Source organism: Leptosomus discolor, chromosome Z (genome assembly GCF_034619465.1).
Source record: "Leptosomus discolor isolate bLepDis1 chromosome Z, bLepDis1.hap2, whole genome shotgun sequence".
Lineage (NCBI taxonomy): Eukaryota > Metazoa > Chordata > Aves > Leptosomiformes > Leptosomidae > Leptosomus > Leptosomus discolor.
Window position 1 is genome coordinate 17,998,815 of NC_141419.1, and position 70,752 is coordinate 18,069,566.

The 70,752-nt window shown below is 45.2% G+C and overlaps 3 protein-coding genes across 4 annotated transcripts; 1 reads left to right on the forward strand and 2 right to left on the reverse strand.

Annotated features, from left to right (window-relative positions):
- Nucleotides 1-7,194: 7,194 nt before the first annotated feature.
- On the forward strand, nt 7,195-42,215 carry MTAP (methylthioadenosine phosphorylase). 2 transcript variants are annotated; one of them, XM_086479594.1, is made up of 9 exons: nt 8,816-8,839; nt 12,031-12,117; nt 20,670-20,728; nt 21,972-22,061; nt 23,101-23,268; nt 29,080-29,182; nt 33,601-33,840; nt 34,372-34,494; nt 41,388-42,215. In XM_086479594.1, the coding sequence occupies exons 1-9, from the start codon at nt 8,816-8,818 to the stop codon at nt 41,424-41,426; spliced, it is 933 nt and encodes a 310-aa protein (XP_086335720.1). In that variant the 3' UTR covers nt 41,427-42,215. The 2 variants fall into 2 exon arrangements, with proteins under 2 accessions (XP_086335721.1, XP_086335720.1); XM_086479595.1 differs by lacking the exons at nt 8,816-8,839; nt 21,972-22,061 and adding an exon at nt 7,195-7,221.
- Nucleotides 42,216-53,953: 11,738 nt separating this feature from the next.
- Nucleotides 53,954-56,643, reverse strand: LOC147413235 (cyclin-dependent kinase 4 inhibitor B-like). The gene is made up of 2 exons (XM_086479978.1): nt 56,419-56,643; nt 53,954-54,262 (listed from the first exon to the last, which is right to left on the reverse strand). Exons 1-2 carry the CDS (start codon nt 56,560-56,562, stop codon nt 53,954-53,956), a joined length of 453 nt encoding a protein of 150 aa, XP_086336104.1. The 5' UTR covers nt 56,563-56,643.
- A 10,633-nt stretch (nt 56,644-67,276) lies between these two features.
- On the reverse strand, nt 67,277-69,202 carry LOC147413236 (cyclin-dependent kinase 4 inhibitor B-like). The gene is made up of 2 exons (XM_086480042.1): nt 69,062-69,202; nt 67,277-67,540 (listed from the first exon to the last, which is right to left on the reverse strand). The coding sequence occupies exons 1-2, from the start codon at nt 69,200-69,202 to the stop codon at nt 67,277-67,279; spliced, it is 405 nt and encodes a 134-aa protein (XP_086336168.1).
- Nucleotides 69,203-70,752: the final 1,550 nt, after the last annotated feature.

Sequence of the window (70,752 nt, forward strand, 5' to 3'; positions counted from 1 at the left end):
TTTATTCAAAGCATTGTCCCTTTACGAAGCTGGAAAGTAGTACATCCTTTAATTTAGGGGGTTTATTTACCTCTCTTACTACATTGCGTCAGTCACCCTGTAATGAGACCAACTGAAATATTAGGTACAAACTTCTAAATACCTCTTTAGCTTCACTCCAAATATTTTACAATGGTTACTGAATTAAACTCTTTTTAAAGTTGTCACCTTCTTAGCTCAAGCCTCTTTTATTATTTTGGAAGATGGCAACAGAATGAGAACATACAAAACTCCTCTTTTTCAGGTAACATGCATGGACCTAATTTTTAATTGCTATCTAAAGCTGAATAATGAGCTAGAAGATGACATATACATCAAGGCTTAACCAGTGTTGCCACACAGGCTACATTAGCAAAGAAGCCACTCATGCAAGGAAAGGGAGCTATCCTGCTGCTAGAGTTAAATCACATTGCTGAAGGACATAAGCTGTACCTGCAATTGACTCACATGAAAGAGTGATGTGAGTTTTACTTGGCACAGCTTGGCCAGATGCTGGCTAGAAGCACCAGCAAACCTCAGAACGAAGTCCTAAATGCCCACGTACCTATTCACCTCCATAGCAAACCTGCTGGACCAGGGATCTAACCGTAGAGAAAAGGGACAGCCAGCCCACTTAATGGGAGCAGGCAGAGGCATGAATGAGGTGGGGACTCGTTCTGGCCCCACTCCCGTTACTCACCGTCCACAGCAAGGCTGTGTGGGATGGGCACATAGTAACTGCAGGGTGCATTAGGCCAGCAGTCAGTACCTGCACGCCCGCGGCTGGGAGGAAGTGGAGAGGCATCTGCGTCAGAGGCTTCTGAGTCACCGTGCCTCCTAGGCCAGTCCCCTGGGGTGCAGTTTACAATCACCAGGACCTAACTTTAGTCATCAAACAGAAGCGATGCCTGAGCAGAGCCAAGGAAGGCACCTGAAGTCAAGATGCAGTCAAAGTGGAGTTATGGGTAAACAAAGCCCAGCTGAGGTTTGAATAACTACTCCTCAACGTAAACTCATGGAAAATTTATGCTGGACTTTTTCATTCTTCTCCTTTTAATATTTGTGTGAGGGATGTAGAGCTAAGCTCTGATGTACATGTTACAAAAATGTTGAAAGCAGAACCATGTGGTAGATGAGCAAGTTCCAGCAGAGCCACATGGGGAGGCAGCTCATACTACAGCTACCTAGATTAATTTTATAAGCGCTTCTATGCACAGATGATACAGATGCACTCATGTACTTTGTGCACAAAAACTAATTAACTGGTATGGGGGCAGTATTAAGGAGAAGCACACACCTCTAACTCTAGCAGACCAGTGCAGCTATTAATTGAAATTTTGTTCATCTTCTGTAATTGTTTCCTACATAATCCAGGGTTCCCTTTTCTCTGTGGCATCATTGGAGATAATGGGGACTTCAGGGCCATAAACTACAATCAGGAAGAAAAGTATGACTGCTTAACTGCAGTATGGATTTTATTTTCTGAAATAACTTGTGTCAGTAATATCAAATGTCAAGGTTCTGGACCTGTTGGTCTTATATCATGGTAGTTTTCATATACCTGATCTCATACAGGGTGCGTTTCTTTGTATGGAAGATTTCCAAAATACTACCTCAGTAAATTACTTGTAAGCTGAAAAATTCTCCTTTCACCTGCAATCGGCAGAACTGCTCTGTCTGTGGACTGTGCAATCTTCATCTCATCAAGGCTGCATACTGCTCAAGGAGCACATCACAGCTTTGAAGGTGATGAGGTCAGCTTCTTGATGGTTCCCTCTTGAGAAAAAATCATGCTAGGGAAGGGATTTTCTGGTGCTTCTGTGTTGTTAAAATGGTCCCTTAAAGATACTTCCACTTGTTGCAAATTAGGGAAAAGCCAACTGTTCATTTTGCAAATGGACGGACCAATGTAAAGTGTTAACAGTCCCATAGCACAGTTGACGTAAAGACAGCCATCTTTGCTTCAGCTCTTGATAAAGGTTGCTTGAACTTTCTCGGTTAGCCCTTTGCTGGCATGCTTTTGAGAGTTCACAGACCTTTCTGCTCCACAAGAGAGCTGTAGAAACAATAAACTCTATGTAGTGGATCATAATAAACATCTGGAAACTTAGGTTTTTAAATATTCCTGAACATGATGCTTGGATCCTTCCATATAATAGCCTCAAATTTTATTTAGGCTTAAAAATTACTTGACCTAACACTAGGAAGACGTTCATTTTTCTTTTAAGTCAGTTGAAATCTTAAATTATTACTTCGGGGACAAGTTCCAACAAATTGTTTCCAGTTTCCAGGACAAAACATAAAATTTACACAGAATGTGCAAGAGCATATGGTAAAGATGAGCTTCCTCCTTGCGTCAAGTCTTGGCTGATATAGATGGACACAAAGGATGTTCTTCTTTCAACATGTGTGCAATACTCCATCACTATTGAAATAAATTTTGTGAATTTGTAGGACAGAAACAACAAAGTCTACAAGCAGCACAGCATAATGGGAACTCTTGAAACTGAGATCTGCATGAACAAGTGCAGAAGGTAAACTTGACTTGACTGAGCCTTTATTTTCCCCTCTCTTCAATGTGAATGTTGTTTCTTTGAAGTAACGTTAGCAAAAGCAATTCAAAGCTCAGCTATGTGTACACAGCACTGGTATTTCTTTGCAGCAATTTTTTGTTATAACAAAAAAAAAAATAAACCTTTTACCTTGATACAGTGCTTTTCATCTTCAAAGCGTTTTCACAAATACGATCTAGTTAAGGTGAACACCCCTTTAACGTAGTTAAGGTTGATTACCATCATGATTATGACTTTACAGGAGGGACAGAGTTTAAATTACTTAAATGCACCAAAATATTTGATGTCAGAAGAAGGATTAAAACTCAGTGGTCACTATGTCCTAATTATCTGCCCACAACATTAGACTCTTCTCCCAACCTTCGTTTGCACTGTGAAGAATTATCTTCTTATACATAGGCTGTTTTCTATATTTAACTAAATAACATACTCTTTGTGTAATTAAAGCACTTCTTGCACAAACAAGAATGTTTCAGTTCATTTGGCCAAGATTTCACAACTCTGTCAGGCACACAGCCAAAACTGTTAGTTGTGGGGACTTTAAATTGCCAGACTTTCTCATCAGTACTTCTAAGGACAGGGTTGTGAGGTATTGACTGCATGTGGACTTTCACCATGATTCTCTCGAGGCATAAAAAAATGACACTTTACATTTAAGTTTGAAGGGCCTTAGTCTGGTATATAAATTATTTCCATCTAAATGTTCTTTTGTAATTTTTGAGTGGTGTAAGGTGTAAATGAGACTTAATTCTTATCCATTATTTTTAACTTAAGGCAAAGAAACACTGCCCATGAGACACAGCCACCTGAAATACTGAGAAATCAAAACAGAGAGGCTCCAAGTCATTGTGCATTTATTTTATTTTTGAAAAAATGAAATTAAATGCCACTAAATACTCATTTTTATTCAGATAAATGGGATTTACATTCCATCATTTAGAATATGAATACAAAGTGCACCCTCCGGGAAAACATAAAGCTGTCATTTTATTTCAAGGTTTTCAGTAATGTCAGAAGTGGAATTGTGAACTGAAACTGCAACCTCTCTAGTAATCCTGCAACCGGTGTCTTTTTAATAGTGTATGTTCATCTTGAACATCCATGTTCACAACGTTTTCCTGAATATTATGGTGGTGGTTTTGGTGGGGCAGTGTTTGATTACCTGCTTCCAATTTTAAATGGCTGCTGTGGAAAGCTGCCACTATTCACAGTAATAAATGCCGTGTTAAGAATTTCTAGATTGCAGCTTACTGACGAACAGTCACTGAACTGGATTCCACCTCTCAGTCCTGTAACAGGACTTCAATTTTAAGCTATTCAAAACTGAGTTACCAAAAGCATATTGCCTACAGAAATGAAAGCGTTTAAAAATGTTTATTTCACAAGGCACTATTTATTACTTGTTGTTGAACAGTTAAATAATTTTGAAGGCTGAAATACATGTATGGCCCAACCTAGGTTATAAGCTTGTATTAGTGATGAGAATTCACTAGCTGTTGATATATAGTGAGCTGACTTGAAGAAGTGCAAAATTTCATATTGATACAGGTTTTCCTTACTAGTTAACTGCTAAATTGAAAATAGTATGGTATTAAATTTGAAAAGGTACTTAGTTTGTCTGCAAGAATGCAGTTTTTCAGCTCCTTTTTCTCAGTATAAACTGTCCACCCACTGCTTGGAATATGCCAAAACAGCCTCTCAGACTAGACATCTTCAGAAAACCCATCTAATTAAGCTTCTTTTAAGCTTCCAGCTCAACACTTCTTGAAATATCTGTATCATTAACAATGCACCATGAGCAAGCTTTTCCGTTTGCTGTTCTGTGTTCAGATTTACCCTGGATATATACAAAGCTTTATAAAGAGTTACTACTCCTACGAAATACATGTAGTACAGAAAGTCCATAAGCATGAAGTTGGAAAGCTGGTACCTCTCTGGACAGCTACAGTATCAAACTCCCATGGGCACAGCCTGTGCAGGAACAGCTAGCACAAGTTTTAAATGGGACTCACTTAACTTACAGTCCCTGAGAGTTCAGACAGTGAATATTTTCACGCTATTTAAACAAAGAGAGCTGTGCTATTCAAAAAGAAGCAAAATACAGAAAAAGAAAAGCAAACGGACTGCAACATAGGTGTGGTAAAAGATGAATACTGCAACACAACTGACACAGCTTTTTGTAAGAAATTCAATGGAGGAAATTTGTTATAGAACTAAACAGAAGGAATTGCCAAAAATTATTCACTAAAGGATTCTGTGCACTGAAAGTAGAATGTATACCTTCAACAGAAAGGCCAACCTAGAATGAGAAAAACAGGGTAAATTTCAGTCTTAATATGGTATTACAGCTATACTGCACTGCACTGAAGACGTTAACATATAACTTCACCCATGTCCTTCTTCCTCCCTTTATTAAAGTGATTTTCCAAAGTCCAGTTCTCCTCAGTATATCTCACATTTTGAACTGCAGCAAGAAGTCTTCAGCCTCTGTGACAAACATCCCAGCTGCATATGAAGATCTCTAACATACACCAAAGACATGAGGATAAAGTGTTTAAAGCTGCACAGAGAGCAAATTCCAGCTGAAACACAAGTACAGCACTAGCCACTACTGCCTCAAGTTATAAAGAATATCCTTTTCCTGGTATACAGTGAACTGCCTCGCAGATCACAGCAGATTTTTCAGCTGCAATAAAATGTAGGACATGGGTTCAGTGATGAATTTGAGTCTGCGTTTACTAGCAGGTATGTGACATTTTTTAACAGGCAGGTAGCACTGAGTGGCACGTGAGAATGGCATGTCTGGATGGCTGAGGTCTTTCCGACAGATAAAGTGGCTTTAAAGAAAACCTACAACAAATACTTTTAAAAATAAGCAGTGCAAATTAACAAGATACTATTTTTGAAAGTTCTACATTTGATATTTATATCTATCTATAGTAATAAAACACATAAATATATAAAAACTATGTTTCTCAACATGGTAAAATGAATGGTCTGCTTAAATGTACGGACTTCTGGCAACAAGAAAAATACCACAAATAGTAAAATTGTAATTATTAATATAATGATATAGCGTTTACCTTTTCATATCACATGCTTTCTATATACATGTACTTCATAAAGAAAATAAAACTCTTTTTTTTTCAAAGCATGCTCCAGTTTGTCCTCAGAATAATTTCTGATATTGAAAAGACCATCCTTAAATTAAATTAACTATTTTTTATTTGAAAACAAACCTCTTCCACTTAATTACAAATACTACAAATTAGGAATTCTCACATAGGTTAGAGCTGGAATTTTGGTCTTGCTTTGTCATTTCTGGCAATCCAGGACTAATCAGCACTTTTTGCTTCATGTCACTGTTTTATAGGGTGTTCCAGGGATTTTGTGGTGCTGTTCAGTTCCACCCTCTGTTGACAAATTGAGGAATTTTGGGGGGAAGTCAAATAAGCCACAGTGTCTCCAGCAATGTGGTACGTGGTCCAGCTGAAATATGGACCATCTGAAAGTCAGTTTTCAGAAAGACTGAGACAATGCTTAGCATCTTTAGCACATGCTTACAGATTTAAGTAGATAAATTATTCCTGATATAACACAACATTTGTGGAATAGCATTTTCTGGAATTGCAGCATAACTTAGAAAAGTATTTACATACCACGAGCTGCAGCATCGCTCCATTTACTTGCAGTCAGTGAAGACTCCCGGAGAGTTCCAAGTAAACATGCAGATCGGAAGTATTAAAAAGAAAGCAGGAGGGGCACCCTGGCTGCGATGTCAAGAGGTATTTAAACACAGCAGCATTCCCACTGATTTAATAAAAGTACTTCCAAGACAAAAGCTTTTTAAAAAGTATTAAAACCTTCACTGAGGACACATTTCAAGGATACGGTAACATTTCAGGGCTCACAGACCAGATGATAAGGGCTGTTTCAAAAGCATGCTGGAGACGTTCTGATGAGGCCACTGATGAAGGATATGATCAGCATATTAGTGGAAACACTCAAAAATAATAGGATGCCGATTTCCACTTCTGGAGAGGAGATACCCTGGCGAAAAAGGAGGGAGGGAAAAGCAGTTATGCCGTATGCTGTGGCACAACATGACGATAAAACAGATTTTACTCCAAGGAGCTGTTCTCCATCGTTTGCCCTAATAGTTTCCTGCAGAATTCCAGCTGCGTGACCAGCGCTAGGCAAAACAGCTAGTACCGCGCTCACACCCGGAGACCGGCCCCTCAGGCCCGGAGTCCTCCGGCGACCCCACCCTCTCCCAACCGGGCCGCAGGCACCGACCCGCCGCGCCGCGGCGTTGCCGGGCTCCGCCCGCGTCCCCTCGGGCCGGAGGTGACAGGGGCCAGGCCTTCGGCGGCGCTGGCCGGCGCGACCGCTCCTCGGCGCGGGCGGGCGCTGCCACCTAGCGAAAAGCGCGCAGCAGCGACGCTCCCGCCGGCCGAGGCCCCGCCGGACCCCGCTCTGCGGCGCCGGTCAACGGGGCCGGCCGGGTGGGGCGGGGCCGGGCCACACGCGGCGCACGGCACCGGCGGGCTGGCCAGCTGCCAGTCGGCGGCGCCCCGCCCCGGTCCCCGCCTTTCCCGCCATTATGGCCGCCGCTGCCGGGGCCGTTAAGGTAAGTGGGGATCCTCACCGCCACGGGTTGGGAAGGAGGAGGCGGCGGTGGCAGCGCACACCGCCGCCCTCACCCTTCCCTGCCTGTCGCCTTCCCCCCTGCTCCATCTCGGGCCGGCCGCGGGCGTGCGGAGCGGGAGTCGGAGGGTGCGGTTAGCTCTGCTGCCCACGCCGCTGCCCTCGTGGCGCTGCCCAGCGCGGGGGCGGAGGCGCTGCCTCCCGCCCTCCGTGTCCTTCCTTCCGTGCTCCCTTCCCGCTCCGCCCGCCCGCCGGGAGCGGGCCTGGGAGCGCGGCGGCCCTCGGCCGTGCTAAGCGGGAGAGGGGCCGCCATGGCGGGCGGAGCCGGGCCGGGTGCCCCCCGCTCAGGGCCAGTGCCTCGCCTGTTTGGGACCTCTCGGCCGCGGGTCGGGCAGACCCCGCACGGCGCTGCCCGGGCGCCCCGGCCCTGCCGCAGGTGGCGGCCTTGCCGGCGTCTCCCGGTCGTCCCCGCTGGCTCTCCCGCGGCCATCCCGGAAGAGACGAATTTTTGTTTGTTTGTTTGTTTGTTTTTGGTTTTTTTAAACGAAAGCCGGAGGCCTCTGCTTCTCAGGGTTTCCGGCTCGGCTGCTATGTGTCGGACTTCTCAGTGAGAGGCACCGGGGCGGGTTTGTAACCATAGCAAGGTGCACAGATCCCGCAACTGCAGCAAAGTGAGCCAGTACGAAAGTTTCTCCTCAGGCTTGGCCGTCCCGTGTGTTTCAAAATGGCTCCAGAAGGTGACGGCCTGCATCGGGGATGAGCAGGCCAGTTAGCCTGGGACTGTGGGTTTGTGTTCTGACCAAAATATGAGTTAGTTTTCTGAGGTGAAATAGCTCTTCCAGCTGTTTTGTTGTGTAGAAATCGATTATAGGCTGTCTTAAATACAAGCAACTTTATATAAGTGGTTGTTTATTGTGTTTTAAGTTAAAGTCTTTTTAATGACTTCCTCTTCTCATTATCCGTAAACTAGGAGTACAGATGTGTTCATTGGTTGTTAGTTGTCACAAAGTTATAAGCTGATTATGGTGACACTTAACATATCCTAGTGTTTTAAGACCCTCAGATGGACAAGACAGATAGACTTACTGCACTGATAGTTATGTGTCTTGTGCTTGAACATATTCAAGGGATTTTGCCAAACAGCAGGCGAAGAAAGGCATACATTTAAGTGCACTCGTTATTTGGACTCATGAGGGCAAATGCTTTTGGTTTTGTAGTTACTGGTGTGATAACTTTTTGTGAGGTTTTGCTTTTATATCTCCTCATCCCAGTGTTTGAGATAGACTACCCTGTAGTAAAATACTTAATATTTCATTCCATTGCAGTGCTATTTTACTTCAGATTTAATTCCGGATAAGCTTGGCTACAGCCTCCATTAATTTTCACAGGCAATGTCCTTTGTGTCGCTTTGTAGGATGCAAAATCTGGAATGGAGCATACAGTCTTGCATCTTCCCATTCTTGAGGTCACTCCTAGATGTGACTGTCTCTGCCCTTTGAGGAAAGGTGAGACTTTTCTCCCTGAGTCAACTCCTCTCTGCTGTTTCTTACCTTCAGCAACTGGGCTGCTGGGTGAAAATGGACCTCAGCTCCCTTGGCAGGGTACCTCCCCACTGAGCCTGGAGCAGCTGCATTCCTTTTGATAATTCGCTAGAAAGTCTGTAAAGTGGAATTTAATACAGAATCAGGTTTTTGGGTCTCCAGCCCCCAGACGCAGCTGATATTCCTGGAGATTAGGTAAATTGGAAGGAAAAAGAATTCTCTTCTAGGAGGTAAAATTAATTTTAGGGTTGGAGCTGCCAGTTCCAAGTTGACATTACATGATTGGAGAAGCAGCTGCTTCAACAAATCTCTGTTGGCTTAACTTTCCTCCCACTGTAGTAGCTCTCCTGTGAATTACGCTGAGCCCAGCATTTCTCTAGCCAGTGTTGCCTAAAGTGGCCTGAAGTTTGAACAGACTGCTGCTGAGGTGTTTTGCCAGGAGGAAGAAGGCAAAAGCAGATTCAAAGCAGTTCAGCTCCTCTTCCGTGCTGTGGGCTCTTCACCCTGAGAGCTGTGAATATTTTGCTAGCTCGTTGCGCTGCTGCTATTTCTGACAGCGTGGCTGTAGGTGTAAAAGCCTGCTGTGGAACCAGCCTGTGCAGCACAAGCACATATTGATGCAGCAGCAGGGGTAGGGAGCCCAAGAGAAAATCTGAAAGCAACCTCACCAGGCTTATGCTGCCATGAACAGATCAAGCTCTGTGCTGACACAGATCGGGTGTGCTGCTTTCTGGCGCAGGAATGCTCTGTTACAGTGCTGAGTCTGCGTGTATGTAAGCACCTTAAATCATTGCAGTTCTGAAATAACTTTTATGTTATTTTGATATCTCCAGCGTTGCACTGTTTTCCTCAGTCCCAACAACTTTCACTTCGCCAGACATAAATTTTCAGGCAGATAGACCTTCCCTTTTGAATATTCTCAATCTTAAGTCATAGGTCACTAATAAAACAAGCATTATACCAAATTAAAACTAGTTAAGCTACTGAAGGAACCTTTTTTTTTTTTTTCCTAGATTTAAAAAAAGGCAGTATTTTGATCCTGGCTTCTGCTAATGTACTGATATTCCATGTTTACTGAATGCACACATGATCAATGTTAAAGGTGGTCTTTTGTTGATTTTGAGTTTCATGATTGGTTCTGTTGCACACTTCTTACATGATTCTTAAGGCAAAAAATTATTAATCCTAAAATTTATATAGTTTTCAGAATTTTCATGAGCAATCTAACAATCTCAATGTTTGTGATAAATAAGCAACATGAGTTACATGGGAACAGACCCATCAATACTACTGCAAACAATGATCTAGGTCTTTCCTAACACTTGAGTATATTCAGGGTTGGAGCTTGTGAATTTTTACTGCTATCTTCCTTTGCACTACTCCTCGTGCTCCACAGGGGGGTAGCAAAAGGAAATAGGAGATCTGTTAGGAGTACTTCAGCGTATCAGCATTTACACCGTTTGGTGTGGAAAGCTTTTTCAGAGAAGTATTCAATGTGTAACGAAGACCACAGAGCCTCTGCTTGTTGAAACTAAACGATTGACGAGTCAGCTAATATAGTGGTTGAACAAATGAGGTCTCTATGAATGTGTAAGTTAAGAAAAAGCTGGAGACAGTTGAGGGTGTGTTGTGGAATGGGAGTGTTGTACACTGAGGTCTGAAGGTTCTACCTGGGAAATTTTATGTCTTTAAAAATAATTAAAAAATGGTGGAGCCATGCAGTAGTACCTAGTCCCAGAATGGTTCAAAATTTTTTTTTTCCATGACAAGCAGCTCAGCCATGGTACAAATTCTTCAATTTAAAAGTGCAACAAACTTTGCAACAACTGGTCACATTGGAGAAAAACAAAGTGGTAGCATTTTCTCTGTGTGTGATAAATGCCAACGTTATTTTTAAATACCATTACTAAGTGTGAGGTTGTGAAGGGCCCGACAGTACCCATTCCATCCAAAGAGCTGGAGGTGTTCTGAACTTAAAAGAAAACCTAGCTTGATTGAAAATGGAGTCATCCCTAGAAAGACAAAAGCAAGGTACTTTCCAATGATAAACTAGAAACAAGAAAATTCAGATACATTTTTCTGTAGCTGGAGTATGAAATCACAAGTATGTTTAGTCTCAGTGAGAATGTATGTTTCAAATTATCTTTTTTCTTTCCTTTTACAAAAGAAGCAGAGCAGATGAACAATGAGCAAGAAATCAATGATTATTAAAGCGTGACAGATAGGTGGTAATTATGAGTGGCTTCACGCTTCTTCACTACGAGTTGTATCAAAACACAACATAGGACTTTTAGCCTCATTTCCTAAGGAAATAAAATATCTTTTATTTAAGTGGCCCTTTGCTTTACCCTCTCTTTTTCCCTTTCCATTATAATTTGAAACTTAGTCAATTTTATAAAAATTTGGGGAAAAAGTACTTGAAAAGGCTTTATTAAAAAAAAAAAAAGTAGGAGAAGCAAGAGCCTGTTAAGTTTCTACTTAGGGAAATGTGGGTTGAATAAAACCTGACGCCAGTCTACACGGGAGATAATAGTGGCCCAGCTGCAGGCAACTTTTGAATGAGCGCTTATACCACCTTAGGTACCAGATAATCTAGTCATAAATATGTGAAGAAACCCAGCAATACTTCCAGCAGGTGAAATTGTCAGCAGATTCTTTACCTCACTTGTGAAGATGCTGTGAGGTATCTCCCTTTTCAGAAGCTGTACAGAGACTACTTGCAGAAGTGGGGAAGGTCTTAGATCTTGGCAAGTCAACACAAAAGCCTAGGGTTTTGAAATAAAGGTTTTAATTATTTTGTATGTATAATACTATATAGTAATTCCTGGTATTCAGTATGGCGGTTATGTATAGGACTGGTTTTCCCCAAGTAAAAAGAGGTCTTTGTTAGGATGGGCTTTATACAGGTGTTTCTCACTTATTAGAGGCATTCCCAAATAACACCTTTCATTTTTGTATTGGGAGTAAATGATGAATTGGCACATCTTTGTGCATTTTTGTAGCTTTTTTAATTGGGTATCTTTAAAGAGGAGAATCATAGTGTAAGAAATTGGCAAGTTAAATACAGTTTAAAATCAGTCATTTGAGATCTAATTTCTGGGAATCTGCTGAGCATATTGTGTTTTGTTGATCTGTAGCCTAGCCTCGTCTCAAGCAGAAAATGTATTTTGTAGCTGCCTAGTTAGTTTTTCAGATATGCTGTTAAATGGAGTGTAATCTCAAGAAGACTAATACATATTTTTCTATATAAGATCGGAATTATTGGTGGAACTGGCCTGGATGATCCAGATATCTTAGAAGGAAGAACAGAAAAATACGTTGATACTCCTTATGGCAAGGTCTGTATAACTTTTTTATTATTATTACTGAGACTTTTTGCTGTTTTTAAAGATGTTTGTATGCTTTAAGAATTTTCAGACTGTTAAATGAATGCTCAAAGGAGGTGCTGCCACAATTTCCTTGACTGTTTCCTTTTAGGTGCTATGTATTGTGGGATTCTTAGCAGAAACAAGATGTTACAAAGATTTATGTGCAAAGGAGGCTATACCTCTTCTCATTTGTAGACTGGGTGAACTCAGTCCTGAAGTTCTCGCCGCTTGGGAGGAATATAGGAATATCGTCAGAGTATGCAGGGATGCAAACGAGGAAGGCTAAGACCCATTTGGAATTAAGTCTGGCTAGGGACATCAAAGACTGTAAGAAGGGATTCTTCAAATGCATCATTAGCAAAAGGAAGACCAGGGAAAATGTGGGCCCCCTGCTGAACGAGGCGGGTGCCCTGGTGACAGAGGGTACAGAGAAGGCGGAGTTACTGAATGCCTTCTTTGACTCAGCCTTTACTGCTAAGGCTGGTCCTCAGGAATCCCACACCTTGGAAGTAGGGGAGGAAGTCTGGAGGAAGGAAGACTGCCCCTTGGCCAAGGAGGATTGGGTTAGGGATCTCTTAGCTGAACTGGACAGTCACAAATCCATGGGCTCCAATGGGATGCACCCAAGAGTGCTGAGGGAGCTGGCAGATGTTACTGCTAAGCCGCTCTCCATCATCTTTGACAGGTCGTGGAGGACAGGAGAGGTGCCTGAGGACTGGAGGAAAGATAATGTCACTCTAGCCTACAAAAAGGGCAAGAAGGAGTATCTGGGGAACTACAGACCAGTCAGCCTCCCCTCCATCCCTGGAAAAGTGATGGAACAGCTCCTTCTGGCTGTTATCTCTAAACAGGTGGAGGAAAAGAGGATTATCAGGAGTAGTCAGCATGGATTCAGCAAGAGGAAATCTTGCCTGACCAACCTGATAGCCTTCTATGATGGCATGACTGGCTGGATGGACAAGGGGAAAGCAGTGGATGTTGTCTGCCTTGACTTTAGCAAAGATTTTGATGCTATCTCCTACCACGTCCTCATAGGTAAGCTTAGGGAGTGTGGGTTAGACAAATGGACTGAGGTGGTGGATCGGCAACTGGCTGAAGGACAGAGCTCAGAGAGTTGTGATCAGTGGTGCTGAGTCTAGTTGGAAGACTGTGACTAGTCGTGTTCCCCAGGGGTCAGTACGTGCGTCCAGTCTTATTCAATATATTCATCAACACCCTGGATGAAGGGACAGAGTGCACCCTCAGCAAGTTTGCTGATGACGCAAAACTGTGAGGAGCAGCTGACAAGCCAGAAGGCTGTGCTGCCATTCAGCCAGACCTGGACAGGCTGGAGAGCTGGGCAGAGAGGAACCTAATGAGGTTTATTAAGGGCAAGTGTAGGGTGTGCACTTGGGGAGGAACCCTATGCACCAGTACAGGCTGGGGGTTGACCTGCTGGAGAGCAGCTCTGCAGAGGGGGACCTCGGAGTTGTGGTGGACAGAAAGTTGACCATGAGCCAGCCATGTGCCCTTGTGGCCAAGAAGGCCAATGGTATCCTGGGGTGCATTAAGAAGAGTGTGACCAGCCAGTCGAGGCAGGATCTCCTCCCCCTCTAATCTGTCCTGGTGAAGCCAGACCTGGAGTACTGTGTCCAATTCTGGGCCCCCCATTCAAGAGGGACAGGGAACTACTGAGGAAGTCAGCAGAGGGCTATGAAGATGATGAGGGGACTGGAGCATCTCTCTTATGAGGAAAGGCTGAGAGACTTGGGGCGAAGACTGAGAGGGTATCTTATCAAGATTTATAAATATGTAAAGGGCAGGTGTCAAGAGGATGGGGCCAGGCACTTTTCAGTGGTGCTCAGTGACAGGACAATGGGCGATGGACAGAAACTGGAGCACAGGAAGTTCCACCTCAACGTGAGGAAAAACTTTACTCTGAGGGTGGCAGAGCACTGGAACAGGCTGCCCAGGGAGGTTGTGGAGTCTCCTTCCCTGGAGATGTTCAAGACCTGCCTGGATGCATTCCTGTGTGACCTGCTTTAGGTGAACCTGCTCTGGCAGGGAGATTGGACTAGATGATCTTTCAAGGTCCCTTACACCCCCTTCCATTCTGTGATTCTGTGAATTTGCAGCCAAGAGGGATAAACCTTTCTTTCAAATTTCTGCTGTTGTGTGATCTGTAGTACATGTCAGATCATTCCAGGAACCTTTCTAAATTGCAGAAAACTGTCCTTTGAGGTATATGGCCCCCCATTTTCCCTGTAACCACTGAATGATGCTTTTCATAGCAATGCTTTCCTTACAGTCATAACCACATAATTTGAAACTGACTGAAAATGAAGCTCTGAGTCTGCTTGTGTGACACAGGTATTGTTGACCAACTCTCCTTCACATTGCTTCAGCCGTTTTCCTCAGCAGAAGGGAGTGGAGGCTAGGGGTGTTGCTCTATATGCAGTGCCATGTGTGTTGCAAAGGACGATTCCTGCCCCAAAGCATTTATGGTAGGAACGGGCAAGACGAAGGATGAAAGAGAGTTTTTTAGGCAGGAGGTCAAGGGGGAGAGAGGTTCTAGTTGACACAGGAAGTTCATAGGAGAACTGGATCTTGGATATTCCGTAATGTCATAAGACCAGGGGAGTCTGGGTATTTTGTATTTGCCGTTGGAGTTGTATCTTATGAAATCTACCAGTGTAAGCTAGTGTATGTATAATAAACCATCTGGTGTGTGGTTGAAAGAGCTATTTTATGGGTAGAAGCTTGCCAGAAAGCTCAGCACTGTGGTGTGTGGTTGAAAAACTGAATCCATGCCTCCATTTAAAATGGTTTAAGGGTGAAGTAAGACTGTAAAGAGCAAGCAGAGTTTGTGTGAGCACCATTCAAGAAGGGGAAGGAGATAAAGATTAACAGAGGAGAAAAAGTAATCAGAAAAATACATTTGCTTTTTCCACCATCCTTCAAAATCTGTTAACAAACTGTAAGAGAATGAAGGGAACTTGCCTCCGTTTTCTGTACCCTGCTCTCCAAATGGTAGCCAGCATTGATCTGAAGTAGAATCCACTGTCTAAACCAAACCAGTTGCCACTGCATTGCCTATTTTTGAGAGTTATGGATGGTCACAGCATCTCTGTGTCTGGAGACTGCTCATAAAGCAAATTAGCACTGTGCTTGTAGCAGATGCTGAATGAAGCCTTTGTATCCAGGAAGGATGAAACACTCTTCTCCTCCCTCATAGGGGTCTGTCAGGTTGGACTTAAGGGCATAGTGGCAGCACAGCATTTGGAGGGCTGTTCTGTCACAGCTGCACAATGCAACAGGATTTGGGTGGCCCAAATTCTGCAGTGAGCAAGGTGTCCTACAGCAGGATTTAATATTACTGAGAAGAGGGGGAGTACGTGCAGGATGGCTCCTACACAAGAGAGTGGAAAAAGCTTCCTCAGTCCTGCACCTTTGGTCAGTGTGGAAGGCTTTTTTTAATTTCATATAGGAAGCAGCTTAGCTATTGTCTTTTTTCTGTGTTCTCCACAGAATACAACGTGGATAGGGGAAAATAAATCTTGGTTGCCTGTTGTGGATTATGAGAAACCTTGCTCAATGGACTGGCTGTGTCTGAGCTTGTGTATTATGCATTTAGCATAGGCTCAGTTTAAAAAGCTTGTGAATACTCTGTCTCTGTGTTGGGAGGGGTGTAACTGAGATGTCATGGTAGGAACCCAAGCGTGGATTCTCAATACTTTGGTGAGCTGAACTGAGATTGTTGAGCTGACTTGGATGGAAAACTGCAACTGCTTGGGGCTGTTGTATCTGTGAAAGGGAGTGCGGCCAAACAGCGAGCCTTTGTTCTTACCCCTGCTGGCCTGTCTCTCTCCTTTCTGCCTGTAAATCTGAATTCCTAAGAACTCAAGACGTCTGTCTGATGGTTGTTTCATGTAGATTCACTTCTGCGTAGAATCACATTGGGCTTCAGTGTTTGAATGCAGTTTTTGTCCTCATGGAGCAACTGGTGGATCAGCCTTAGTGTAAGATACACAGGGCTTGGACCAAAAGTTACAGTGGCATAAAGTTCATTGTATGGGTCAAGTTGATGGAATTCAATTGAAGCAGAAATAAACCTCACAAATTTAATTGGTATCATTAGGAGGATCAATGTTTGCTTATTTTGTTGCTGAGAGTTTTTAGGATTCAGGAAAGAGGTGTTACACATCCTGCTTGTCTCAATTTTAGAACAACAGAGATGAGAAGAAACAGCTACTGCTGAATGCGAAAGGGCAAATGAGAACTTCTTAAGTGTGCTTGGAAAAGTTCAGAAGTTTGTGATTTATGTTAGTATTTTTTTCTAAAGGTGTGTCTTGTTCTTGATTGTTACTGAAATAAAACCAAATGGAGATTTTTTTGAGCATGAAGATGCTTTTTCGTAGAACTGTGACATCAATGGACATCTATCTGCCTGAAATTTCAAGAGGTAAAGGGCTTAATCTAAATAAACTGTTCAGAACTTTGTGGTCTTTTAATTGCTGAGAAAATTAGAGATGCAAGATCAAGCCTATCTAGTTCAAGCAAAACTAGGAGGAATGAAAATTAATGTCTGAATGCCAAAAGGAAAATGCAAGGCATAGTTAAAAAAAAAGTATGTCAAATTCATTCTATCCTGTAAAAATGTGAAGTGTATGCTTCTACTTTCCTTAAATTTTGATTTTAATTCTTAAGTTTCTTGACAAAGACATAACCAAAAGACTTTAAGCTGAAAACCTTTCTGGTGGTGGCATTCCTTGGCACATTTGACAACACCAAAATAGATGTTTCTTTAATGCTGTTTCTTTACTTGTAGAAGCAGAATAATAGCTTATATTTTGTTCTCGTAGATTCTTTGAATTGTCTTCTGCTTTAGTCTTCTTGAGTCATAAGAATCATTTAATAACGAAACTTACATCGTTAGGGAATGTAGGGATATTTTTTTCAGGTGAAATATGGAAAAGTTTGAAGGAAACTAGTATGAGAATTTTTACAGTTCTCTATATTGACATTGGTCCTCCCATGATCCTTCAAATTATGTTAGTAATAGTATTGAAAATGTAGTACATTAGTTTTTTAAAAAATAAATATGCTTACACCTGTTAATATTCCAGACTACTTTTCTCTCTTGTCCGCTTCCACCATTTTCTTTGCATCAAAAATTTGGTATTCTATGGAAAATGCCCTAAAATCCTTTGGCATTCCATCTCCAGGTATGGAAAATATTGTTCTCTCACAGGATAAGAAAATTGCTTGTAGCAGCATTCATCTTCATCATTGAATTTTGAAGGTGCTGATAAAACTTTGTTCAGAATTTATTTTCAGTTACATTGTTTTATTTTCTGGATGAGAACTTGGTTCTGAATCACCTTTCCCCAAAGCAGGAAAATATCTTCCTGTTCTAGAAAATTATTTTAGGTACCCCCCCTCTTTTTTTTGGTTGTAGATTTATCTGGCAAACAAAGCAGGGGTGGATTCCACCTTGCAAACGAGCTTTGTATGCTTGTATCAGGAAAATCAGACCAGGAAAAAATGAATTCTGCAAGCACCACAGGAACAATAGTCCATGTATTTTTATGTTGCAGACAAGGGGGATTATTTCAATTGTTTCTTACTGTCATAATTTAGAGTTAGCTGCCCAGGGTTCTTTGCTTCCTTTTCTGGTTTGCAACACTGAGTAATACATATCTGACATGGATTTTGTGAAAGTGGGAAGTAGTTAAATACGTATATGAATTATTAATGTTTGAGAACTTTTTATAGAGCCTTTTATTAAATGCTGCTTCAAAAATTCTGTATTAGATCTTTGAATTTGGATTGTTCCATTGGAAATTTTTATTATTCTATCAGCATTTCAAAGCTCCTGACTACAGCTGAGATAGTAATAGAGAGGTACAGCACTGGAAAGAACTTGTGGGAGAAAGAGCAGAACAGAACCATTACACTACATGGTTAACTACATAACTAGCATGGTTACATAGTTAATGCAGAGTTTGAAAGTTCTATATCCTTCACTTCTTTGTAACTTTACACGTGCTGATTTATCCCTATTTCCTCTCTTTTAATGACCCATGATGCAGTATCTGCAAATTCTTTTCTTAAACCCTCAGTTCATTATTTAGCAGCGCATTCTTTGTTCCAAATCTTTCTTTTTCTCTGCCATGTTTCTGGCAATCATGTGCAAGAAAGGTATTCAGGGAACCTAGAAGATGCCCTGATTGTGTTCTGTGGAAATCTGTGTAAAGAAGACAACTAGTCCTGTTACACAGTCTCCCTGAAGCCTTTAGAAGTGACTAGGATGTCAATAGATAGGGAAGGAAACCCTGGCTGCTGCAACTAGATTTTGAAGCCTGTTGGATTTCAAAGCTGTTGCATTCTTGCTGAATCAGCAGTGCATGCCAGAATTCAGTGGAGTTCTGCAGTGGGGATGAATATCAAATAGCAGTTAAATCACGCTGTTCTACCCTGAGTCTTTTGGACATGGATATATACTTGAATCTATCACTTGCAATAAATTCGAGTCTGTCACTTATAAAGCAAAGGGTCCAGTCTTCAAGTTACTGATCTTTACTTTTCATTCTGACAGGAGGCAAGGATTTTTGGCTGAAGTCCTCTAAGAGTATTTTTGTATCCTGCTGTGAGCAAAGTTGCGTGCTTATTACTTCACACAGCAAATGTGTGCTCTCTAAACAAAACAAACCCAAAAACCAAACCCCCAAATGCTAATTATAATGAACCTTCATTGTTACAGAATGTTGCAACATCAAAATGCTTTGGCAACTAGGCAGAGAAGTCAGAATACACCTCAGTTCTAAAAATAAATTTTCTGGAACATTCACTTTATTTAAAAGAAGTGGTAAGTCTGTGTCTGGCAGAATTTAAACCCGTTTGAGTGAATTATGATGCTTTGAAGAGATCTGACATTAAAATTTACCAAAGGAGCTGTGCAATAGGAGTAGGAAGTGCTAGTTTTATTAGAAATTAGTATTGCTAAAATGCAACATTGTGGGACTTGCATATTACTTTATACTACATCTCTGCAAATTTTCAAGTGTGTAATAGAATTAACAGCTGTAAAACTAAATGCTAATTGAGATCTTGCAGCTAGCATTAAAATACAAATAAAATTCTATCAAGTAGCAGGCAACAGAACATGTCTAAATGCAAATGTGTGAGTCATTCCAGGAACTTGCAAACTTGTGATCAGTAAATAAATTGTAATTTTATTAGTAGCTATTTCAGTTTTAAATCCCAGGGCATGGAAAGAGAGGTTGGCACAGAGTCGCTTCCAGCTTACTTAGTTTTTTCTACACTGCAACAGAAAGTGAAATGCATGCGATTCTGGCTTGGACAGGAGAAGCACCACATGCAACTGCACTGTTGTTCAGCACAAATGCAGATTAGTGTCTAATGAAACACAGGCCTTACATTTTTTAAGAAAAAAGGAAGCTAGAAGCATGGCATGTTTCAGATCCCTGGTGCATATAGCCCAGGAGCAGTTAATTGGGTTTTAGTAGCAGTCGATGACTTGGGGGCTGCCCTGTGTGGGTGATATGACCATCTCCAAGGCAGGGCATGTGCCCCAGCTGGACAGCTAAAACCAAAATGCTGTAGCTTCCCTTTTTGACTGGTCAGGAGGAATGCATGTTCTCATTGTGTGGCTGTGAGGAGAGTGCGTGCTGTCTGTGGCCCCTGGGCTGACCCAGTACAACACTGCTTCTGCCACTAGTGTACCAGAAGTTCTCTGTCGTATCACAGTTCACTTCCCAAAAGAGGGACTCCCAGCAGCAGGGAACAGGCAGTTTATCCAGAAGCTGGTGGGGTGAGTGAAGGGTGGGTTGGGAGGAGTCTAGAACAACTCCTCACACCCCTAGTGTGCTGTAGGTGGCCATGGTAGAAAGGGGACAGAGAAGAGAATGGGGGGTGTTATGGAGAGGGACAGAGTAAATGTGATTTCTGTTGGGGGGGGCCTCTTAGTAGGGAGCAGCACCTCTTTAGCAAAAACCAGCCAAAGTTTACAGGAGAGAGTGAGACGTGCTAGTGAAATTAAAGGCAATATGTACCTGCTTCTCTTTTCACGTTTTTGTAGCACTGTTTGAAATACTGTCTCAAGGTATTTGAAAATATTACCATTTCAAACCTTAAAGTGAGGAGCTGCAATGTTAATGTTAGTATGAACACAGAAAAATTGCGATAATCCTTCTGAGTCAAGTTTGAGCTTCCTGTTCCAGCCTGTTTTACTAATCTACCATAACAAATTACAGAGCTGAGCTGAAGAAAATGTGAGACTACAGTGGTAACTAGTATTTCCTTTTGTGACTATCATATCGTTGAATGAAAACTGTTCTTCAAAGAAAGCATCATTCTGAATCCGCTCTGAATGCTCCCAAGATTATTTTTAACATGGAACTCTCCATAAAACTGTCTCTTACCATATTATTTTTGTCCACGTTATTAAAATCCATAAATCATAGCAGTTAAAATTTCTAATGTGATTGTCAAGCTGTAACTCATTCTTATTTGTTTTGTAGCCATCGGATGCTTTGATATTGGGAAAGATAAAAAATGTGGACTGTGTGCTGTTGGCAAGGTAAATGACCATTTTATATTATGTGTCTTAAACTATTCTCAAAAGTAGTTTTTTTTTTCCTTTTTACGTTAAGTGAACTGAATTTTTACTCTGAACTTTTTGCAATTTGTAGTGGCTAGCAAAGTCCAGCAGAAGTCTGGGGTTTTTCCTGAACAAATTTGATGCTGCAGGGACTGAGAATATGAAAAATACCATCTAAGTTAGGAAAGAGAAATCCAGTGGGGTGTGCTGCCCTAGTAAGAATGGCAACCTGGAAGGCTGCCTGCCCTGGTGATAGGTACGTGGTGCCAAATAACCACAGTAATCCAACTGCTCCGTATGTTTGCAAATTTCCTTTGTGAAACTGGGAAATTGCCTCTTTCCAGGTGAACCATATCTCTGGTAGCATTGCAGACTTCCAAATCATTTCTTTTGATTATTAAGTCCTCTGGCTGTTACCTTTATTTCTTTGGAGGCTGCATCTCCTGTAGATCTCCTTCACTGGGTCATTTTTATTCAGACATCTCATACCATACTCAGAAGAGACTCTGGAAGCAGGATCTGCAGATGAGTGCATGGAAATTTCACACTAATGTAACTGTGGATAACCTGTGTTACTAGGTTAACCATAAGAATACTAACACAGTTCTCAGCAGCTGGACACTATGGGCAGAGCCAGGTGCTGATGGCAAGGTCCATCAGCAGTCCCAGACAAGTTGAGATGATGAATCAAGTCCAGGATCCGGTCGAGGAGTCCAGGCAGGAGCAGTGGGAGATGGAGCTAGAGACAAGATTGGAGACAAGGGTGCGGCATATGTCCAAAGTCTGTCCAGAAACAGGTTTGGAGATGAAGTACAGCATAGGTCTGAAGGCCATCCAGGAGACAGGGCTGGGAACAGGCATGCCTGTGACATAGCTCAGGCCAGGAGTGAAGGCTGAGGCCTGAGCTTGGAGTCAGGAGCAGCTGGGCTCATGGTCACAGGGTGTTTGGGTGGAGGCCCAGGGTGAGGCTGGTCAGGGTAATTACAATCCAGTGGTGCACTCAGGGCCCCGATTCTTTTCATGCCAGTATTTTTACATTAAACTGCTGGCTGTTACCATTTCTGCAGTTACACTTCTGTCTGAGGTTTTACTTTTCTTATCTTGCATGGACTTTGCTCATGTATTTTATTACACCTGGACAACATTTATCTTATTTTCTCAAATGAAATGCTAAGCCAAGATTGCATAGCTGTGCTGTATCAAAGTAGGCCTTGAGCTACAGACGGCTGAACAACTCAGCTGTGGTTTACATCCTTACTGGGATTTATGACCATTCACATATGACCCTTGTGAATTTACTTTTGAGGCTAACGTACCTGCAGCTTCACTGTGTGTTTTGGGAAAAATAACGGAGTTGCTCATGAATGCCAGATTTAAAAAAAGGAAAAGCGTGTACATTCTAGAAGAGGATTATGACAACAGCTGCAACATTAAACAATAAATCTACATGCCTAGTAGCTTATCAGAAGTGCTAATGATAACATGGGAATTCTGCCTGACAGTGCTTGGTCCTGTTGTGTGCAACTCCCAGTTCCCAGTTGATCAAGTTCTTAAGACCTTTTGGTCTCTGTGAAAGAATAAATTCGGAAATGAAATTCCTCCTTTCCTCTTCCATGATTGAAAACAATTTTCAAATCTGTTTAATTATTGTGTGAGTGATGTACCTCTGTAGCGATGACAGAGGTAACACAAAAGCTTGTGCTTATAAGACTAAGTATTTCCTGTCTTGGTGAAAAAATACACTGCAACAGTGTGTAGTCATTGTTCTGATTTATGAAAGCTGTCAGATCATTTTAAGAGCAAAGAGAAAAATGTGATGATTCTACTGTTTTCTTTGGGAAGGTGACATATTAGAAAAGTGTGTTCTTTCTGGTTTTAATTCCCTGTGATGTGCTGCTCTTTTCTGGGTGGCAGAATACAACAGCACTTCTGAGCAGAAAATTTGTAGAGGTGTATGTAAATCTTACAAATTTGTTGTAGTGTATGAAAGATTTAATTTGCTGCACCTGGGTTTTCACAATCTATGGAACTGACATACAAAATCCAGAGAAAAATTATTTTTATACTCTGGAGGCTGCTAACATATATTTGGATTGTATTTTCAGGATTCTTTTCATTACAGCCTTGAACTTAAAAATTTTGCATTTAAAAAGAAAACTACACCACTACTTAAATTAAGTACAGAGAGACCCTTGATAGCAAAACAAGCTACAGTGGAAGTTGCTGAAACGATCAGTTCCACTTCCAGTATTGTTGGGTAAATTACATTTCCTGGAATTCTCTTTATCTGGGAGAAGGAAGGTAATTTCAGTCTGGTTTATTTTACTCTCTTGAAGCATGTATCTTTGCAGACATGGAAGGCATCATACCATTATGCCGTCGAATGTCAATTACCCTGCCAATATCTGGGCATTAAAAGAAGAAAATTGTTCGCATGTATTAGTGACTACTGCCTGTGGTTCATTACGAGAGGAAATACAGCCTGGTGATCTTGTCATAATTGACCAGTTCATTGACAGGTGGGTAACATTTGTTTTTAATTGTGTTCTTAGTTTGGGGTGGGTGGACAAGTGGGGTTAAACCATATAATAACATGTTAATGTTAAATTAAGATTTCGTGGAATGATGTGATAGCCTCAGTTCTTACAGCAAAAAGTGAGATTCCTACAAGAAGACATGATGGGAAGAGAGCTTACAAGAAGTTCAGCTCTAACAGACATAGAAGAAATACCAGGCTTTGAGGTAGGGCCTCGAATGAACTAAAGTATAAATCCTTGGGAAAGTCTTCTGAAGAGATCTCGTATTCTCAGTTGTGGGGGAGGAACATGGATAAGAGCAGAGGCCGTTTTAAGAAGAATCTGAAATGAGAGAGAGAGGTGCAAGAAAGCATAGTAGCAGCCAGGCAGGAAAATATGTGCCGTAATAATGAGGCTTTACACAAGAGAGATCAAATACAACACAGTGGCAAAAGAGAGGAGGTTGTTTCAAAATAGGGGTAGAAGCTAACATTTTTTTATTTGCTAAGAATCATAAGGAAGTAAATTTTTTCCAGTCCTCTCCTTGATTATCTGATGTTTAGAAAAATTCATTCAAACAGGGGAAAAAGAGAAGGCTACGTTTAAAGTTCAGCAGCTATGCCAAATATTTCAAAAATACAGTTGCACAGTTTAAGAGCTAAATTTGTTATTATTACTTATAGGTGTACTATATCTTCAATTCTTATTTGGGTGTTCCACCCAATTTTAAGTGTTTGGAATGGTTTATGCAGCTTCTTTGTGTTTTTGTAAAACTGCTGGCAATATTTCATTGCCATCTGAACATGTATACCTAGGTTTGTTCTCTGCAGTGCAGTGCAATTCAAGTTTTGACTGACTTACATTTTTGTGTGTAACTGAAATGCTTTTTTTTGTAAGAGAGTACTTTTTGAGTGTATCCAAATGACTAAGTACCCTGCAGGAGCAAGCGCCATATAAACTGCTTCCTGTTATACTAGAGTTGATTTATGGGTGGAGAGCAGCTGTATTGCTGACAATGGCCTTTTTTTTTTCTTTTTTTCAAGTCTAAAAGTATTTAGACTGATCACTTTGTTTATACAAGTTAAATCATAATCATCCTTATTCTGCTAGCAGTACTTGGAAATGAGTAATTTTAGTATCGGTATTGATTTATGTAGAAAAGATACTAAACATACCTGCATATGAGGTTTGGATGATTGCAAGTAAAGCACCAGTTATTTTGATGTAATTTTGATCTAGCAGACTCCTAGGTAGGTGAGGGGAGCCTAAACACGCTAACCTGTGAATTGCACACATGGTAAGAAGTAACCTCTGGCCCAGAGAGTCTGCATTTTTAAAGAAGAAACAGTTGGAATGATTGCAGAGTTTTTATATGCTGTGGATGAAGGGTGGATGTATGGAGGTCAGGCAGAAAGACATTAACAGCCAGGATACAGAATATAACCCAGATACGAAATCTGAGACCATCCTTCATCCAAAATGTCATTTTCAAAATTAACAATTTATTTTTAAGCTACTAATCTCCTTCCACTGCTTTAAATTTCCCAGCACTTGCCAGTCTGCATCATAACTTCTGAGCTGGAAAGGTAATAATGGGTTTGGTTAAGTTTGGGGTTTAAGAACATGTTGTATTTGAGAAGGAAAAAAAAAATTATGGAACGAATCAGTATATTTATCTGATGTGAAGATGAGTGGAAAGACAGGGGTCATTTACACTGCAACAAAGGTGGCAAATAGTATCTTGGGCTGTGTTAGTGGAGGTGTTGCCAGCAGGTCAAGGGAGGTGATCCTTCTTCCCCACTGTGCAGCACTGGTGAGGCCACACCTGGAATACTCTGTCCAGTGCTGGACTCCCGAGTGCAGGAGGGACATGGACATACTGGAGAGAGTCCAGCAAAGGACCACAAAGATGCTGAAGGGACTGGAGCATCTCTCCTATGAGGAAAGGCAGAGAGAGTGGGGACTATTCAGCCTGGAGAAGAGGAGGCTAAGGAGAATCTCATCAGTGTGTATAAATACCTTCAAGTTTGTTCAGATGGTCACCAGTAGTAATGGCGTAACCCCTATATGAGCAATGTTTCATTCCGGCAAGTAAGTTTATATTTTGATGTAGAAGAGTGGGAACTTGTGGGGTCTTGTTTCATGGCTTCAGGAAACCAAGAATCTTCTCAGAAAAGCATGTGAGTATGTTTTAATGTGGAAAACAACATGTAATATGAATTAAGAAATCATTACTAGCTTGCCCTTTAATTCAGAAAACTGACAAGTCATAACAGTGTGTTTCATTTGACAATTTGATTTCTCTTTTCCCTGATGATCTTTGCTAGTGGGTGTTAGACTGCTGGTTCTTTGGAGGTGATGTCTGCATTTTTGCCTTTTACAGGGGTGTACTTAATCTACTTAATTGTTGAAATACACACACTTAATCTATTTAAACAATAGAGGACACATTTTCTTAAATAAATACCAGAATATTTGCGTGGTGTTCTCCCTACTTCCAAATCCAAAAGTAACCACAGGTACTATTATGGGCTACAACAGTTGTTCTCTTCTTTGAAACAAATGCCTAAAGAATTTTTTTTATGCCTTTGGCTTCTTTTAGTTTATTACAGCACTGTTGGTCAACTGGCTAGATCAGACTGGCTTTTTAATACTTTCTGTTTGGTTTGCTGCTGATGTTTGCTAAGAAAAGAGTAAGAAGGTAACTACTTACTTGGATGACTCAGCTCAGTCAGGAAGATGCAGAAAATAACTTTATAAAAGAAATCCTGTAACAGCTGCCAGCTTTACTGTTTGAGTTCTTTGTGTCACATACACCACTACAATTATTACAGTATTGTTACACTTTGTAAAATTTTTCATGGGAAAATTTTGTTTCAGTGTTCCTGAAGAGGCAGAGCATTATGAGACTGCTTTTGGTACAGCAGATGCTAGTGTAAATTTTCAGTTTGTTCTTTAATTACTAATAGCATGTTGATAATTCAGCACTACTAGACGAAAGGGGAAGGTGATGGTGAAAGTCGTTTGTCATAGATGGAAATTATTGGTTTGCTCACTTATTTGAGTTGGATTTTGCTTCCTAGTGTCAGTCATTGCCAGAAAATCTTGTGTTACTGTGATAAAATAAAAATGAAGGAGCAAATGCCACCTTACTGTCTGATTAAAAGTGTGGCTGTTGCTGCAGGGTGGAGAATACAAACTCTGGGGACATCTTCAAAATTACAGTACATGTAGTTTTGAATTTGAAAAAGCAGTAAGGGCAAGGCAGGTGTGGCAAAACTATGCAACAGTGCAAGGGTTTGCTTGTGCTATGAACACCACTGTCTCCTTGAGCTTGATGCATAAGCAGTTATGCATAAAAACATATACCCTTTTTCCCAGGGAAAGAATTCCCTCTCTCCTATACCACCATCCCCTGTTTGTCACAAAGGCAGCACAAGGGTCTGGTCAGGGTTCTCTGAAAAGCCCTACAGGGGTCAGATGGCCAGCAGGAGCTATGCAGCCTCAGTCTTAGCTGCTTGCCTGTGGTTATCAGTGGTTTATTGGAATAGTAAATGGGAATGGGAGAAGAGCTTGAATTGAACAGAAAGCTGTAGGCAGTAATTGTATCAGTTGGTTATCCAATGCTTTCAGGTGCTGCTTCTGATCTCACCCACTGGGAGCACCTCTGTACTTTCCCTTTGTGCTGTGCTTGATCCATCTGGATTGTGCACTTCTGCTATGAGTAGCTTGGCTAGTTTCTAGGCAGGCACTTGGTGACTTCTTCCTGTTTTAATGTAAACAATCAGGCAGTTGTACAACTTTCAGTCTCCTCTGTTGTTACGCAGGCTTTTCTTTTGATGGCAGGCACATGGACTTCTTCACATTTGAAACTTGCAAGGAGCAGATTGTCTTTGAAGAGTGGCTGTTGAGTTCCTTCCTTCTTATTTCTTGCTGGCTTTGTAAGGAGTCATTCAGGGTACATGGGGAGGGTCTTGAAATTCCTATAATGAGCTTTAGGCGGATACTGTCATTTGCTCTCATGCTGTTGGTCTCTGTGAGAGTAAGGCAAGGAAAGCACCCGTGGTTCTGTAACCTTCGTTCTCACTACAAGGGATACAGAGGAATGGTATTGCAGCAGTGAGAATTATGTGCTGCTGCCCTGTACCTTGCGGACAGATGAGTGGGACAGATCAGAATGGCCAACTCCTGTAGCAGGGCTACCAAAAGGAGGAGAGGCTAAAAGGCATTCCTCTGTGACAGCCATTACTTCATAGACAGCAAGAATCAGAGATTGGTTCAAATCTGTCTTTATTCTCACCCTAAGCCTAGCAGTTGTGGATCCATCAGCTGGCCCTGTATCAAATAGCTGTGGCCTTTGCAGAGTTGCAGCGTTCCGTGTCCATTGCTCAGAACACTCGCAGGTCTTACCGTTGATATTTATTCCCATGTAATTTGTATGTACTGTGCTAGACATAGTGGGATTTCTTTATTAGAGCATGTGGTGATGTGGCCATTCTCTCTAAAGAACATAGGGTATCTGAAAGTAACAGGTCAATATTTATACATATGTGAACTTTGCTCAGGGCTTTTCTGAGTGAAAGGGCCTGACTAACAACATCTGAAATACTATAATGCAGGAAATGGATTACAACTTTTCCCATTTCCTCCAATTCTAAATAATTCATTAGCAGGTACTGAAAGAAAGTGTAAAATCAGATACATTCTATTTGCAGCTCTTCAGTATCCCCTAAAGGAAAAAATAATATTAGTGTTTCAACCTGTCTTAACAGGTGTATCCTCTTTTGCATGTTTTTAATTTGCTCATCTCTTTTACTGTTTTGTAATCCCATCCTTAAGGCTACCCTATTGGTTCTTTTTTTTTTTTTTTTCCCCAAATCTACTCTAACATGTAACTTGTATTTAAAACCTTTTTTTTAAATATTTGCTGGTGACTTGCGTGGGGAACTGTTGTGAGCAGTATTACCAGCAGAAATTTTTTATTTGAACTGTAGATTGAATTTGGCACACTGGGAGGAAGAAGGGAATGTTTCAAAGACTTTTGTTCCAGAGGGTTTTCACCATCCGGTTGGCTGAATTGTCTTGAGGCAGTGCATTTGAAGGTAAAGTAATAGTGAGTAATGGTTCCAGAAGTTGTCAAAATGGCATGCTGGATGGTAATTTCTGCAGCATGTTTGACCATTTCCATTAAAAAAAAACAATTTCTCAATTGAAAGAAGGGAGAAAAAGGGTTCTTCTGCTCGCAAGCTGCCAATGCATGTGTGTAATCTTTCTGGGAATATGAAGACGTTCTGTTCCAGGGTTTTTCTGGTTGAATTCACATTTCTTTTGTTCAGGAAGCTGTTCCTATAAATTCCCATCCTTTCAATGTAGGAATGCAATGATATGAACAAGCTCTATTTTGACTAGGTTTGTGATAATTCAGACTTGATTCGTTCCCTTCCTGAAAGCTTACTGTGCTCTTTTTTTTGGAGATTACTTGCCTGGCTACTACATTTAGCTCATTCTTTTTGGTAGAATCGCAACATAATGTGGCTGTTCGTGTCATTTTGGAACAAATCAGCTTTTCAGTGTCTTGTTAACAATAGATTTTCTCTAATTAAGTGACGTTACTGCAGTAGCGCACTAATTTTTTACACTTGAGCTCATTTCTGAAAGGTTTGTACAGAGGCAAAACAGGATTACAGATGATCAGTAATATACTGATATTTTTCTTCCCTCCCAGGAATGCAATGGGTTTGGATTTGTGTAAATATCTTGCTTTCTCATGTGACTTGTCCCTTTTCTTTCTGAACATCTCTTCTGCTTTTCTAGGACAACTAAAAGACATTGTACTTTATACGATGGGCAGCATTCCACTCTTCCAGGAGTATGTCATATTCCAATGGCAGAGCCATTCTGCACCAAAACCAGAGAGGTTAGTGAAGTTTTAATAGTATTTAGAAATGTTATTTTTATGGCACTTGTTCATGATATAGTAGTCTAATTATGCAGTCTTAGAATACAGAGGTAATCTACACCTCTTTATTCCTGTTTCTCAGATATGTCATGGTATTAAGGAAAAATGTTACACTTGGAAGGCACAGGGAGTAAAAGATCTTGTGTCTACAGGAGCTGTCTTCCTAAGGGAGGTATGCAGAAGATGTTAGTTTGCAACATAGATTCCCCAGTGTCCTGGGTTTGGCTGGGATAGAGTTAATTTTCATAAGCAGCTGGGAAGGGGGCACAGCCAGGACAGCTGAGGAAAGATACCATGCTCAGCATGTAACTGGGGTAAGGGCGGGGGGGGATTGCAGTTAGAGAACAGAGTGGTGAGCAATTGCATTGTGCATCATTTACTTTATACATTCTTTTTATTAGTTTTTATTGTTACTGCTACTTTTTCTCTCCTTGTGTTGTCCTGTTAAACTGTTCCTATCTCCCCATGAGGTTTTACCTTTTTCTTACGAGTCTCCTCCCCATCCCACCAGGGGGAGGAGGACTGAGCAAGCAGCCGCGTGGTGCTTAGTTGCTGCCTGGGCCTGAACAGTGACATCCCAGGTCTTAATGACAGGTCGAAAGATCTTTATTAGTTCACAAGCAGGAGAGCAACAAAGTGGACAAAGCAGAAAGAAAGAATTAGGAATTAGTTCACAGAATCACAGAATGTTTGAGGTTGGGAGGGACCTCATCAGATCATCTAGTCCAACCCCCTGCCAGAGCGGGACCACCTAGAGTAGGTCACACAGGAACGTGTCCAGGCAGGTTTTGAATGTCTCCAGAGAAGGAGACTCCACAACCTCTCTGGGCAGCCTGTTCCAGGGCTCTGCCACCCTCACAGGGAAAAAGTTTTTCCTTATGTGAATGTGGAACCTCCTGTGCTCCAGCTTGCACCCGCTGCCCCTTGTCCTGTCATTGGCCATCACTGAGAAGAGCCCGGCTTCATCCTCCTGACACTCGCCCTTTACGTATTTATAAACGTTAATGAGATCCCCCCTCAGTCTCCTCTTGCCTAAGCTAAAGAGACCCAGCTCCCTCAGCCTTTCATCAGAAGGGAGATATTCCACCCCCTTCACCATCTTTGTGGCTCTGTGCTGGACTCTTTCAAGCAGCTCCCTGTCCTTCTTGAACTGAGGGGCCCAGAACTGAACACAATATTCCTTTTTATTCTGAGTAAAACTGTACCTATGGTAGAGGCACTCTACATACTTAATACAAAGAATTAAATGAATAGCACTTTAGCATTCACAGAAATTACAATATTGCATTTGTGCTGCTTTTGTGCATTGTAGCAGTTGGTGGGATGGAGAATCAAGACTTAGTTTAAAGGATGTTAAACGTAGAAACAAGCCAAATTACAGTAGCCTTTTATTCTTAGCTGTCACTCTTAGTTTTGTCACTTCAAGATTTTCATGCTTCAAGAAACACTTAGACTAAGCAGTGTGAAGCACTGCTTTGTTTTTCAACACCCTTATAAGCTTCTGGGAGGAGTGTACCTGTGATAAAATATGCCACCTTAGGGTTTTCTTAGAGGAAAAGGGAAGATGAAGGTTGAACCACATATTTGTGCTGTTGTGGAATGGTCTGATCAGAAGCTACAAGGAGCCACGGTCTCCAGGAGCACAGAAATGCTTACAGAATCAGTCATATCCACCTAAGAGACTTGCTGTCTGTGTAGTCAGTTACTGCACTGAGCAGGACAAAGCTGGATTGTGAAGTAGCTGGCCCAATCTGTACCCAGAGCGTGTGCAAATATTTGTGCTACTGAGCTATTCTGCTCTTGTTACCAGTTCGCTTCAGTGTCATCATAGGCTATTTTTGTTAATTGGCCAGACACAGTGTGGTTTTGAGATACCCACGAGCAGATCCACAGTAGAACTATGTTAGTAGAACAATACTTCAGTGCACTGGAAATCAAGGTGTTTTGCAGTGAAGTACAGGCATTTTAAATCTCGTAAGGAAACAAACCACTAGAATAATACATGTGCATGCTTTTCTCCTTCTTCCACTGAGCAGCAAATTATACAAAAATGCTTTGCATTTTTCATGCAACAAGAGCCTAGCCACATGCTCTTACCAAAAGTTAGTTGGCATCTGGTTACTACTGACTTTGAGCATGATGTCATGTCACAACAGATAAAGGAGTTTGAGAGCTAACCTTACACTTTCTGAAATTGATTAAAAACAGTGTTATTGCTGAAGTGACTGGCAGTAGTTCACACTGTGTCTGTCTAATTTTTACAGAAGGTAAGCAGATATGCATAAGCCATTTCCTGAGATTGCAGGAAAACACACCAAGGCTAGTTTTTCCATTTGATTGTGAAGTAGCTAGAGGCAATTTGGGTATTACATTTTTTGAAAAGCCCACAGAGAAATGCTCTTTTTCAAACACAGAAAAAATATTTAGGTACTTCCCAGTCTCACATGTGATCATTATCTCATTAGCCTATGTTTTCTAATCAGCCTAACAGAAGTTTTAAAGAACATGTGGTTTTGAGCTCTTAGTGAGACTGGAAAGGGATACTTTCACTTCATTTGAAAATACCAGATAAAAGTGACTTAAACTTTTTTTCATGGAACTATCTCTGAAAATTTTTGGAATCGTTTCAGCCCAGATTATCCTAATTCAGGGGAATTTCACAGATAAATACAGTAATAATAAAGCCAAAACTGTTAATGTAATAGGCTGTTTAAGGAGTAATGCATGAAAACATCTGAAAACTTTCTGTTAAATAGCATTTATGCGAATACATGAAAATGCTGTTTTATTTGCTTAAGCACTGTAAATTAAATGAGAATCTGAAAGGATTTTATCTTTTCTCTCACTGCAAGTAACGTAGGATGCCTTTGTTATTACTGCTTTCAGAATCTGGTACTCACTACATTTTGTAAGGAGTAAAGTTGGAACTTTGTAAAGAGTTTCAAGGAAATACTGCTCAATTGTGGTTTAAGTCAAATCACAATTGAAGTTATCTATTGATTTATTAACAAAGTTTAACTGGCAATCAGTGAATCTTATGTTCAGAATAAATATCAGCAGTAAACCACAATATTGGGTGTGATTAATATTATATTAACTTACAGCATGTTCATAAACACCTTAGTAAATACCTACAAATTTCTAAGTGTCCTTCTGTGACTAATCCCCAGAAGCTCTACCTTACCCCTACATGCACAGTACTGCAGTTGCATGCACAAATACCCATCCCCAGTACATGTGGGTTACCCGCACACCCACCCTCTTCTGGGAGTGCAGGTTTACCTGTCAACGTGCATCTGCAGTGAGAGAAGTGGGTACTCCAGCTTCATATGTACTTGTGCTGCTTCACACAATCCACTGATCCACCTGCCAGTGAGGAGGCACCCCACAGAGTCAGGCAGCGCACTTGAGGTATCGCTGCTTGTTGCACCCATGTATGGCAGGTTAACCAACCAACTGGAGTGCAGGCTTTTGCACTTACTTTTCTCACAGTGTTTTGCAGGGGAGGCTGCTCCACCTGACCTGTGTGAAGGTCACAATGATGACAGGTCAGCTTCTAGTGGTATATAGTGTGTTATGAGGGTCTCTCCTGTCCTGCCACATTTTTTCATCCTGCTCTTATACTTTTTTTTAAAGCTTTTATTTTCTGTTGATGGTAATTTTAAACAGGTGTCATCATAGTTACTTTCCCCTTCCTACTCAGGACAGTTACAGGTGTCCTAGTCCCATTTACATATGCTGGTACATTCTTACTCCTGTTGTAACAACTGGTGTTACCCAGGCCATTTACCAAGAGAAAAAGTCATGGTGATTCTTCCATATACAAGGTCCTGGTTGGAACTGTAAAAACTAGTGTGAAGTCCGTGGTATATGTAAAGTGTACAGCTCAAGTCACAGGTGTGGGAAAAGGTGGTAATAATTTCTCTGCAGATTCCCGGGGTACTCTTTGAAGTATGCACTTGTAAGGTTTTACTTTCAAAAAGTAAGTTTTGTATTCCTGTTCTCACCAGCTGAACTACTCCATGTGGTGATGTAGTGCTGAGTGGAGCTTTTTCACCATTCTGTTCTCAGTATAAGCACAGACTGTATCACACAAAAGTTTGCTGTTTTCCAGTCATCTTGGTCTGCATTGAAAACAGTAATCCAATTGATACGAAATCAAAGAATTCAAGATCATTCCTGTTAGTAGGACTATTGATTTCTCTTGCTGGATGAGGAAACTGAAACTGATCCTTGGTTTTGAACAGCTGTAGCCATGTGATGCTTCACTGCTTTGTATAAAGTTCATTTCTTTTGTATGTAAGTTTTTTGATGGGATGCAAAAGCAGTGCGCATAGGGAATTATTTCCTTTTCCTGATGTTGGCATGTTTTGCAGGTTCTTATTGAGACTGCCAAGAAGCTTGGGCTCCAGTGTCATTCCAAGGGGACAATGATCACAATTGAAGGCCCACGTTTTAGTTCTCGAGCAGAAAGCTTAATGTTTCGCAGCTGGGGTGCTGATGTTATCAACATGACCACAGTGCCTGAAGTGATTCTTGCGAAAGAAGCTGGAATGAGTTATGCTAGTATTGCCATGGCAACGGATTACGACTGCTGGAAGGAACACGAAGAAGCAGTGAGTGGAACTTTTATTCCCTGTCCTGAGGGATCTGGATGAGAACCTGTAGCTTTTGAGGCGGGATCACATATTAAACTAAGTCTGTTCTTACTTACATCAGTGTCACTGGGTTATTCTGGATGAACAATTGTGAAAGTAAAAACAGAGTCAATTGGTGCTATCTCATTCATTTTCAAAAACTTGCCTCACTGCTTGCAAACCTTTTGTCTCCTCTTGTCTGAATTTGGGTCTGTATATATGAAGCTCATGAGCTCTGTGTATGAGCTTATCTTCCCATAATTGGTCCGGTGTTTTTTCTTTTGCAGCTCTGTGCAAAACAGTGTATTTGCTTTAGTTCTCCTATTTGTGTAAAATACAATCTGACATACATCGACAGAGAAAAGAAGTTTTTACTGGCTAAAAAGATTGTGACATTGTAAAGCTTCACCTTTTCACTTGAAGGTGTATGAGTTAAATTAATTTATTTGGGTATTTAAAATGTGTGCCATCAGAATTGAGAGACACCACTCACTTCTATTGTACTTCTAGGTTTCAGTGGATAAAGTTTTAAAGACACTGAAAGGGAATGCAAATAAGGCTACTAGCATACTCCTTACAGCTATACCTCAGATAAGTTCCATGGAGTGGACCAACACCCTGCAAACCCTGAAAGTAAGTACATACATGAGGCTGGTGAGTACTGGGGACAGTACACATAGTATAGGTATGTGTTCAAGATACCTTAAATCATAACTTCTTATAGTAGATGCTTCAACAAACCAGATCCATTGAAGATGAGCAAACAAATTCATTAAGACTCTCACAAGCTTTATTGCAAAGATCTAGCTTCAGTTTTACAAGAAGTGTTACAAACGGTAAAAAAAATTAAGGACATCTGTTTATGGTTCATGAAGTGTTATCCTTCATAGCAAAGGTAAGATACAAGTCTGTGTGAGTATCCAAATGAAAAACGTGTACCTCTTCTCAGCTTTAGGTTAGATCTTAGACCAACACAGAGCCAAGCGGAGAAGACAGAACGCAACTAAAGGCATTGTGCTCTCTAATATGCAGAAGGAGGGGAGCTGTTGCAAGATATGGATAATAACCAATTTGAAATTAATTAGAACTGTGTCCTCCCACAAGTTTCAGATCCACAGTGCATGAAAAAAACATTGAAAAGAAAAAAATTTCAAAATATATTTTGAGGTGAGGGAATTTTTAGGCAGAATTTTTCTTAGACGGGAGTTTACTTACATGTTTTACATCACCTCTATTTCACAGGCATGCTTGAAATTCATATGCGGCTAGAGCGTAGAGGGGAAAAACAATGTTAAAATAGTTTGGATGTCTATCCAAGTTCTCAAGCTTTTTGTGACAAATAACTACTTCCAAGAGTACAAGAACATGAAGCGCAAGAGCAACTGAGGTTTACATTGAGATGGCGTGGGAGACAGGGAAAGAGAATTGGAAATGTGAAAGACAGAGAGCAGACAGAAGTGGGCCACAAGGGTCTCTGTTAGTGAAAGCAGCAGCAGTCTGAAAAAAGTTGAGTAAACTTCTGAGAGAGTCCATGCTCTGATAACTCTCTCCTCTCTTAGGTTCTTTCTGTCTCTCTTTTCAAAATCACTGTGTTGACTGAAATTTGAATGGATAAGAAAGATGAACACAGACATAAGTCATGTCTTCATATATCTGAAAGTGTGTCCCTGAAATTCGGCTATCAACAGGACTCTATGTGCTGTAAAATTTTTGTGTGTCTTCTGATTGGGATCAAATTTTCAGTTTTGTTTTCAATACTGTTCTCTTGTCAGTGACTCTCATCTCTAGTTTAGTCAGTGTCGTAAAGGGAAAGACATTCAGAAAAATTCACCCCAGACACTTTTAAGCATACTTGATCAGATCAGGTTTGAGGAGGTCCAACCCAAATCCTTGAAATGAGTCTTTTGCTGGTTCTTCACTAGAAAACCTACTTTTATTAGGAGGCCTTGGGTTACGTTTGTGACTCTTACTCACCTGGTTATCTGAAACAGCTATTTTAATGTCCACTCTGTACATTTGTGAGAGATCACTGACTTTCCCCTTTGCAGTCTTCAGGAAGTTGTGTCATGGATAGACAAGGGAGACAACAGAATCAGCATTTGGTCTCCCCTCTAATCCACAGAAAACATTTTTAGAGGACTGGGACACACTTTTTGTTTAATATAGATGCCTAGCTATGTAAAAAAAAAAAAAAATCAAAGTTTGAACAAATAATTTAAACAATATGCTAGATATTCCTCAGCTAATTTGGTCATGCTGGCATGAAAGGAAATCTCCCAAGTATGTAACACTGCTTAAGTACTGAGGGATCTGCCTCCAATTCTGACAGGTGTACTTCAGTAAGCAGTGTTATGTTGCTTTCCCTTGCATGATTGTCTTGATTCTTCATCGGGAGTGAAAGAGCAGGTGACTAGAAAGAGCTGGCAGTGAGTTTGCAAGGTTCCCCTTTAAAGAATGCTGACCCTTCTTTCAGTTCATTGTCAACTGTTTAAAGACCAATTTAAGTGCTTCCTCCAGCTCAGTCCCTGAACTATTTGCTGAAAGAAGAAAATATGATATGCCAGAGGAAGGGTCACTCCATTCTAATGTAGCTTCTTACACTCTTGAGCATCTGCTACTGCCTGGTACCAATCATGAATATCACTGGAGAAGGAGGTCAAGTTTGAGACCGTCAAAGGAACCTGAAGATGCACAGATCCATAGAACCTGATGAGTTGCATCTGCAGGTCCTGAGGGAACTGGTGGACAAAGTTATTAAGCCACAATCCATCATATTTGAGAAGTTCCCACTGACTGGAAAAGGGAAACAACCCCTATATTTAAAAAGGGAAAAAAGGAAGACCCAGGGAAGTACAGGTCAGTCAGTCTCACCTCTGTGCGTGGCAAGATCGTGGATTGGATCCTCCTGGAAACTATGCTAGGGCACATGGAAAAGGAGGAGGTGAACATGACTTCACTAAGGGTAGATTGTGCCTGACAGATTTGGTGGCCTTCTGTGACAGGGTTACAGCGTTGGTGGATAAGGGAAGAGCAGCTAACATCATCTACCTGGACTTGTGCAGAGCATTCAACACCACCCTGCCTGACATCATTGTCTCTATAAATTTGGTGGGTGGACCATTCAGTGGATCAGGAATTGGCTGGATGGTTGCACTGAAAGAGTCACTGTCAACAGCTCGATGTCTAAGTGGAGACCAGTGACGAGCGGCGTTCCTCAACAGTCAGTGTTGGGACCAGTGCTGTTCAACATCTTTGTTGGTGACATGGACAGTGGGATTGGGTGCACCCTCAGCAAGTTTGCCAACAACACCAAGCTGTGTGGTGTGGTCAACACACTGGAGGGAAGGGACACCATCCAGAGAGCTGGATGAGGCTGGAGAGGTGAGCCTGTGCAAACTTCTTGAAGTTCAACAAGACCAAGTGCAAGGTCCTGCACCTGGGTTGGGGCAATCCCAAGCACAAGTACAGGCTGGGCAATGGGTGGATAGAGAACAGCCCTGTGGAAAAGGACCTGGGGGTGCTGGTAGATGAAAAACTGAAAATGAGCCAGCAATGTATGCTTGCAGCCCAGAAGGCCGATCGCATCCTGGGCTGCATCAAGAGAAGTGTGGCCAGCAGATCGAGGGAGGTGATTCTCCCCCCCTCTACTCCACTCTGGTGAGACCCCACCTGCAGTACTGCATCCAGCTCTGGGGCCCCCAGCACAAGAAAGACATGGACCTGTTGGAGCAGGTCCAGAGAAGGACCACGAAGATGATCGGGGGCTGCAGCACCTCACCTGTGAGGACAGGCTGAGAGATTTGAGGTTGTTCAGCCTGGAGAATGCTCTGGGGAGACCTTATAGCGGCCTTCTGGTACTTCAAGGGGGCTTTTGGGAAAGGTGGGGAGGGACTCTATCAAGGAGTGTAGTGATAGGACGAGGGGTAACGGTTTGAAACTGAAAGAGAGTAGATGTAAATTAGGAAGAAATTCTTTACTGTGAAGGTGGTGAGACACTGGAACAAGTTGCTCGGAGAAGCTGTGGATGCCTGCTCCCTGACAGTGTTCAAGGCCAGGTTGGATGGGGCTTTGAGCAACCTAGTCTAGTGGAAGATGTCCCTGTCCATGGCAGGGGGGTTGGAACTAGATGATCTTTCAGGTCCCTTCCAACTCAAACCGTTCTGTGTTATTGAGAGTTTCACCTGGGCTTGCCAATTGTTATGTATATGGTCTTTGCTGATAGTGGCTTGGTTTAAGTGATGATATACTGAGAAAGGGAGTTGATCTAAAGGCATTAGAAGAACTGGAAATGGAAACTAGATATTGGCAGTGGGGATTGAGATTTTATGTCAGGAGAGTAGGAGTCACAATTGTTTCTGATCTAACACAACCAAGTACTCTGGAAAAGTGACAGGAAAGTCTGAGGCTTTGGAAGCTTCCTCTGATTTTACTTAGGAAGGGCAGGAAAGGCTAAAAATCTTTCTGTTTGAGCATTAAATGGTGGTAAAGTAGATGAGGGACTGGTCCTAGGCTTCTGTGTTAGTGAATAAGGAGAGAGGCAATTTTGCAATACAGCGAAGAGAGATGTATGCATGTGCCTCTGTACAAGTGTGTAATTGAACCATGAAGAACCATTCTTTCTGTAGATGTGAAGTGTTCTGTATATTTTATGGTGGGAATTTTAAAGGTCAGATGATGGGCTTTTTGAACTGATCTTTTTCGGAGCCACATTTTCCTGAAGCTTGAAGGCAGCACCTCTTATATGCTGTGTGGTAATGTGGTGAGGAATGAAGACAAGGAGGGACCTGAGCAAGACTGCAGCTGGTACTTTGCTGTCAGTGACAATGTGAAGCTGTGCCAGACTATATCCAGGCCACTGCCATGCATCTCAGATGGGGACTTGCGGGTCTGTAACTAGTGGTTGGAGAAGGGTGTGAAACCATAAAGCTCTACATGGACACAGCTTTTCTTTTCTGAGCTCTACTCAGAATCACAGCTATGCCTGGTGGAACTTCACCAGGCAGGAGAAAATATGCTGCCAGTGTCTTTGCCCAGCTGCCTTTATCTGTCTTCTCCCATGGAGATAGGCATCCCACCCATACACATGCGGTAGTGTCACCTCTGAATCTCACAGTAGTGAGTGTTGCAGCAAGAATGTCCGAGGGCTGTTTTTCTGCTAAAGGATAGGCTGCCTGCCATCCATTCATTTTCGTGTGTCTTTTCATCTGTGATAAGCCAGTGAGTTTAAGTGTATTTTGAAATTACTGGTTTTAACTGCCCGAGATGTCTTTAGGCCAGTATTTCCTTATTTTATTGTTGTAAAAGAGATCATTCTCCAGACTCAGGTTACATGAGCTTGAAAAACAAGTTTGGAGCAAACTTTTCTGCAGGCACAGCATCTTCCTACAGCCTGTCATTTTGAGGCGTGGCCAGGGTACAAAGCCCTTACTCTTTCTGAACAGGGTATGACCACATTGTGTTTATGTCATGGATCAGGAAACACAGATGATGCTGTTGATGACAGTAGTACAAGTGATTTCTGGCTGGTGTCAAGGAAATTTCTGGGTAGGATGGGTCAACCATGGGTGATGTACAGCTGGATCTGCTGTTCACTGAGAAGAGTTGTTTAGTGAGGTGATAATCACTGGTGGTTGTTACTGTAATGCTCATGAGATAGTTGTGTTCAGCATCCCGTGGGGAGCAAGGAAGGCAAGTAGCAGAATCTGGATACTGATGTTCAGGTGAGCATGCTTGGGTTTAACCAGTGAACTAGTAGGTATCATCTCATGGGAGGCAGCTCTGAAGGGGCAAGGAGCTCCAGAAAGCTGTCAAGTCTTTAAGGGCAGCATTCTCCAAGCACAGGCGTGATCCACAGAAGGACCAGTCAGGAGACTGACTTGGCTAAACAGGAAACAGCTCCATTGCGAAAATGCAGCATTCAAGGGTTGGAAGCAGGGACAAGCTGAAAAGAAGGAATCCAGAAGCAAGAGCAGGCATGTACAAATGGTTTCAGGAAAACCAAACCTTGCCTGTAGTTGGTACATGGAAGGATTGAAGACAACAAGAACTTCAGCCACTGCATCGATATCAAAAGCTCAAACACAACATGGGCTCATTGTTGAATTAAGTAAACAAATTAGCAATAGCAGACAATTTCAAAAGGGAACCAATACAGTAGATTCTTTTTTTGGTTTTATTAGGAAAAGTATTGGTGAGAGAGGAAAAACTGTCACATTGAAAAGACTTCTAACAACTGAGAATTTTGCTCTGCACCTTTATTACAGTAAGGCTCAACCCCATGAGGATCGGGAGAGAATCTGTACTGGGATGGCAAAGGGAACATCATGTTAGAACTGATTTTTATTACAGGATGGGTGTAAGAACAGAGCTGCTGTGAATGCTCCTGAGGTTAACTTTTTGACTCAGTGAGGAGACCTGCTGATCCTGTCTGCCTTTTTTGAGCTTCTGTACTAGCGTATGTGAAATTATATTTGTCAGACCTCTGATAGAAGGAAATGTTGTACTTTGATAAGAGAGTTATGGCAAGTGAAAACTGTGGGATAGTTTAGAATGGGTAAGGTATCTGTAGATGTATTTCAGCATGCTTCATTGTTGACGTGCTTGGACTTTTGATATGTTTGGTAGCTAGCCCTAAGTTGAAGGCCTTAAAGGTTAACATTTTTCAGTCATCTTTCCTAGTCTGTCACAAACTGAAACTGACATTCATGAGTTATATATGTAGAGCTTTGGTCTTGTAAATATGCCTGAGTAATTTTCTTCCTCAAAAAATATCTCAGTGAAATCAATGAACTTACTTAAGCAACTGGAGTGAATTGGCTCAGGTGAGTAAGGTGGAGGGGGAAAATTCATCAAGGCTTCACTTCAGCTGTAGCTGGCATTGGTCTACGTACTGTGGTCCTTGCAGGCTAAGGACCTCTCAAAAAAGCTGAGATTCAAGTGTTTCTCAGGCCCTTCTTTTGAATGTGGCTGATGTCAAAGTTGCCTGCCCTTGCATAACATGAGTATTTCATTCACTGCAGTCAGTGCACCTTTAGTGAAAGGTTTCTGTTCTTGATAGCTGTACTTCAAAATTGATGAAGAAACGTGTAAAAATCACTTTATGAAACTTCATTTTCAGAGCATTCTGATCATATTTGTAATGAGCTTTCTATGAATGTGATGCATGTAAGCCAATATGCTAGCCTTAAAAATGAAAAGCTAGCTGCACAATTTTTCATTTGCAGCCTGTGCACCTAAAGTCCTTAATTTAGTGGTTTTGCAATATGATTGTTGTTCTTAATACCAATGAGCCTGTTACATAGGTTTAAAAAGTTGTAATAATGAGACCTTGAGCTGTTGTAGGATATGGCCTCCCTATAATTGTTTTAATTTTTGTGGTGTTGGAGGAAGTTCAACATACTATGCACAAGTAAAGAGTTACACCTGCTTAATCCAAATGGAAGCTATGTAGTCTGCCTTTATGTTGAAAGTAATTCTGCTCTGCATTGGCAGAGGAAGCATTCACCTACTTTGACTTTGTGTTTCAGACAACAGTGCAGTGTTCAGTCATCCTGCCAAAGCAGTAACAACCTGGATGGACCTTGAAGTTTGGGTGCTCACAAGAAAGAGTGGATCACTTTCAACCTTACAGAGGTTATAATACCTTCAAAAATGGTTACAAGCATAAAAGAATGGAGTAAACGTTGACTGATGATAATGTCTAAGCTTTTATAATCTCTGTCATGCTTGATAAGGTATAAGGAGGCTAAAGTTAGATTTTGAGTATGTTTTAAACTAGAAATAGCTTTACTGTCAAGATGGATCAAACAGCAGCTGAAGAAAAGTCAGTAGCGAGCTGTCATCCTCTATTCAGTGATACCTTTTAGTTGATGGAAGAAAGGAAAGGCTAGGTAATACTCTGTTGCAGTTTCATAAAGTAAGATCTAAGAAGGCAGACTCACAGGTACACTACTTGCTTTGCTATTTCTGCCTCCCATGTTTTCCTTTGATGAGGCAAGTGGTTACAGTTCATTTCAGAAACATACCAGAAAAAAACAGAAAAATTCAAAATAAAATTATACTATTTTTTTTACATTATCCATATTTTTTATTTCAGTGATGTTTTTAAGAGCAGTAGGTTTTGTGTGCTGGAAGACACGGTTTAATAATTGTGGTGGTTCTTTCGCAGCAGCAATTGTGTAATGAATGAATGTTCTCTTCAAAAAGCCTTACGTAATGCCTAAGCCAAATTTGTGCGTGAAGATGTACTTATGTGACTTATAGAACAGAACAGAAAAGTACTTTGCTGCCGGTGTCCTGTACACTGCTGGCTTCTTGCTGCTTCATTGATCTGAACAACTCTTGGTTTAAGTTTCTGTTTTAAGGGATGAATGTGCTCAAAAGCTTTGAATGCATTTCATTTTTTAATACAATTTGACTGCAATAAAATAATCTGCTGTTTCTTGTCTAGTAAATAAAATGAAACCTATGCTTCTCAAAATTCTGTGGAAATTGGGAGGTTTTTTTACTTGTAGTCATTAGTGAGTGAATTTTGTCTGATAATGACTTCTGCCATCCATGGAACAGGTTGGTGATAATACATTGTGAACACGACAGTATGCCCTTGTGGCAAAGAAGGCCAATGTTATCCTGGGGTGTATAAAGAAGAGTGTGGCCAGCCGGTCAAGGGAGGTTCTCCTCCCCCCTACTCTGCCCTGGTGAGGTCACATCTTGAGTACTGTGTCCAGTTCTGGGCTCCCCAATTCAAGAGGGACAGGGAACTACTGGAGAGAGTCCAGCAAAGGGCTATGAAGATGATGAGGGGACTGGAGCGTCTCTCTTACAAGGAAAGGCTGAGAGACCTGGGGCTCTTTAGCCTGGAGAAGACTGAGAGGGGATCTTGTCAACACATAAATATGTAAAGGGCAGGTGTCAAGAGGATAGGGCCAGGCTCTTTTCAGTGGTGCCCAGTGACAGGACAAGGGGCAATGGGCACAAACTGGAGCACAGGAAGTTCCGCCTCAACGTGAGGAAAAACTTCTTTACTCTGTGAGGGTGACAGAGCACTGGATGCATTCCTGTGTGACCTGCTTTAGGTGAACCTGCTCTGGCAGGGGGGTTGGACTGGATGATCTCCAGAGGTCCCTTCCAAGTCCTGACATTCTGTGATTTGGAGTGCTGCTTAGAGCTTATGGTTCTAAGTCCTTGAAACAACAGGGATTGCTGAGACAGAAGTGGATCAGAATGCAAGCCAAGCAAGAGAAGGATCAGAAACATGAAAGGCATGGGTTCTTGAAGTAATGTAAAAGGAAGGAAAAAAAAAAAAAACCAAAGCACATTAATCCAAAGGAATATAAAAAAAAAAAAGCAGGGATGTAAGTTTGCTAATCTTGTTCTGTTAGACACCCAGTCTCCTGTGAAAGCCTTTAGATTTGGGCATATAGTCCATAGCAAAACCAGTACAGGTGCTTTTCAGATACTAGGGGAAACAGCTTAACCAACTCTCCCCATTTCCTGGTGGTTTTTTGAAGAACTTAGATTGCAGGAGCCAGAGCTTGAAGCTTGACAGGAAGAAGGCTACATACCCTTTACTACCTTTAGTATCTAGCCAAATCGGATGGCTGGCCTTAAAAATCGTTTTCGTTGTTATCTTTGCCCCCTAGACAGTTTTAGTGAAATGGATTGGAGCCATAAAGTTCATATTTGAATGGTCTAAGAGAAAATTGTTTCTGGGTTTCCATTTTCAGTCCCCCTTGGCTGATTTTTTTTGCATTCTGTAGTGACATACAAAGCTAATTGTTGTGTTAATTTTCTTGTTTTATATACAGAGCAGTTGCAGTGTCAGGACAGTATAGCACAGAGCTGGTCCATAGTGGTTTTTGTTACACATTTCTGTTGTAAGTTCATCTTCGTATGCAAGGCTAGATGATAACACTAGGTAAGGGTAAGGAATTGGCTGGATGGCTGCATCCAAAGACTTACAGTCAACAGCTCAAAGTCCGAGTGGAAACCGGTAACAAGTGGAGTCTCTCTCAAGGGTCTGTAGGGGGACCAGTATGATGTAGATCTTCATCAATGACATAAGGTAGTGAGATTGGGTTTGCTGACACCAAGATGTATGGTGCAGTCAATTTGCTAGAGGGAAGGGAGGCCACCCAGAGGGACCTTGACAGGGTGGAGATGTGGGCCTGGTTGAAAGTCATGAAGTTCAACAAGGCCAAGTGCAAGGTCCTGCACCTGGGTTGGGGCAATCCCCAAAATCAATACAGGCTGGGGGATGAAGGGATTGAGAGCAGCCCTGCTGAGAAGGACTTAGGGGTACTGGTGGATTAAAAGCTGGACATGAACCAACAATGTGCGCTCGCAGCCCAGAAGGCCAATGGTATCCTGGGCTGCATCAAAAGAAGTGTGGCCAGCAGGTCAAGGGAGGTAATTCGGCCCCTCTGCTCTGCTCTGGTGAGACCCCACCTGCAGTACTCTGCTCAGCTTGGGCTCCTCAGTGTAAGAAAGACATGGACCTGTTGGAGCAGGTCCAGAGGAGGACCACGAAGATGATCAGGGGGCTGGAGCACCTCTCCTATCAGGACAGGCTGAGGGAGTTGGGGTTGTTCAGCCTGGAGAAGAGGAGGCTCCAGGGAGACCTTACAGCGGCCTTCCAGTACTTCAGGGGGACCTACAGGAAAGATGAGGAGGGACATTTTACCAAAGCCTGTCATGACAGGATGAGAGGCAACAGTTTTAAACTGATAAGATTGTAGATTTAGATTGGACATAAGAATTTTTTTATGATAAGGGTGGTGAGGCACTGGAACAGGCTGCCTAGAGAGGTTGTGGGTGCTCCTTCCGTGGAAGTGTTCAAGGCCAGGTTGAATGGGGCTTTGATCAACCCAGTTGAGTAAATGATGTCCCTGCCCATAACAAGGGGATTGGGCTGGATGAGCTTCAAAGATCCCTTCCAACCTATTCTGTGATTGTATGATACCTGTTTGCTCTGCCAACACAGGCTTGGTATCTGAAGGTGTCTCATGCACAATTAATACAAAGTCAGTAACATGGTGACATGTTTCTGCAAAGTTTAGCATACATTTTATACTCTTTCAAATGTATTGGGAGATGTTTATCCAACAGACTACACAACAAAAATGGTAACTGGGAAGAAAAGTAAAGGTAATGTTTAATTGTATAAAGATAGGCCAAATAGCTGGCTTTAATTGTCTTTCTAAGCAGTCCTAAGAAAGGTATTGAATTTATTGTAGGAAGTACTGCAAGTATGACAGACAACAAAAAGATAATTTAATTTAATGTACTGCGTTACTGAAACCAAGTAAATATTCCAGCAGAGAGCAGTGGCCATCTTAGACTCAAAATGTCTGTGGTTTAACAAAGTGTGAGGCAATGACATGCAGAGGACTTTATTGACAGAAATTACCTCTCTTCTGTTTGACTGTCTCTCATGACGATTTTATTTTTTTACATTGAGTCTGTTTGCTCTGATGAATTTGGAGTGCCTTCTTCTGGTGCATAGTATTGAGACTGCTCCTGTATTGTAACATCAGAATCAGTATTAACAAATACTAGCTTGAGGTTCTTGGAAAATCACATTTTGGCCTGGTAAATGGCTTACCAGAATATAGGATGCTAAATGATTGCTGTTGCCTAGTTTTCAAACATCTCAGACTCCAAAATGAATGCCTCTTAAGGTTGACTGATGTCATTGCTCTCTTACAGAAACTTTGTGTCTTCTGTGTTAAACATAACCTGTTTAACACTTACCACTACAGTTTTACACTGACATGTTATACCAAATACTGTCTATCACAAAAATTAACAAAGCTTTCAGCAGGACCTTTCAGGACCTGACTGGTTTCCATGTGTATGTTTCCTGAACCGTTAGATTTTAAAGCCTCATTTAAACAGTGACTACTTCAACACAGGTGCCTAAATAGTGAGCACTGAAGCAAATGAATCAGCTTCTCTGGGAGTAAATTGCATATCTCTTGCAAGATGGATTAGAACTGTGAAAAACCTAGTAAAGTAATAGCCAACAAATCTAACCTTATGATTTCCAAGCCTGCTTCTCGTTGTCCAGTGGAATTGTCCTGAACTAACTCATTAATTTGCAGAGCCTGAATGCTTTCAAGGCTTTTGAGGGAAAGAGATCACTGTTTCAGCAGGAGCTGCTGAAGAATAGGTCAGTCTCTTATGCTCTTGTGTGGGATTTGTCTTGGGGAAATAAAGAAATATAGCTGGGAAACAGTGGCTATATTAGAAATAAATGCTGAAAGCCTAGTTTTCTTCCCCACATATATGGAGGGGAGACTGGATGGGAGTGAGTGATTGTGAATGGCACAGGTGTACAAAGCACAAGGCATGTCAGTATTGGCCAAGGACTGGGAAATACAGAATCAGTAGCCAACTGATTCCTTGTAAAATTTTCCACTGGGCTCCAAAGGAAATGCCAGACCTTGGAACTGCATTAAATGTCCAGATCCACGCAGACCATAAGCAGAAGTGTCACTGCAGAATAAGTTCAACATGCAAATAACAAATGCAACAGGAAGACATACACCCACTCACAGGACCTTTTGTCCAACTGTCCTTCCAGTGGCATTTATTAGTTCCGCTTCATCTTGGCACATGTGTCACAGACGACAAGATCTTCCACTTTGAGCGAAGAGGCTTCCGGATCTGGACTCTGTAGCAATCAGAACCAAACAGCCCTCATCTATGTTCCAAGCCAGCACCCCACACTTAATTGTATCGGGAGTGTTTGCTCTCTCATGGAGTTGTTATTGTCTCCTATCCTGCTTCTCACCGATTGTTTGGATGTTTATTTTGCTTACCCCAGCTATCCAAGGCTTTTAAAGAAATTTTCTCTTGAAGGAGATCTCCATTTATTTTGCTTGATGGATCCTCCAGTGTGTGTGCTGACAGTGTAATGTACTGATGCCAATGCAACACTGCAGGTTGAAGCATGGCACAAACCAGACCATGAGGCAGGCCATTAGATTTACCCTTTTTCTCCCTTTTCTATTTCCTCTAAATCATTCTGTGCAGCTTAACACTGATCTATCTTGCTAACCTGAGATTCCCACTCATATCTCATTTTCACTTAGCTAACACTTTGTACTGTTTTGTACTAACAACATCCAAAGTATCTCTCAGCATCAGCACAGGTGGCATGTGACATCAGAATTTAGTTTTTATATTAGTATTCAAAACAGACCTGAGAGCAGTTGGGGTTCCCAGAACTGTAACTAGTAAGAGAGTATTTTGTTTATTGAAACCAGCTGAGTATCAGTAAGGGGAGAAATTAATTCAGGAGGTGCTCAGCACTGGGCGGGATCAGCCCTCTAAGACGGAAACTCTGGCTTAACTGTTTTAACGGCTGCTTCCTCTCCCCACTGTCATTGCAGTACTGTCTGCAGCAGGACAGCGCAAGAGAATTGAGATTAACATTAATCACTCTTTTGCAGAAGTTTGCAATTGTTTATTTAGATAATTGCCAAGTTCTCCACCTTTACTATGAATTGGCTCAGTCAACTTGTGATGCAAAGCCATGTGTGACTAGGCATACTTGGAAATACATTTTCTGTCAGAACATTGGAGTGTTATAGAGGCAGCCCAGCTGCCTGAATTTAGGAGATTACAAAGATTTTAATCTAGAATTATTCACAGGTGTTGGTGGTATTTTTCAACTCCCTACAGTGCATCTTATGTACTGATGGGGCTGCTGTTCCCCATCTCTCCTACCCTTCCCTGCTGCTTATTTTTGTTCTGGCTCCAATGCACATCAAACTCTCTTTAGGTTTCACCAGTTCACAGAACAAGCAGAAACCAAAGATGTAGTCCCTTCCACAAAATGGAACAGCTTCCACCACATTAGCCAGTTAAAGCAGGTCATGAAAGGGTGCAATGTGGCATCAGCACAATGGGACTGTGTGGCGAAGTGGCAGGAGGAAAGGGCTTTTCCTTACAGCACCTGTGGAAAATGAAGTCTGCCAGCTGCCCGGGAATTGCACTCCAAAAGAAAAGCAATTCGGTTTTCAGCAGTTGTGAACCGATTCTGGAATTAACCCCTTTTCTATGGGAAAAATTTTAGGCTGAAAAAATCAAACTTTGCGTTGTCTGTTTTTGCTAATTCTTGTGAATGAACAATAAAGTCATTGTACAATAGCCTAATTCCTAGCATACAACTGGTTGTCTGGATTTCTTGAACTTTGTTAAACTGTGTGGGAGAAAACAGCACTAATTTCTTGGTTTTACTGAAAAAGAGTAAAAAGATTCTGTGTAGAATAGAAAGCCCACACTTAACTCTGTGTCTGTATTTTCTATTGCCTTTCAATTGTATTCTCATGAGACCAAGCAGTAAGGAATAACATTGCGCTTGTGATTACCACTGAATACATAACCTTCTTCCAGAAACCTTAGGCAGGTGTGAATGACACTATGAACCTTCTGACTCGGTCTTCTGTTCAGGGCAGAGCAAGATAAATGCCTTATGGTCTCAGTGGCAATACCAGAAAACAAAATGTTTTAAATTCATGTGGAATAAACCTGAGTGGAATACAGAAGTTTCTCCATTTTTTAATTAGCATCATCTGTTTTCCATGGCTATGTAGGCTGGGATCTTCAAGAAATTGCTGTTGACTGACAGGAAATGCAGAAGTAACTTCTGCATATAATTTTTGTGAACCAGCTTGCTGGACTAGTCTGTTTGTAGGATGATCTTTTTGGATGCATACACCTCTCATTTCCTGATATCTTGTCTTAGGGCATGCATTCCTCATACAATCAGGTTCCTTGTGTGTATTTATTTAGCATGAAATTCTTTAGCTTGACATTTGAAGAAACAGTTTGCCTTACTACCAGAACAGATCTGCATGAACATTTACTGAAAACAACCACAGAAGGAGCATATATGCAATTGAAGTACATTCCTAAATCATAATAGCTTGTGTACTTCTATACAGCTTTAGAAAAGAAATGGATGATACAAATCTGTAGACTATATTGATGTCCACAGTGTTGAATAACATTGCTTAAAAGAACAATATGAGTTAAAAAAAAACAGTGGTCTCTATGAACACCTTCAAAAGAGGAAAAAAAAAAAAAGTTTGGGCACAATGTTCAATTGCCTAATTTAGCAACATATGGAACCAAGAATAATGCTTGTAGGGAGTGACACATACCTTAGAGGACATGTGAAGTCTGTCCAGTTGTTTGGTTTCCTACAATATGATTCCCTCCAAGGAGGAAGGCATTTGATCTCATGGAAATCTTTTAATTTGACCTTAGAATCTGTGTTTTCTTAATTAGTGCTTCCTAGGAAGCAGCTTTTGCATGGGCTTTTATCCACTGTGTAGAAAGGTTCTGAAATATGTTTTATTTGTTTTCATACCACACTGAAATATTTAGAATCATTCTTTTGTATCTACCTGAAAATAAGTCAGTAAGGTAAGACAGTAGGAGGAAGGTGATGGCAAGACTTGCTTTCCCCATAAAGTGCATGTGAGGAGCATGATAGAATCAGCTCCGTCCATGGACCCAGTCCATATTTGATACAAATTCTCCACTCTGTGGTATTATTAGTACCTTGGCTTGGCTCTCAATTCCTTCTCTGGCCCTTAGTCTGCTTGGGGCCTAAGGTGAAAACAGATGTAAAAAACCCATAAAGCTAGCGGTGTTCAAATGCTTGATCTCCAGAGGGCAAGGAATGCCCTCTCTCCCATGATTTCCACCAAACAGGGTCCACTGTCTACTTGTGAGTGCCACCACTCTTCAGCCATGTACATTGGATGTCTGCAAGGATGAGCTTTGTTTGAGAAGCCAAACAAAACCATTGACCTGGGTTGGCATGCCCATTGTGCATCCTTTCAGGCTTAGGCAGACTCTGCCATGTTTGTCTCCATTTCTCCAGGCACCACTTCCCTGAGCTGGACCTGCCTCTTTTCCCCCTCTTCAAGACACCCTGTGCCTCTGCCCCATCCTCCTAGCTCTCAACACACCTCTTTTCTTACCGTTTTATCCAGTCTGTGCTGTCAACCACCAGCACCATGTAGAGAAAAAGATGCCTATCTTGGGACTTTCCCAACCTGGGAGATCAAAGTCTTATGTTCTATAGATTACCACTCTCACCTCTTCAAGTAGCAATGCCTTTGTTGAGAAATCACATGTAGGAGGCTGCTTCCTGAGAAGAGTGACTGCATCAATGGCAGCATGAGCTACCTAGTTCGGTGGTAGGAAGTAGGCTATTTCTAATACCATGAGCTTGGATGATGCTGTGAGCTGAAGTCTAAATTTAGTCTTGTCCCCTTGGTTCCTTTGTGGAAACCCTCTCCCTGTTTGCACAGCCCCTGGTTGTAGTAGCAGGTTCAAACAGGGCTTCTCACACCTAACCTTCGGTCCTGAGCTTATACTCACCACCAGGTCTAGTGGCAAACATCTGTGTACCTTTCTGTGAGGCAGCCTGAAGCCTTTAGTTGCAAGGTTCTTGGTTTTCAACTCATAAGGACCACCTCTCATTTCACTTCCCCTTCTTGGGCTTTCTCCAGCACAGAAACACTTTCTTAATGAGTGTTTCTACCAAAAGCATGCGGATACTTATGAGTATATGGTAACAAAGACAGAAAAATGTGGATAAATTTCTCCTCTGGTTTCTTTTCCACAGAGAAAGAGTGTTCTGTCTTAATTTCTGTTCATCCAGTTTCTTAACTTATTCCTACCTCTTTCCCTGTAAGTTGGAAAAGAAAAAAAAAAAAAAAAAAAAAAAAGAGAAAAGGGGAAAAAAATAAAGAAATGGTGAATTACTTCAGTGAGTGTCAGATTAGGGTTGATTGAGACCTAAATAAAAACAAATAATCTAGAACCACTAGGTATATCATCCCTCATCTTTACTGCTAGGAGTGAGTGCCCCACCAGAACACTTGTAAGACATGAATGTCTTCAGACATCCTCTCTCCAGCACCAGGTCCTGTGGCTTACCTGTCCCATCTTCAAACTTGTCTTCTATGAGAGCTCTGAGCATTTTCATTTTCCTCCCGAGATTCACAGTGTTTGAGGCTTATTTTCTATGAAAGTAGGCAGTGAGGTTAATGTATTTCCACACCTTTGGCCCAAGCAAGGTCAGGTGATGACTTTCTTCCCTGAAACATTTTTTGTTTTTCACTTCTGTGAAGCTTTTACAGACTGTGAACTTGATACGTAAAGACTGTGGACCCTTAGGCACAATAAATTTAGGTGAATTTAAAGGGGGTGGTGCCTGTTGTAAAGCTTGAGAGTCATGTTCTCAAAAAGTAGGTTTTCAGAATGTGTAATAGAAAACACTTTCTTTTCCTGAGTGCTGTTACACCTGAAGGTATTTTTATTCAATATAAAAGCCTGATGGCGGGCACCACAACGGAAAGTATCTAGTCGAATAATTTAGATGCTGATGTTCACACACCAGCAATTGAAGTGTGCTTTGTAACACATGGTGCTGATGGCTCCTAGTCCAAAGAGTAAACATTTATGGCAGAAAGAAAAGCAGCATAAAGCTGCTGCCTCAATGTGAGGAACCTGTCTTTTAAAAGACTTATTATAGAGACAAAAAAATGTGAATTTTTTTTTTCACAGAGGTTGGGCTGCACACTTGGAGGGAAAATCTTTTTCTATACTTTCCTGAAAAATGTGAGTTCTTCCTTTCTTTTCCTGTTCGTGGTGGCAGCAGTAAAGGAGAGTCGCTCAGTCCGGTGAATGCCTTGTCCATTCAGGCACTTGCCGCACATACACCACCTGCAACATCACCGGGCGTAACTCCATCCCAAAACCTCTTCATCTTCTTCCCTTCGCGTGACTTCCCAAGGAAGATTTGGGCTTCGGCAGCTCCGGGGCCAAAGCCCCTGGGAAAGCCACGCTTTTTTGGCACGGCTTTCCCAGGTGGGGAGAGGCTGCGTGGAAACCCCGTGGGCACCCCGGTGTGAATGCCCCTCCGCCTGCCGTGTTTCTGAAGAGACTCCCCGGGGCTCTGGCCCTCCTTCCCACGGGGAAGTAGGGGCCTTCGGGGGGCGGCCTGCGGGCAGGGCGGCGGGCAGCGAGGGCCGGGGCGTAGCGGGCAGGGATGCTCCGCGCCGCGCCCTCGGGTGTCCGCTGGCAGCTTGAACCGAGGGGACGATCACACCTGCCCTCAGGCCCAAGCATCGCGAGGCTGAGCTGGGCTCCTGCCTCCATGCAAGTCGGGGGAGAAAAACACATTCGTCCCACCCGCCCTGTCCCCGCCCCAGACGGATGTACTGACCCCTCTCCCGCCGGCGGCCCAACGCCCTCTGGGGCGGGAATTGCTCTCGATTTGGCCCCCAAAGCGCTCGGAAATTGCTTCTTTTTTTGAGGAGAGAGTAATTTCCTCCCCCCCTTTTATTTTAAAGAAATGAGCAGCAGAAAGCCGTTCCCTGATAAACTAGGGGCGAAACGAGGGGGCACTGGAGAGCTCCTCCCGGCCTCGTGATCTGTGCCCGGAGCGAAGTGCAGGCTCCTCAGCACGGGCAACGAAAATACCAACATATCTGCGGATATCGTAAAAAAAAATAGCCTTCAACCGCAGTATGTGCCCGTGGTGCCCTAGTCTGTTGCCATCGGTTTTTTAACCGGGAAAGAGAAAAATTTTACGCTTTTAAAGAGATCGTAAAGTTATGCAAATGTACCAATTGCAGTTGAGCTTTCCTCTTGCTCTGTAAACATTGTTTTAAATAAGGAAATTAACGAGTTTCATGTATGTTTTTAACTCAAGAGTGTGTGTGAGTGAATAATACACAGCTGCGTATAAACCCTGTGTATCCTACCTGCGTGAACGTGTTGTGTGCATGTATACGTATTTATGCACAGACACAAAAAAAATGTAAGCAGCGAACAAAGTCGAGATAAATAAGCCCAACACTGAGTAGTGCTGCGTGCAGGACCGTTTAATAGTTGAACACAATGATTTTTTTCTTTTTAAGCCAACCTCTCCCGTATTTTGCTGTTGAATAATAACAATTATTTCATCACACAGAAGTGGCACGAATATTGGGCAGACGATTGAAATCACGTGGGAAAAGCAGAGGCAATGCGTATGAAGAGATTCAGATTGATAACCAGGCTCAGTATTTGTTGTTGTTTCCAAATATCTAGTTTAGAGACCCGGGAAACTGTCTTAAAAACGCCGAGCTCGCTGCCCGTGTCTTCTGAATCAACGGGGTATCTCGAAATGTTAAAACCACGTAGAAACTAAACGATTGCTGATTCGTTTCTCACATGGATAGCCTTCCCTGAATACATCTATACAAAATACTTGTGGTAGATCCCAAATCGTAATCCCGATCAGTGTTAAATATTTTAAGACTTTCTAAATTGAGCGGGATGATGAGGGGAGAAGATCTGAAGATTAATTAAATTTGTAAACGGGATGGCTAAGGTGTTCATTATTTCGGAGCGCTATATAAAAGAATCTTCAGGTACTACTAAAATGCAAAGCTCTCCGGGATTATGCGATAATGAGTACCGTCGTGAATAAGACAAGTATCTGATGGAGATCGAGGCAGTGACTTGCAGGGCAGTGAGCAAGCCGCTAAGGGAAACGGAGCGTTCTCACTCCTCTAAACCACATCAACTTAACAATAAATGGAGGGGGAGAACGATTAATTTTTTTTCTTTTTTTTTTTTTTTTTTTTCTTTACCGTGGAGCACCGGCGAACCGTTTGCTGCTTGTCTTCCGCCGGCCGGAGAGCCTGCGGGGAGGCAGGACCAGGAGGGCTCCCCGCGGCCGTGTTTGGGTTCTTTTCTTAGAAAATTCAGCAGCACGCGTCGCCTCGCAGAAGCAGGACACGGAGCGCCTGGGGCGCACGGGAGGACCTCTGGGGCAGAGGGACAGGGAAGACCCTCCCCGGCAGCCGGGCTCCCGGGAGCACCGCCAGCCGTGCGCACACGCTGGGTCCCGCGACGGCGGGGGGACCCGCCGCAGAGACGCGCGCGGGGGACGAGAGGAGAGGATCTCGGCGGGGGGAGGCGGCGGGCGGCTGCCGCCGGGGCTTCGGGCGCTGCGGCGGGCGGCGGGGAACGGCGGCGGACAGCGGGCGGGCCGGGGGGCGCGGCCGGGGCTGGGTCAGCGCGCAGCCCCCTCCGCGGCCGGCCCGGCTCCCGGGGCGGCGGCGGGGAGGGGCGGCAGGTGCCGCAGGTAGCGGCCCACCGGCCCGTGCGGGCCCCCCGCCGCCACGTCGAGAGGGAGGCGGCCGCGGCCGTCGGGCAGGTCGAGGCGCGCCCCGGCGCGGTGCAGCGCCACCAGCGTCTCCAGGAAGCCGGCGCGGGCCGCGTCGTGGGCCGGGAAGCAGCCGGTGCGCGGGTCCGGGCGGTTGGGGTCGGCCCCGCGCTGCAGCAGCAGCTCGGCCACCCGCGGGCTGCCCAGCATCATCACCTGCGGGGAGAGACAGCGTCAGCGCCGCCGGGCCCCGCGGCCGCCGGGAGCCGGGGGGGCGGCGGGGCCGGGGCGCCTCCCGGGCGTTGTTTTCCTGTGCCAGCTATTCAGAGCTGTGACCTGCATAAATGCATGTGGCTGCGCTCGGTGAGTCTTATGGGTCCCTTCCAACTTGGAACGTTCTAGTATTCTATGGCGAATTAAAATATCGGCTATGGTGCGTGTGATTTCCAGACCGGGTACTGCGTATCCCTCCGTTCTGTTCCACATTTTGTAGCATTTACGTACACTGTGGTATATATGGTACTTGTGGCGGGTGCGTGTGTGTGTATATATACATATATATATACACACACACACACACGCACGTATCTATGTACACATACATACATATTCATGTGCGCGTATATACACACAATAATTATGCTATTTTTACGGACCATCTACATGTACCATTCATAAACGGGGGGGGGGGGGGGGGGGGGGGGGGGGCGCGATATGCACATTGTGTACGCCGTGACAGCCCTGAGGAGCATTAAGCCTCCTGCCACTCGGACGCGTTACTGGTTTAGGAAGGCACAGCGCAGCCGACAGTACGGCAAGCATGGTTGGGCAAGGCAGGTGGGTGTGACGGCCCTGGCAGTGGTTCGGCTCTTTTTGGTGCCCGGTGTGGATTTCCCCCGTCCTGAGTTCTGGACCGAGCCGTTTCTCTCTCTCTCAGCTGTGGATAAACCTGTGCTTCTTCTCCCAGGAGCAGGGAAAGCTGCTGAGGGGCCATGGGTAGTGCACAAAACTGTCCTGACGAGCCCTAATGCCACTCAGCAGCTGATCCAAAAGCAGAAACTGCTGGCAAGGTCTGATCATGCACGATTGAACAAAATCAAAACAAAAACAGCAAGCAAACAAACGAAAGAAAATTACACTTGGAGTTTTACTTCCTGCATTCTGCCGGTAATTTTCAATGGAATTTTAACTTCCATAAATTGAGTCCTAACACCGCAGAAAATACCTTGAGACAACAGGTTTTCTCATTATTTTCTTTCTCGAGATAATTTGGTTATGGACCACAAATATTTGGTTTAATTTATAATAGAAGTGCGAAAATGTTTACAAATTTCACAATTTATAAATTTCTGTAGAGGGTAAATTTTTTTTAGAAAGATATAGAGAGCCCACATGCCAGAGTGGCAGCCATTTTGCGAAGTGTTGGTAAGGGAAACAGAACTCAGTCTCACTCTGAGACGAGGGGAGAGAAGAGAAAATTTACAGCAATTTGGAGACCCTTTTCATCTGGAATTTGAACCTACAACAGAAACAAAACGAATAATTTTCTCAGTGCCTTTCTCAGTAACTTGCTTCAGAAAAATAATTCCCTTTCCTTATAAAGTGCAAAGACCAAAATGGCTGTTCAGCTTAGCTGTTGATTCATTAAACATATGGCTTCAAATGACAACTCGAGAAAACATTTTCATGAAGCACACACTTACACTTTAAATCACGGTACATTAATCGTTCAATAGGCATAAAAAAATATCCAGCTTGAGAATGTTGATTAATACTACACAATTCTAGCTCTCAAAATGGGTGGAAAGCAACTCTACTACACATTGGTACTTATAATATCTACCAATGAATACCAGCACTATTGATGAACAGTGAATATTTAAAATTATACTAACAAGAGTGACGGCTATTAATATACACCTAGTTTCAATTTATAATTTCTACTGCCGTCTTCTGTGCCGTTCTTTCACATGAATACACTGGTAAGGGACCCCACTTCGATTTATTTGGGGGAAAAGACCCGTCAAGGCTATATTTAAAACAAACAAACAAACAAGAAAAGTTGATCGAAGCGCAGACAAATCCCTGAACCCATCTGGAAGCAGATTTTGCTGTCTCACTCCTCCTTTTGAGTACCACCTAGCACAATTCGTTTGCTGCCAGCGGTGCCCCTCTACACTCCATCTAGTATTTGCAGGAGGGCGAGGGTTCAGAAAAGCGCCCGCTTGTGTTCAGGCAGCTGCGGCTGGACTCCGGTTCCGATAATCACGATACAAGTTCATTCAAAACCCGAAATCCCTCCCCACTCCCCCGCCAGCGTGGCAGAGGACAGCTCCCCCCGCCCGTCACCCCCACCCCGCGGTGCTCCGTACCTGGAGCGGGGTCCTCCCAAAGGAATTGGTCCCGTTGGGATCCGCGCCCGCGTCCAGGAGCTTCCGCACCTCCTCGCGGTCCCCGCGGGCGGCGGCGCTGCACAGCCGGTCGCCGTAGCCGTCGCCCCGGGGGGACCCCTCCATCGCCCGCCGCCGACCCGACGCGCTCGGCCGCTCCTGGCTTTCCGTCTCCCCTGGCCGGGACCTCGCCCGCCGCGGCGCCGCAGCTCCTCCTCCCCGAGGGCAGCGGGCCCCCCCGCCCCAACCCCCCCCACCCCCGGGGCAGGCGGCCCCGAACCCCGGACACGGGCCTGCGTGCCCTCCCTGCGCACACCACGGGCGGGGCAGGGCGCTACAGCGTCCCCCCGCCCCCGGCGCCAAGCGGAGCCGCGGGGGGAGCGCCGGCTCGGCGGCTGCGGTAAAATCCGCACACCATCCCTGGGGGGCACGGGGGGGGTGGGCGGTGGGCTGCGGGGGGCACCACAGGGTGCCGGCAGCCTGCTCCGCAAGCTGAGAGCCGGGCGCAGCTCGGGACCCCCGCGGGGCAGCGCGGTTTCATACGCCGCCGAGAGCGCGGGGAGGCTCCCGCGGGGGCTGCCTCTCCCCGGGGGCACCGTCGGCGCGGGAGAAGGAAGGGCATGGGGGCTGCGGACCTGCGCGCCCACCCCTCCCTCCCTCCCCACATTGCGGGGTGGGGTGAGGGCGAGTGAGAGGGGCGCAGCCCCACCGGCAAGCGGCTTCTCCGGGCTGCCTGGGCTGGCGGCAGCTGCCCCGGCCCGGGCAGGTGGGACGCGCCCCGCGGTTATCTTGCGTGGGGCGGGCGGGGCCGGGGGGCGACATCAGAGCCTTCCCCAGGCGGAGGGGGACTCTTGTGCGAGGGATGGGTTTGGCTTGTGCCTCGGGAGGGGGGCCCTGCCCTGCCTCGAGACCTTCCGAGCGGTGGGTCTGGGGTCCGTCCCTCCGTCCCGGCGCCGGTCGGGAGCAGGCGGCCCGGATGAGGAAGAGAGCCGTGCCCGCAGGAAGTCTGCGATCCACCTAATGGCACTCGGCAGAAGAAGATCGCTTCACCCCGGCTCTGCGGGGGCCTCTCGCGGGCAGGAAAACCGCGGCGAGATAAGGGATAAGGTACGGCTCCAGCCCAGCAGCCAGAGGCTGGGCAGGGCCTCGCCTTGCCGCTCCGAAGGTCCCCAAAACACAAGCACCTGACTCCTCCCCTTGCTTTCCGCCCTCCCACTTATCCCTCCTGGAGAAAGCGGCTCCCCGCTGCGAGCCCCGGGGACGCCCGTGACACCCCCACCTCTGTCAAGAGACACCCCCCCCCGCCTCGCCCGCCCCGTCGAGGGCAGCGGGGATCGGTCCCAGCTCCTGCAGCACCCGTGGCTTGAAGGATTTATTCCTCCACCTCGAAGCTACGGGCAGACCTCGGTAGGAGGCAAGGCGAACGAGGGGGTTGAAGGCTCCTGCATTCGATGCGGAGAGCGAGGCGTTTCGGAGGCACCACCGAGGTCCGACAGTGAAGAGAGCAAATACAGAAAAAAGATGAAGTATTTTAAGTTTGGGGTTTGTTTTGGTTTGTTTTCCCCCAATGTCAGTTTCCTAATCTCCCCTTTTTCATTGCCGAAAACCGGTGCGACTGCCACAGAAGAGGAATCTGCCGTGCAGACGCACCTTTGTTCTCTTCTTGTTAACCTCTGCCCCGCTGCTCGGGCACACGAACAGCCCTGCGTGGCGAAAGGTGGAAAAGGGCGATTTTATGTCTACATGTGCCGACGGCATCCTTGGATGAGGAGAAATAAACACAAATTTATCCCTGTATAGGCAAAACAGAGGTTCACAGAAATTTCCTCATTTGCGGGCTTTCTGAGCCTCCCTCGCGAAGTTTCTGGGGAAAGTGGCGTTGCAAGAGCAGGGTGCGATACCTGCAGGAAGCCTGGGTGGGGTGGGACGCCCGCTCGGCAGGGACCTGCGGCGGGCTCCCACGCACCGTGGTTTTGCTGCAGCGCATGGTGCAGCGCCGACCCCAGGGATGGCGGGCGATTAAAAATAAATAAATAAATAAATAAATCAACAAAGTTTAAAAGTGGATTTTTAGAAAATTCGCAAAGTCGCAGAAATTAAGAGGAACGGATCCCCCACCCAACGGCAAAGTGCCCTCCAGCCCTTCGTGCATTGCCTGCCATTAATGATAGCCATGTAGAGATAAATCCAAGGAGAAAACCTCTTTGGTTACGTGTGTCAGTTGTCTTAAAATTTCAAATCAATAGTGAGGCGCAGTAGGGTTGCATACTATCGCTGGCTAGTCTTGCTTTCTGTGAAATTGTATTGATAGGGCATTTTATGCTTCTCTGTGTAAGTACACGCACACGTTTCTCTTTGTGAATATATAAGTATATAAAAATGTATACACTCTCACGTCAACATATTTGTAAGTGCAGACATTAGTAGAGTCAGGTGGCCTGTCTGTATCTCCATTCCCGCTAAAATCTGTTAAAAGTTACGCAATCACAGAACAGCGTAAAACAATAAATACGGAGCCATGCTAATGATTACTGACCCTCCAAATCATTTATCAAGCCAGTGGGCCATTAAATCGGCACAACTTTAAATTACATTATTGAAGTCATACGAATTTACCCCCCCACAAATGCAGACCCTATTCTGCACAATTCTGGCACTAACAAACACCTCAGATTAATCGAAACGTAACAACATACTATCATACCTGTAGTTAGGGAAACAATAGCCGAGCCTGTGCTAAGATGTGTTGAAAACGACCCTTGTATTACACTTGTGTCTCGGGGGAAGCGAGGAGAAACCACCTTCTCTCCTCAACAAACCTTACTGCAAAGACATTTCCCCGAAGAAAGAAAAAAAAAAATCGATCCACATTAAGCAGTTTCCCTATCTCACATTCCTTCTAATTTCCTCTTTAAGTCACTGTTCAACAATACAGATCTTTGACACTGAAAACAGATTCATTTTTGTAGTACAGTACAACAACCCTGCAAATTGTTCTGAGATGTTTTGATAACAGCATACAGGACGGAAAAGGTAATTCCCAGTTACCAAAAGGAGCCATTTTACGCCCTGTTTAAGGTTTAGCAAATACTACTTTTTTTTTTTTTTTTTTTTTTTTTTTTTTTTTAAGTATTTAAAAACGTTTACGTGAGTTATTTTATAATCTAACGAGTATTTTGGTAATAAATTTAGGGATTAATTAAATACTACAGAGACACAAACTATATAGAGAGAGCATAATATTGGGACTTCCTCGCCTGTAAACAGGCAAAAAAGGCACACGAGGGGCAGGGGTGGGGGGTGCAATGAAGAGTTTGCGTGGACATAACCTGATTTAAAGCGGCTCTATCTGTGTGTGTCTGTGTGTGTAACCAGTTGTTTGGAAGTATGCTTGAAATGGAGCAAAAACGATGCATATAAAAAGTTGAACAGTATTATTCCTTCAGTTTAAAATGTCAGTGTATTTGCAAAGATGATTATCCTCATTACACATATCGGGTAAGAACAGGAACATCTAGCACCTTAATTTTAGACCTTTAGAAGTTGTGCCATAGAGGTTTCTTTCGAACATAAATATGACCAAAAAAAAAAAAAATCCCACGGCAAAAAAACCCAAAACCAAACAACCCAATAACCTGCAGTATTAAAGAATAAATACTTCGGTGTCTGTTTTCCGTGTTATAAAACTTGCACAGAGCGCATATCTGAATGTAATATGCTGCCCTAAATAGCTGCGAAAATACCCTAAATATTTTTACATTTTTCTTAGAAACCCTCCTGAAAATTTCAGTATTTCTGTCCCCCGTTTTGGGGTATGGAGCCATAGGAGAGTAAAAAGACCTAATGGCTCTGGAAAATCACCTAACAGTTTACACAAAGTGATTAAGTATTAGTCAGGTAAAATATTCCCTTCCTTAGAAAACACATAGCAAAGACAAATAACAAATAAACACACACACACACAGGGCAAACAAATAAAATCTCTCCCATCGTCCTAACAACCAAGTTTAGTTGTTGCAAGAAAAACATGTCATGGCATGGCCAGTGCTCTGCCCGGGTGGGTAGCTGTAGCCTTGGCTCCAGCAGCCCGTTTTTGAGTGTCCCCTTCCTTGTCCTGGACCTATTCGAGGTTCAGAAGCAGCTTCGTGGACGCTGTCTAACAAAATTCTGTCTAACACTACTCGAGGGGTGTTAAATTTTTCTTTGTTCCATCTATTTAATTAAGCAATTTAATTTTAAACAAAGCTTAAGAATAGGACCCATCTCTCTACATAGGAAATAAGGGCAAAAAGATCTGTTTTCTCCTTATTGCCAAACTTATTTTTTTCCCCTGAAATAGATTTCCATCTAATCCGAACACGAAGCCACCCTTTTCCTGCAGACTGTGGCCTGAAATACTATGGGTTCGGGACTCACTGTCTCCAAGCTGACACAAAATTTCTGCATTATTTTTGTGACCGTAATGTTGTTAACTCCTATTATGGAAGGGGTACGGTTAGGCAAAAGGCAAAATCTCATCCTTTTTTTAATTTTTTTTTTTTTTTTTTTTTTACATTAAACACACACCCTTGTCTTACCCCTCCGCAGTCCCTTCAGAATCAGATTTTCAGCATGTTTCAGTGACTATTTTAGACCTAACTGCCATTTTAGAAGAAGTCGATCTGCTCGATGAAAAACGGGGGGGGGGGGGGGGGGGGGGGGAAGCAGCAGTTTTTAGAGCAAGTGCAAAAATAGAGAGAAAAAAAGATTGGCACACTGCCTGATCCATGAGAGGGTCTTGTCCTTGCTACAGCAAATTCACTTTGAGATAATCAGCACATTTATATTTATGCTTTATATTCGAGATTAGTGCATTTCAGGACAGACAGAGTTTATCGTTTTCTTTTCCCCCATGTAGTGTAAGATGAAGGAATTAGGCCTACTACAAATGCAAGAACCGAGTGATCTGAAGGTAACAAGGAAAACTGAATATTGTTTCTGATTTTGATATATAAACATACACACACACGTGTGTGTGTGTTCGTGTGTGTGTCCCCCCACATTTGATATTTGAAAAGTGCTGAAAGTAATCTAAACAGAGACTGGAGCAGGCAAACTGCGAATTGCTTTAATTCTGCACTTCGAGTGGAGCTTGAAGGTTTTAATTTTTATATATTTATATACAGATATAAAATATATAATCTCTATTTTTGTAGATATTTTCAGGCAAATATTCCTGCTTTCTTTCTCCTCTACCTCTGTTTTTGTCCAGTCTGTGCTCTGGATTAGAGGAGGTTGTGGACTCCTGTAATGACCCTTACGAGGATTTTGCAATACAATCTCAAATACTCATCAAAATTAATATTCGCTTTATTTTTCATTAGATGTGTAATTATGTGTAATGTTCGAGGCCTAAGCTCCACCGTGATCCACAACAGTCCAATTGTGCATTCTGCAATCAGGAAAAAGTCTCTGAGAAAGCCTGAACCTCGGGTGTTTCTCAAGGTCCTTTATATGTGTGTATTTTAATTATTTTTTTCTGACGCGGCTCGGCTGCTCTGACCCTTATTACACATATTTATATAAGAGCAAGGGAAGGCAAAGCAGGCCATTGTGTTTCACTGTCATTTACAACAGTGGAAAGTAAAACACACTCGGGAGACAGTGGCCATTTTCTCTCTTCAGAGCAATAATTATGTTCCTTGTTCGCAAGGAACCGTCTGCAAATATTGGTAAGGGGTGGTGGGGTTATTTTTCCTAAATTAGAGAAAAGGAAAAGAAAAACTTCTCAAGAGGGGGGAAAACAAGGCAGAAATAAGTTACGGTAGCTTTTCAAGAACCTATCTCTTTCTACTGCGTTTAAAAAAAAAAAAAAAAAGGAAAAAAAAAAGAAAAAAAAAAAAAGAAGAAGAATAACCCCCATGCCTGTGTAAACCTCACGTGTTCCCGGTGCAATCTGAGCATGTGGCGCGGGGAGGGCTCCGCGGGGAGCGGGTGCCCCGCTCGCCCTGGGGCCGGGGCCGGGGCCGGGGCGGCCGCCTCCTGCTCCCGGCGCCCTGTCGGGCCGCCCGCGACGGCCGCGGCCGCCCTCCCGCCCCCTCCCCGCCGCCGTCCCCTGAGCGGCCCCGCTCCCCGGCGGGCCCTACCTGGGCCGGGGGCTCCCGCGACGCCTCCTCCGCAGGATCAGCAGCAGAGCGAGGCGCGGCGGCCAGCGCCGCCCCAGCGCCCCGACGACGCCGCGGAGGATGCGCCAGCCCAGCGCCCGAGCCCGGCGCAGGCTGCGGGCGCGCCGAAAGCGGACGGTGCACCTTATCCGGGGGGTCATGGGTTCGGGGGAGACCCCGGCGTGCCGCGCTAGAAATACCTCCCCGGCGGGGCCCCACCGGTGAATCGGCCTTCTCACCCTCCATTCATTGGAGAGGATTTTCTTTCTTCTTTTTTTTTTTTTTTTTTTCTTCTTTTTTTTTTTTTTTTTCTTTTCCGTTTGACTAATTTCGACTCCTCATTTCGCCTTACCTCCCTCCCTTCCCCCCCCTCCTCTGCCCTTAAACACCTCCCATGATGACAGCTCCCGCCTCGAAAGCGGGCGAAGGAGGACCAGCGGCGGGGGATGGGGACGGGGGAGGCCGTCGGCTCCTCTCCCCTCCCACCGAGTCTCACCGAGGAGCACCACCACCAAACGGGCGTGGAGGCCGGCCAATCGCAGGGCGCTCCCTTGCTTTCAAATAAAGCCTTGACGACATGTCCTTGCCCCCCCCTCCCCCGTTTGTCCCCTCCAAACACACCGCCTCCCACTCTGGGGGAGGGGGAGTGTGTGATTTTGGATTTTTTTCGGGGTTGTTTCGTTGGTTTTGGACCCCGCTCCCCTCGGAAGCCCCACGGCGGGACGGGGCCTGCGGCGGCCTGGCGCACCACAACCCCTTCCCGTACCCCCCCGGGGGCTGCGTTGGTGTCCCGGGAGTACGGCTAGCGGATCCCTGCCACTTTAAAAGCGCAGGCCAGTATTGGCCCGGGCGAGCAGCTATTTCCTTGTCACATGGTCATTTGAACGCGACGCGGGGCCGTTGCGTAGCGGAGCGAAAAAAAAAAAAAAAAAAAGCGGATCTCTTCTCCCCCCGCCGGTAACCGAAACGGGTAATTAACTGTTTCCTCCCCCCGCGACCTTCTCCCCGGCCGTGCTCCGCGGTGCCGGACCGCTCTGTTTTCGGTTTGAAGGCTGAGATTTTGGAGCGGGGGTTGGTGGGGGGAGGGGGGGGAGCAGCGGAGGAGCGCTCAAAATTCCCGAGCAACCTGCCGGCGCTCCCGTCCCGGGCCGGTTCTGGGCGCTGCCGCGGGGCCCGCCGGAGGGGTGCTGAGCCCCCCGACAGCCCGTGCTGAGCCGGGCCCGCCGCCCGGCGGAGAACGTCTGGGCGGCCGGGGAGAGGGTGCAGGCGTGTGTCCCGCTCCCCCCCCCCTCACACCCTCCTCCCCGGGAGCCCCTCTGCCTGCGCATCCTCCCCTCCAGGGTGCGGGGTACCTCCGTGCGAGGTGCGGAGAAGGGTGATGAGCGGGGAGGGCGTCGGTCCTGCTGTCGCATCTTTGCCCTCCGCGGGGGCGGCAGGGCCCTGCTCTGCCCGGCACGGCTCGTCGCGGCGGGACGCGGCTCGGCGCGGAGCTGGGGGTGCGCAGGGACTGCAGGGAGCCGGCGGCGGGGGCGCAGCGCGGCACTCCCTGGAAGGGCTGGTGAATAGACGCGTGTACTCCCCCCACCCCCACCAAACACGTCCTTCTCTCGGCTGGACAAACAGCAATGACACCGATGTCAATAGAAGTTTCCTTCTTCTGCCTGGGCACGGAGTAACCCTAACGACAATGCTAACAGAGAAGAGCCTGTAATGGTTTCTCCTGGACCGAGTCCGAATTCAAGCCTGGGAAATGGGTGAGTGAAAACAGCCATTTCGAAATGAAAGTAGCTCTTCGAGAGATGCTTTGTTTTGTTTTGTTTTGTTTTTTCCCCCCTCCCGTGGCGACTCCTCCCCGACAGGCAAGGCAAAAATGAGAGAGACGAATGCCCGCCTGGCTGCTTGGTGCAGGTGCCGGAGCGGCAGTGGGAGGGCGAACTGGCAGTTTTGGCAATAGAAACCAAATACCCACCAACGCTGAACGCATGGCCGAGCCGGGCCCGCGGAGCATCTCGCCGTGTACAAGGCGCAAACCCTGCCGCGGAGGGGGGTGTGTGTGCGTATGTGTGTGTGCAGTCGTACTCAATTATGTTAAAAATGAGAAGTGCAAGTTATCTGCCACGTTAAACGCAATGCTTTTAGGGCTGTCTCGAAATGTATGTTGCTGGTGCAGTTCGCTGTTAACAATTGCTACTCTTTTCAGGAAGGACCCTAAGCCCTGGAACCGGTGCTGCTGCCAGAAGGAAAGGTGCCTGTGGAACTCCCGTGGCCAAGCAGGATCGTGTTGGGGACCCCCATCCTCCCACGGGGTAAGTAGCCCCCACTGTGGGCCCCGCCCGGGGGAGGGGCGGGAGGGGGGGAGGGGCGGGGGGTGGCTGCGTACCTATGGCGTGAGGCGGATTTATAGCAATTAGGCATTTAGCCCTGCTGGGTTTTGAGGGCTCGTTTGGTGCGGTCAGCCTAGGAAAGTCTGTTGTTTCCCCTGCCAATTTTATGCGTTACTGCTATCGTTGTTGTTTCAAACCAGAATGGAAATGCTCAAAATTTTAAATCGAATTATGTTTCTTGGAGAAAACGACATTTTAAAATCGGAATACTGGTCTAACTAAGGTTGGAAGCTCAGTTTGTTATGTTCTTATTTTTCTGTAAAGAGAGTGGTCAGGCTGTAGCTTTGCCCTGCCTCCGTGTCTTGTCCAAGCTCTATCCCGGTTCCCTCAGGCATGGAATGCAGGTGCTTGACTGCTTCATCCCCAGTGTTGTCCTTGGCTCACTTATGGCTATGCCATGTACTAACACAGAATATGGCACAATTTCCTAAGGTGTTATCGTTTTATATTTTAATTTAATATTTTTTCTATTTAAAGATATGTATCGAATATATATTCTGAACATTCTTATAATAAACGAGCATGTATATAGATTAAATATGAATTTTTGGTACATATTTTATATGAATATAATGTAGTTACACTTTAATATAAGAGTATTACGTATGCAAATAATTGATAAGCAAATACATAGGCTTGATAAATAATCAAAATGTTTTTAATATATACACATATTATGTATATTTTAATATAAACATTACACAGATGTATTACGTACATAAATGGCATAACTACAGATTTATAGCGTGCCAACTTGCACGAAATAATAATAAAGCACGTAAAGTATTAAATTATATTTAATAAATCACATATTCCAATACGTTATATAAAAGTATGTCTATTATTTTTAATGTTTATGCATTAAATATCGAGGACACTGTGTTGGAATGCAAAACGAAGAGAAATCTTTTTCCTCCTTTAATTCCCTACAGGGAGCTCCGCAAATTGCCCAGGATTTGCACTGGGGAACGAGACCAGAGCTCTCCTGCCTCCCTGCCTTGCTTCCCCTCCTCGGTCCCTAAGGCGCAGGACGTGTGAGTACAGCCCCCGGTGGGGTCCCGGGAGGAGGCTCACACGGGCTGGAGGCGCCGTCCTCGCCGCCGTCCTCGCCGCCTGCCCCATCGCCCTGCCGGCGGCTGCACGGGCCTGGCCCGAGCACACCGGTGGAGGTCGGGTCCCCCCCGCGGCGGCAGCGGGTCCCCCGCCCGCCCGCTTCCCCTTAGCGGAGGTTGGGCTGCCGCCGCGGCTTTGCAGGGGGATGCTCACACCCAGCTTCCCCGCGCCGCGGCAGTCAGTGAAATGTGGATCAGCTCCCGGATAATTAATCTAACCCCCGCCCCCGTTCCTCCTCCAGCAGCACAGACGTTACAACCGCTCGTGTTAAGAAGAGTTGGTTATTTCCGTACCAAACGCGCCACCATCGAGCAGCCTGGGGCCGAGCTCGGACATACGATTTTTGGTTTTTACTTCCACATCACCTTCCTTTTGCAACAGTTGTGATTCTTCAAGATATTGTTAAAATTAGAATAACTCAGGGAAGGTCACCTGCAAGTTGGTAAACCACCCCTTACTTCAAGCGGGGGGTGATATCAGGCTTGCAGAGAGACACAAATAGCTTTTTATTTTCTCCTTCCAGATCCCATGTTTACAGCCTTCCTTCACGAGAGGAGTCACGGATGCGCCACGAGCCGTGCACAGACGTGCACAGACACGCACAGCATCTTACGTGGTTTTAAGGAGGTATTTGTCAAAGCTGCAGTCTCACCAGGAAGCCTCGATTCCCCGTTGTCCCGGCCGCTTTTGCTAGGGAGAGGCCGAGATCGGCTTCAGCGCCCCTTGAGTCAGATTTAACTTCAGTCTGAAATCAAACGGGGAGCCGTCGACTCGGGCCCGGGAGAGCCCGCAGCCTCTCCCGTCCCCTTCAGACGGAGGGCTAGGAGGTGCGAGCAGGGAGACCCGGGGAGGAGGGTAATCAGAAAGCCCAGACGCGGTGCTGTCAAAACACAAAGGATTTATTGAGCTAGCTCAGTGTGGGCTTTTTCCTTCATATTTATTTCTCTTCACAGTATTTTGACTCTCACGCGAAAAACGGGGGGGCGTGGAGGGGTGTAGGGTTTCAAGTGCAGGATAACATACAGACACATGCAAAGTACAGCGTACAAAACAATATGTATCCCGCCGGTCTTTCGTGCACCCGAGCCGGGGGACAGGCCATCCGGGGATTATTTACAACGCGCGAGTGCTGCTCGACTTCATGTTTTCCGCGGGCGGGCGCAGGCAATAAATTAGGGGAGGGAACCGCCCAGGAGGAGGCTAGGTGCGGGACGGCAGGTGCCGCAGGTAGCGGCCCACCGGCCCGTGCGGGCCCCCCGCCGCCACGTCGAGAGGGAGGCGGCCGCGGCCGTCGGGCAGGTCGAGGCGCGCCCCGGCGCGGTGCAGCGCCACCAGCGTCTCCAGGAAGCCGGCGCGGGCCGCGTCGTGGGCCGGGAAGCAGCCGGTGCGCGGGTCCGGGCGGTTGGGGTCGGCCCCGCGCTGCAGCAGCAGCTCGGCCACCCGCGGGCTGCCCAGCATCATCACCTGCGGGGAGAGACAGCGTCAGCGCCGCCGGGAGCCGCTCAGGTGCTCTCGTTCGGCCCCGCAGGAGCGAGAGTCGCCCGCGGAAAGGAGTAGAAAATCCGCGGGTGAGGCCTAGAGATCAGCTCCGGAGGTGCCGCGAACGGCGGAGAGCGCGGACCCGGCGGGAGCGGTGCGCGGCTGGTGGAGTCCCTCCTTTTCCGCGCCGCGGGACTCGGCGGGGCAGGTGGGGCAGTGCGCCGGGGAGCCCCGTCGAGGCTGGGGCGTGCGGGCCCGCACTGGGGCTGCTCCGCGGCAGGGGGGCGGCAGCCGCGGCGCGGAGGGACAAGGGGAAGGGGCTCGCCTTTCTTCCTGAGCACCCCTGCAGGAACCGAGGGCGAGTCCCGAGCCGCTTTGCAACAGCCATGGCGGAACCGTGCCGGTGGAGCGGCTCCCGGGGGCTGCCGCCGTCCCGCTCTCACCCGGGACGCTTTTCCAGGAGCTCCTTGGCAAGGTGACACGCGCGTACAGAGAACACGACCGCCCCTGCAGCGCGCCTCCCGCGCCCTCCGGAGAGACTCGAAACGCACATTTAGCCTCATCCCCCTGCCCAGGGGCAGCATCGAAATGCCCGGGTGCCCTCCCGCTCGGGCTCGCCGTTCTCTAAGCTGCCTTTCCCCCAGCGCAGCCGGCAATGCGTTCAGCGCACGGGTTAAATCCCTGCTGCGCGGAGGTGCAGGAAAAAAACATGCCGGCGGACGGCATCAGATACGTGTTTCGAGTGAAATGCTGCATGGACATTTTGTAGGAGAGTATTTCACAAGCAAGTGGCCGTAAAACTTAAATATAGCTTTTCAGTTTGTTCGAGTTTCGTTTTATTTTGAAAATTTAAGAAGAAGCTGTCCAGAGCTACCTCGGAAATTAACTCAGCTTTATAAATCTAGTGTCTGCTACTCCTCCTGGCGCTACATCCGTCTACACGCGATTCTAAAATGTGGGCAGACTCAGGCCCACAGGGACTGCTAGCTGTCTGCCTGCAGGGTCTGCTGGGCAAGGCTGTTGCACCCGGATGTTTCTGCTTCTAAGGGTTAGCGACCATATCGTGAGAGTCAGTGAACATACCTTTTTCATGGGAGAGGAGAGGAAAAAGTACTAATAGACGTATAAAGCAGAAGACGAGGTATGACGAAAGGGTAATTCTTTCTGAAAAGGTGACTCGTTACTTTTTATTGCACGTTTATTGCGAGATGAGCATTAAAGTTCTCGGTTTTGAGTCATCCTATCTCAGTTGGTTAAAATAAAGGCAAGGATTGCTAAGACTAAAACCTCTCTGTTGCGGCCGTCAGAGACTTTCGCCTTTCCAGACAGGCGAGAGGAGCCGCTGCGCCGCGCCGCCTCGACAGCAGCCGAGCGCAGCCGTCGGGGGGCGTCCGGCGCCTGGAGGCTGCCCCGGGGCGGCCGGCACCGCTCCTCGGGCACGGAGGGGCCGCAGACCCCCCCACCCCACCGCCGCCCTCCCTGCTCCCCGCCGCCCGGCCTCCCTACCTGGATGGGGGTCCGGCCGTAGGAGTTGACGGCGTTGGGGTCCGCCGCGCCGTCCAACAGCTCCCTCAGGCGCTCCAGGTCGCCGCGGGCGGCGGCGTTGGCCAGCTCGTCCGCTGCCGTGCCGCCCGCCTGCCGCGCCATGCCCCGGCCCGCCCCGGCCTCACGGCCGCCGGCGGCCGGGCGTCGCAGACAGCTGCAGCCGCCGCTCGGCCGCTCCGCGCTGCCCGGGCCTGGCGGCGATCCCGGCCCTCCGGGGCGGCCCTGCCCATGGGAGCGCCCGGCCCCGCTGCTCCGCGTCGCCGGCAGCCCGCTGCACTCCAGGCGGCACCACCCGGCCTTGGCCCGGAGGTGCCTGCGCGGTGCCGCCGCTGCCGCCTCTACCTGCGAGGACGCGGCGGAGCCGCGCGCCGCTTGTTTTCTCCGTGTGGCGGGTGCCGCTCCGCCCCGGCCCGCCTCGGCCCGGCCCCGCCCCACCCGTGCGCCGATGTCACCGTCACCGCGGCGGAGCGCGGCGGCAGCGGCCGGCCCCCGGCCTTGCCCCGACGGGGCGGAGCGCCCAGCGCTGCCCTCTGAGGACCGGGAGGACCGGGCTCCCGGGCGGGCGGCCGGCGGCGCGGCGGTCTCTCCGGGGTTTTGTTCTTCTTCTTATCTTTTTTCCCCGGCTCTCTCTTAGGGGCAGTAGCGCCTTAACTTGTGCCTGACTGCGTCGGGAGGAGAAGAGGCCGGGGGAAAGGCAGCAGAAGGGTTTATTGAACGAGAGAGGTTAAATCCCGGGCGTCAACGGGGCCCCGCTCCCGTCCCGGTGGGCGCTCTCGCCCTGACGCTGCCTACCCGCCCTCTCCGGACACCCACCGGTACCGGAGGCGCAGGAGGCGGCGGTGGCCGCCCTTCTTCCCCCTTCTTCTTTCGAGATTTTTTAGTCGGCACAGACATTTGGTAATAGACAGCGGGCGCGGCGGCGCAGCGAGCCCGTACGGAGATACGAGTCGCGACTGCGACGTCTCCACCCTCCGTCCGAACCGGCTGATGGTTCTTTCTTCCTTTTTTTTTTTTTTTTTAAGTAATAATTTAAAAAATGCGCCAGGTCGAGACTTTGAACTCTTCCTTCAAACAGAGGCCACAGGGAACGGGCAAGCTGTCCCCCGGCCCGGCTCTGCGCGGCGCGCCCGGCGGGGACCCATCCCGGGGCGGTATGCCGCGGGGGCGGGGCGGCGGGGCGGGGCCGGGGGGCGAGGGGAGACGGCAGCACCACGGACAGCTCCCCTCCCCCCCCCGGCCTCCGGCCCCGCCGCGCCACCGCCCCGAGCCGCCCGCCGGGCCGGGACCCGTCCCCGCCGCCCGTTGTCATCCGCTGCGCCGGCGGACAGGCGTCCCGGAGCTGACCGAAAAAATTCCCGCTGCTGAGGCCACCGAATCACCGCATCGGCCAAGTGCGGTGGCGGTCCATCTTCTTCTTCACCCTAAAGGTTGCTCTGTGAATCGCACTGCAAGTACCAGTAAATGGAGCGCTTGCCTTGCAAAGGGAGCTGAAGGGTTCTTGGGTCTTATTGCGCATGACCTTGTGCTAAGACGCAGAGGAAGTAAGAGCTCCTGGCTTTTTTTTTCAGGTGTGTTTCGCAATGTTGCTTCTTGAGGTTTTTATGTGCCCTTGCTTCTTTCACTGTGAAGTGTCATGAAAGTGACCTGTTTCT

Coding starts and splice junctions, on each gene's coding strand:
- MTAP (XM_086479594.1), top strand. CDS start 8,816: ATGGACCTCAGCTCCCTTGGCAGG. Junction 12,118..20,669: donor TTGATACTCCTTATGGCAAG/GTCTGTATAACT, acceptor TTTGTTTTGTAG/CCATCGGATGCTTTGATATT. Junction 34,495..41,387: donor ACACCCTGCAAACCCTGAAA/GTAAGTACATAC, acceptor TTTGTGTTTCAG/ACAACAGTGCAGTGTTCAGT.
- LOC147413235 (XM_086479978.1), bottom strand. CDS start 56,562: ATGGAGGGGTCCCCCCGGGGCGACGGCTACGGCGACCGGCTGTGCAGC. Junction 54,263..56,418: donor TTGGGAGGACCCCGCTCCAG/GTACGGAGCACC, acceptor CTCTCCCCGCAG/GTGATGATGCTGGGCAGCCC.
- LOC147413236 (XM_086480042.1), bottom strand. CDS start 69,202: ATGGCGCGGCAGGCGGGCGGCACGGCAGCGGACGAGCTGGCCAACGCC. Junction 67,541..69,061: donor ACGGCCGGACCCCCATCCAG/GTAGGGAGGCCG, acceptor CTCTCCCCGCAG/GTGATGATGCTGGGCAGCCC.